The sequence below is a fragment of the Megalobrama amblycephala genome, linkage group LG13 (assembly GCF_018812025.1).
Source record: "Megalobrama amblycephala isolate DHTTF-2021 linkage group LG13, ASM1881202v1, whole genome shotgun sequence".
NCBI classification, from domain to species: domain Eukaryota; kingdom Metazoa; phylum Chordata; class Actinopteri; order Cypriniformes; family Xenocyprididae; genus Megalobrama; species Megalobrama amblycephala.
In genome coordinates, this window is record NC_063056.1 from 28,858,668 (window position 1) to 28,930,756 (window position 72,089).

Sequence of the window (72,089 nt, forward strand, 5' to 3'; positions counted from 1 at the left end):
TGTCTGGATGTTTTGGTAAAAGCAACATATGTCGTCCGACTTTCGCTTTTTAGCCATTATACCTACGACAATACGACAAAAAACACACTTTTAAAGGAACTGGTGTAATTCTGCTGCCCCTTCGTATCCAAATTATTGTTGCGTCTTGCAGTACGTAAGTGGATTTGTGCAGCTCAGCGCGCGCACGGACAGAAGGTAAGAAAAACAATTAAAGTCATGTTGACTCTAACCATTGTTTTCGCTGACCGAGAGGGAGGAGAGATCTCTCTAAAACGCTGTCCATCCTCTCTGAATGTGATTTTGTCATGTGTCTAAGAACAGGACACTGAAATGGGTGTCATTTGCATTATTTTCATATTTTAAATACACTTGCATGCATGCATAGGCAAGAAAAGAAATATAAAGAGAGGTTGTGTCTCAAAACCTAGCAAGCCCCCTACTTAGACAGCTTTGAAAATGCTGTCCAGATTGACAGATTTTCAGACACTCAAAATGTTCAAGGTACTTCCATTTTGCGGCAATTTATTTTAGTAAAGTGATTAGGTTATCCTAGAGACTGCCGCCGTCTGTCTCAATCTATTAGCTCTGAATAATTTACGTCCTTAATTTGTGAATGAAATGATGTTCCTATGTAATCAGAGCACGAAGACGTGTCAGGCAATATGCTGATTAGCGTGCATGAACTCACTGCATTTGTAAAGATGAGATGAGCTAGTCTTTATATGTTGCAACATATAGGGAGACATATTTCTTCTTATTATCAACAGGTACGACCCTTTTGAAAACAGAGAATAGTTTAAGGGCAAATGCAAAGTATTAATGCAAATAGGCTAGAAAATCATGCCAGCTTGAAGGGCATCCTATGGCTATTTAAAACAATTAATTTATGTTAAACTACTTATTTAACCTTTTTAATTCAGTTTCATGAAGTGCAAAAAACAGTTTTTTTTAGTTAACAATTAAAAGGCAAGGGACATACATTAATTTATTGCTATTTTCTAATGTAATAGTACTGTAATTGCACCATATATTTATTTTTTCCTGAAATACTTCTTTTATTTTCAGTTTTACAGTTTTTACTTTTTATTAAAAAACATATGTAGGCTAACAGATATCAACATTTACCTCAAGGTGAGTGAAATTCTCACTATGCTGCCATACTTTTAGATAAATATAGTGAGTAGTTACAGGCCCCCCCCCCCCTTTTTTTTTATTTATTTATTTATTTATTTTTTTTAGAAATTGGACCCATTGCCCCATGTGTCCCCCAGAATAAGAAAAAGAAACATTAATGTTAAGTATAAAACAAGTACTTGACAGAATACATCCCTGACTCTAATAGGTCTACAATAAGCGTACCTTTAAAGTGACATACAGTTAAAGCTCCATAATGAGTAATATTTCACTCCTTATTGGGTTCCTTCCAAAAAAAGATTCCACTATTGTACTTCAAAACGTTCCCGTCTCTTTTATCTGAAGGTGCCCCCCATGGCTTCGTCTTGATCAATTAAACTGCTGAAAGGCCCTTTCCCTCAGCCTTTTCAGCACAGCGCTTTAGAGAAATATAAAGTTATCAGTCGTCCTAAGCGATATGAGGGGAAAAAATAAGTAGTTTGTCTATAAAAATGTGGAGGTGCTTTATCAGAGTCCCTGTAGGCCTCGGGGCCCTTGTGCTGGATGTTTGCTCTGTGGAATGGATCATCTGTATGGCAGACCCCTGGCCCCCTCCTTCCCCACTTCCTCAGGCCGAGCAGCTTAGTGTGAATACGTCCTGGCTTTACCAAAAGATTGACTGTGCGATTTTGAGGAGCAAAGAAAGTCCATCCATATTGAAGTGCATGAGAACAGAAATACTAGTACAGTACAGTATTTTGGATGTGCTCTTTCAAATCATGGTTGTTGTCAACCAGACCATTTGAGTATTCCAAAATCAATCCATAGATGAATCTTATTAATGTCTTTGTTATAATGTTAGACAGGAAAACAGTAGAGCTAAATATTCCTCTAACTTCATTTTAAATGTTCAGTCTGTGCTTCCTGAACTCTGTGCAAAGAATATAGTCGAGCCCTGCAGATGGCGAGTGAAGGTAAAGTTAGATAAATGCATCGTTTGCATGCCAAGAGCAACTAGCGTTAGCACTGTGTCTTATTGCTGAAGACATTTGCATCGAAACCTGTAGATAGAGTGTGTAGGAAGAGATAGTGTGGGTGGTTGTTATTCGTTTCTGTCAGAGAACAGTGACCTAAGGTGATGGACTTCAGGATTTTTCTGCTGTGGCGGACAGGTAATGTTTGTATGAAAGATACTTAACATATCTTAGCAGGGAAAACTTTCAGATCAGTTTGTGAAGCGGAATTAATTTGTAAAATGTGCAGTCAGTGTAACAGTATAATTTTTGTATATTTTGGATATAGTCAATATTACATGTGTAGTGGCCAAACCCTGTATTTTTTTGTATTTTATTTTATTTAAAAGTCAGTACATTGAAATTGCGCTGTTTGATATGTTTTCCTTTCAAAGCAGTGAAATTAAACATTATTTGCATTTATTTAACATTGTTTTATGTTAGAAATTAAAAAAGAAAGTGTACACTGAACTTGAATTGTTTTTTGGTATTGTATTTAATTAATGTCATTCTGGAACATCACAAAATATAAATAAATATGGTTTTTTTTTTGTTGTTTTTTTTGTTTTTTAGGTAAACAGACAGATTTTAAAATTATAAAAAAGTAATTAAACCTTCCTTATTCTGAAAGTAAATTTAAAGCCTGTCCTTAATTAGTTAGATTATTATTAAATAGCAATTTAAATATTTGTTAATGCTGTGATTTACTTTCTCAGTATTTAATTACTGTTATCATTTTTAATAATATTGCTACAAGTATTTGTTTATTACTGCCAACACACCATCATCCCTACCATTTGCATTCATATCTGCATGTTACTAGCAAATATCTCTCTTTCCTCTCTTTATTTTGCTAAAACATCCTCTTTTAATTCAGAATGTTACTCTTGCTCCTTTGTTCCTCTGTTTATTATACTGGGCTTTACATGAAATATGCATGAAACACAAATGGACTCTCCAGTTCGTAAGCATTTTCATAAGTGAATGCCCAGTGCAGATATTCATGTAGACAGACAAACTCTCACTTTTCAAACCATGGTTCTGGTTTTGTTGCCTGTTAACTCAAGAGTGTTTCAAGAGCAGAGTATTGAAACCTGTAGACTAAAACAATTCAGACACTGAATTGGGTCGCTTTGTATTATATCGCTTGTCTGTTAAACCTGTTTGATTGCTGTTTTTTTCCCCCTCGAAATGTGGTGTCCTGAACGTGTTTATTTGATGCAATTTTGTTACGGGCCCATCTTTTCCCATTTCATTTCTTAACTTTTAATGTATTTCCTTTTTTGAAGACACTATACCTTACAAACTGAGGACACCTTATATAATAACAATTAAATCAGTCTTTTATTATTTATTATTTTAATCAATACTTTTTTGTATCGTTGTTTATTTTATTATATGAATGGTTGTCTGTTAATTAATTCCCTACAAGCTTAAAAAAGTCTTTAATGAAGATTTTAGAAATATTGAGAAAACTAATGGGAAATATACTTCAACCTATAGGCCAAAACATGAATGCTCATGGTTCCTATCATATTGCTTGTCAGTTTTCCAGTTAGATTTTTGTTCTCTATTCAGAAATTGTGAGACGGTCCACAGTTTGAGAAACCCTGGTGTAAAATTGTAGGTATTTGAATTCTTTCATGATGCCCGTCTAGTTGGCCCACATTAGTGACAAATGTATTTTCCAACCTGTTAAAATGTCATATTAAGACTGAGCTTAAGCAGGATATATTCTTGAAATAATACGACTCAATTTCAACGGGGCAGCTAGTAGGACTGTACTTTTTGTTCAGACCCAGCGGTGATACCCCCCTTCAACCAATCAATGCATTTCAACCAGTCATCAGTCCTTTTGAACTGCTGAAAGGCTTCAGTAAATGTATGTATTTAAGAAAGAGTACAAGCAGCTCTTAATTGATACCATTGTGTATAGCAGGGCATGGATTGGAGAGGCCTGCTGTGCTGTTGTGGCTGCCCACACACTGCTGCAGTGGCGCGGTTTGGCCGCCGGAGGGCAGCGCGGGACCGAAACCAAGTGCCAGAGGAGGGAAGGAAAGGCGGTCGCGAGATCGCTGGCCGTGCAACACGGACTACAGTTCATCTCACGGGTCAGCGCATATTTTAAACAGCCTTTATTACCCTAACCCAGACCCCCGTTTCCCCCCTCCCGTTTCTAAATCCGTTTACTGAGGGTCTTTTATAAGCAGAAATGTGAAAAGTGCTGACTGCTATTCCCATTTTGAGGATATCTGACTTCATCAAATTACAGTTGGGTTTTTGAATATTTCATATTTGATCAAAAGCCCTTTACAAGAGGCACACACACACGGGCCCACATGGGGCACGATCAATTTTTAAAACTCCAATCATTATGCACACATTGACCCACAATGCCCACTTTAATTCAGCTATTTATTAAGAAACCTTTGCACCTTTTTCACTTGTATTATTTCAAAGGGCTTTAATTAAAACCTTGGTATATAGTGTGTAGCATTAGCCTATTGTGCTATAAGTTTGGGGCTTGCGTGTAAACCGATTCATGGGCTCGTGTTGCTATCGAACTGCACAACGCTGCCATTCCCCTTTTAACCCCCCATCTAAAACACTTTAAAATGGCCAGCCTAGAACGATGGCCAATATTGGCCTTGGCTGTACCTTGAATAATGAATAATTCATCTGTTTGACCTTTAGCTGAAGTTTATTGGAGGGTGAAGGCGTCCTGCTGGCCTGCCTGCTGCCTGGCTCAGCTTGAGCTCTGTTTCCCCTCTCAGTCATGTCCCCTTCGATATCCTCGCCTTTTCTCGCTGTCGCCAAATGAGGTGCGAGGACACAAGATGTCTTGACCATCAAAGTTCCTCGGCGTGTCTCGGTCTTATGTTTTGACTTGTTTTGAAGGTCAGGTTTGTTACGTCCACCTATATTAAACGTAACCTCTGAACCACCGTAGAGCTCGCTTGGTATCGTGGTATCTTCCACCTCCTGTACGTCTCAAACATATTGTATGTAAACGTAAATCCAGTGTGCAGAATGACAGTGAGTGATTGCTCTGAATTGGTTGTGCGTTTGTAGAACTACATTCATTTTCAATTAATCCTCTGTACCAGCGCCCCATCAGTCCCTTGAGCTCTTTCGCAAAGAAATGGCTGACTGGACTGTTTCACCTGTCGCCTTAGGCTGGTGCTAAATGTCATTGACATTAAATTTCCTTTGTTGAGTTTGATTTAATTGTGTCACTGGTGATTTTTGTCCTCAACTGGCCAAATATGTCAAGTTCTGCTCGTTCCATTTCCCTTAGCTTATGTTCTCAAATGGTTTATGTCTGCTCATCCTGTTTTGAAATATTAACATGTCCTTCACGGCTAAGACTGTGGGATTGAGTGGTTATCAAATGGATTCGTTCGAAATCTCTATATATTGATACTTTGTTTGAAAACATTTGCATCTGAAAGGTTTTATCCCTCAAGCATCCCCAAGGACACCATTAAGGATAATTTGTTTGCTTTTTCTTTATTATCCAGTCCAGAAATACCCATCCATGTATTCAAATAAAGAAAAAAGAAGTTAGAGTTAAAGGTAGACTTTAAGATGTAGAAGACTTTGAGTTTGAATAGGTTGAAAAAGTTGCAACAGTTCTCTGGAATACCCATTCATTTTCTCAGTAGGGGAATTTATCTTTAACCATATAAACCTTAAAAAACAAACTTACTCTGAGCTACAAGGTTGTTAATTAATGGAATATGATATCAGCCCACATTAACTTATTTTTAAAATCATGTTTAACAGTCTTATTTTCTCCACCAATTATAGAATCCTGACAAGCAAATTGTCATATATATGCATATCTTAAATCCACATCTAAAAATCAATAGTTTTATATTCTTTCATCATTTTTAATTTGACTTTGTCATTCGCAGTGCATCAGGGGACTGTAGTTGTTTCCTTCATTGAAGCTGTTAACTATGTAAGTTTGCACCCTCTAGCAGTTTAAAAACAAAACTACATACATTTTGCAGAAGAACATTGTTTTGGTTGTGCTTTGGCTCTGTGTGATTTGGTCAACCTACTGCTCATTAAAATCATTTTGGATGTATATCAGATACAATATATGACAAATTTTCTAGAGGAAAAAAAATCTCTCAACTAATGCTGTAAACTACACATGGGAGTCAGTTGGTACTACATTACTATAATATTGAAGGTTAAAATGTAACTCATTTATATACAAACACTTAAATTACACTCAATGATGTTTTTTTATTTAATAAATAAAGTTATATTTCTACTCCAATTCATTTTTTTTTTTTTTTTGAAATATAAACATTTAAATTGTGGCTGTCATGATTTATTCAAATGCATTACATATTAAAGAACATTAAAAATTATAATGAATATGTAACGGTGCATATATTTATCAGAACACTCCTCTCTAGAGTTCATTTTTCTAGCTGACTAATGATTTTATGGTCTCGGAATATGGTTTTTCTGAGGTAACGTTGGTTGCGGTTGAAACACTAATTGAGCTATTACATGAGACATGATATGGATTTCAGTAAGTTGTACTGTATCTTTTAACATACCTTTAGATGTTTATTCTTGTTTATTTCACGCTGTAACTGGTGTTAAAGCGGGGGAGAGGATGTTCACATGCGCTCCTTGTTGCCGCTTCTCTTTAACTGAAGCGCTACAGCGATCTGTCACGCCACATTAAACAGAGCCATTAAACAGCGTATTTATTTTTTGAATTTCATAATAAGATGGATGTGATTTGAAATCTGAGACTTTGCTTCATATAAAAAGTAACAAAGCACAAAGATTATTGTGATTTATTGGATGGGAGGCGCACTACATGTTCTGTTCATTTATCAACTGAAAACAGGATAGACTAATCGATTCTAGGGATTTAAGAATCGATATTGGTTCGTAAAAATAAGAATCGATTAAAATCGAGAAATCGATATTTTTTTTACCCAGCCCTACTTTACAATGTACTCTGTTAGAGAGCTACATATGGCAATTTATCTGTTCAATACCTTACTCGCCTGTCAAGTGATAAAAATGGCATTTCTGCGTCGCTTTTACAACATTTCCAATCCCTCAGTTCTCGCCATATCCGAAAAGCCAAGCCAATGTTGATTTTCGTTTTACTACAAGCTCTGTCGCATTCTCTTTTTGCAGCATACTCTGCTCTGTTCGGTGTTTGTTTAAAACGAGTGATTCCCCAGAGGTTCGAGATTTATTGTGCTCAATGTCAATCTTTCTCGCTCATTGTGACAACTAACCTATGCCATTCCCACAGCATAAATGCATCAAAGTAGCCGGAGCAACTTTTCTCTATTTACAGATATGACGAGACATGCATGTACACAATTTCCCATGAAAACCATCCCACTGGGTCTAAAATATAATCACTAGACTTACCATAGTGAATTAATGATGCATTGACTCATTATTTAAAAGTTACATAGTGTAACTTTGTGTTTTTGTCAAATTTTCAAATACTTTTTTGCCTCAAATTAAAGTTTGTAATGTTGTGATTCACCTCATAGCAGGTTAGTTTGGTTCATGGCTTATAACTCTTTAACAAAGACTTTTAAAAAATCCCTATGGGAAAAATACTTCCAGAATCAAGGCTGCTGAAAAAAAAAGTGGGCTGTCAGATGCGGTCACAGTACCTGTATGCAACAAAGTTATCGATTTCGATGACTTCAGAGGACTTAAGTATTAATATTACACATTTTTTTTTGCAGTGATGCTGGTTGACTGATTGTTTTGTACATTGTAGTAGACTTTTTTTATCAGAAGCTTGAAGATAGGCCTAATATGGGTAATATCATAAAATACTTAAACTTAAATTTTGCATGTCTACTTATTTATTTGTATATTTGATGAGTAGCTGTGTAAAAAGTGGGATAGATTTAGAGTCAGCCTTAGAGTCTTACTTGAGATCCATGTAAAAAGAAAAAATTGCAGCTTTCTTTGACATATGCTGCATTACATATGCCATGAATATCTTCTCACATTCATATGGGATTGACCAGCTGTGCCACAGGAAGAAAGATCATTTCTTGTCGTAATAGAGGGATTTTGCAGAAAGCGTCCATAGCATATATAGGCTGTACCGCCTTAAAGCTGCCACCCCTCTGTGAAGCAAATCTTCACCCATCTTGCTAACATCCTCTCCCCATGTAGTCGACCAAAGCACTTTGCACTTAACGTCTGCCTCACACCTTTCAACGACGTCATGTGCATTTGAAGGTCATTACAATATGTTTGTGTTCTCAGTTATGGGCTGAAGCTTCTGTCATAGTGTGCCTGCTTTTATTTTATGTGATTTATTATGTTCTCTGTGACATTATGTCACCATTTCCAGCCTCTTCAGTCCCATCATAAAAGGTCACTGATGAATCTCTTCGTCTGCAAGGGCGATATTAAAATCTCAGAACGTAACCGCTTACACGCTGGCAGGCTAAATGAAAACCCCACTGAAACCTGCTGACGCAAAGCTTAAATAAACAGGTGTAGACAGAGGAGAGTTTGTTTATATGAAGTTTTTCTATGTAGTCTGAGACTTGTATCGTACTGTAATGCAATCTGTGTGTAGTTGTTGGTGCGTGTTATGAGTCGGTAATCGTCCTACAGTGTGGTAATGAGTGTCCAGGCACATGTCAGGAAGTGTTCCAGAGGTTGTTTGTGCATTGTTGGGTTGAAATGGGATCTGTGTGTTGTGTGAGAATTGTGGGCATGAGCACGCAGATGCACGTCAGACAGATAATGGTGGCTATTATGGGTTTGAGGTTTCATTTGAAGTGCCAGGAAAATATCTGACACCTTTGCAGCGCAGACGTACACATGCTCGCTTGTGCACACTGCGACCTCTGGTGAACGTGAGAGCCAGTGGTTATTGAGACCTCTGCACGTGCTCCAATTCATTAGACGCAAACCCCCACAATGGGCTAGTAAAGTGCTATGAGAGGTTAGTGTTTGTGTTATTTATTTAGTGTGCATCTTTGCAATTGTTTTTGAGTGAAAATAGTGAAAAGTCCACTTACAATGGAAGGCTGCGAGGCAAGGCATTGCAGCGGAATAAGTGTATTTTTATCCCCATTGTGAAAGTATACCACGAGACTTAAATATTATACATGTTAACACAAAACTAGTGTGAAAGAATCACTTACCCACCTTGCCTCTGTTTACTATTTAAATGGGAAAACAGAAAATCACACTTAGAGTATGTTATTACATAATAAAAGTTACTAAAACTGAAAAACTCTACTAGGACAAAAGTCCCACCACTAAAAGAATGATATAGACAGCTTTACAGCTCAAACAAAACATTTTGTACAGATGAATTTGTTAAATTTCTTTAACAAAATTATGAGCTTCACATTGTCCTTGCCCCATAGACTTCCATAATAAGTGCATCACTACAAATGTGATTTGCATGTTTTTACAAGTGGAAATTATTATCTGTGGTAATCAACAGCATGTCAGAGATGCTGTTTATTAAACTTTATTGAAAGCGAAACATTACTTTTAAGAGGCAAAATGTTTTATCTTATTTCATTTTGATAAAGGACAGTTTGTTTTAAGAAAAAGGATAAAGAATGAATGACAGCAAGCAAATGAATGGTATTTTCTCTAAGTTTATTTTGAAACTGATAAACCTGTCTTTTGAGTATAGAGAGGGCTGAAAGTGTGTGTGTGTGTGTTCCTGGTAAACCCTTCAAAGATGACAATATCTGAAATCCTTGTCCTTGGGGATATTTTTGGACCAAAAATGGAAAATGGCTTATAAACCACACTAAGTGATGTGTTTTGAAAATGTAAAAATAAAGTTTTCTGTGATGGGCAGGGTTAAGGGATAGAATATACGGGTTGTACAGTATAAAAATCACAATGTCTATGGAATGTCCTCATAAAACATGAAATCCCAACATGTGTGTGTTTGTGGTGTTTACACTGTGGGATAGAGGTCTTTCCTTTGGTGAAGGGTCTGACTGAAATCCTGTCACACCTCTGATATGTAACCATGTTTCCGGATTAGCATATCATTAGCTTATCATTACCATGGCATTTCCTCAGCACAGTTTTGGTTAGTGTGTATGGACAAGGTATCACCCAATCAAGAGGTTCACCTCTCCACACACCTGTCTTTTACATGTCTTTGATCCTGAAAAAATCCATGATATCAGTATTGTTTTTGTTTTTAGGCTTTTAGCCAAGTTACTGCTGTTGAATCTAAAAGATGACAAATTAAGTTCTTAGAGGATATTTTTTATTATTATAAATATAAATAAATAATTATAATATATATCACCTGATATTAGATATTTCACTGATTCATTGATATTTAATTTATATTATTAGATATTTAATTAAGGTTCACATTTAGATTATGTTTGCTGTAATCTAACATGCTTAAAGGGTTAGTTCACCCAAAAATTAAAATTCTGTCATTAATTACTCACCCTCATGTCGTTCCAAAAGCGTAAGACTTTCGTTCATCTTCGGAACACAAATGAAGATCTTTTTGATAAAATCTAAGACATTTCTGTCGCTCCATAGACAGCTACGCAACTGCCACTTTGACGCTTCAAAAAGATCATAAAGAGATCGTAAAACTAATCCATATGAATAGAGCGGTTTCGTTCAAATTTTCTAAAGAGACTGATCACTTTATATGATGAACAGATTGAATTTAGGCTTTTATTCACATATAAACATTCATCAACTCACACATCAGTTGTGGTAGACAGAAGCTCAAGCATGTTCACTTGACGTCCGAGAACCAATGAGGTTCATTCTCATGTGTTACTCAGCACATTTGAGCTTCCATAAGAGGTTTGTTTTCACGCGTCAAGCAGATTCGGCTGAGCTTCTGTTTATGTTCGCTGATCAATGATCTTCATTTGTGTCCCGAAGATGAATCGAAGTCTTACGGGTTTGGAACGAAATGATTTTGAGCAAAGTCCCTTTAAGACAAGTCATTTCACTCGGCGGCCATCTTTGAAACGCCTCTCGGGCATCCTGGGCATCATGCAATCTCTTTGAATGGGGAAACATCAAATTCTCCAAAACTGTTCGCCAACCTTACGATTAAATTTCATATTTGAAATCACCAATGAAATCTAACAACAACCAGCTCATAAATTTAGTTTCTAAACGCTCGAATCATGACAAAAAAAAATGTATTTTTCAGGCTGGATCAAGCTAATGCGCATGCGCAGACCTAAATGCGCGTCTCTTCGGAGGCGCGCGTCTGACTGTTTCTATAGAAACCGGTGATTCTAACGGCCGCTGAAGTGACGCGATGACTTTACCAGTCGGCGATTGGCTCTTATTTAGAAGGCGGGACTTATTCCGCCATATTGCGCGTTACACTTTCTCCCATTCAAAACAATACGAGTGACACGTCTTGTGTTATTCTATAGTCTTTGTTTTGAGTAATGACAGAATTTTCATTTTTTTTGAGTGAACTAACCCTTTAAAGTTATTTAAACACTAAAAACACTAACAATTATTATTATTAATAATAATAAATTAATAATGCTAAATATAATCTTTAGCAAATCTGTAAATTTTCCATGCTGTACAATATATATTTTGCAATACCTGAGTTCACTTGTAGCATTTGAAACAATTGATTTTTAATGTATTTAATATATCTGCCATTACTGCTTATATTACAATTGGCTTATCTGTATCGTACAGGACTGGGATAGTAATGTATTGCTGCATCCATATTCACACATACATCGACGTTTACAAATTTTTGTTCAATTAAAAGTTCTCCTAAATCATAAACCCCACCTGCTTCCATCTGACTTTTATTTGTTTATTTATCTTATTTTATTAAATTTACTTGTGAAGGAACTGATTTTGTGTGGTTTTGCCAGACTGTGACATTTTTTTTGTTTATATATAGTCTGACAAAACCACTCTCTCTCTCTATATTGTTTTTTTTAAAGAGGGCTTGTCAAACAGACAACTTTGTTTCTTGGAAATTCATCGATACAGGGACGAGAACTGCACTTGTTAAACCATTACACAGGATCTTTAATGACAGCCCCCTTCTTAGGATTTTTGTTTGTGAATAAAAAAAAAAGAATTAAAAGAACATCAGTGCTGGCATGAAAGCACAATTACGTCCACCGCCTCTACCATGTGCTGTTTGTGTGAGTGTAATTTGCGTCCTCTGTGTTTTCGTAGTTTATAGAGATAGTTTTTCAGTCTGTGGTTGAGATATGATCTGCCAATCTGTGTTTCGATTCTCACATCTGTTTTGGCTATTTCCATTCTCCAGCTTCCCCATTTATCTTGGATACGCCTGTCCTTTTTATCTGATATTAAGTGTTAATGTGCATTTGAAACTTTTCCCCTCTTTATTTATTTTTTATTTTTTTCCCCAGGAACATTTCAATCAGTTCTGTCCAACGTATGAACGTCCCACTGTCAGCCTTTTTAGATTCACATAATATCCCATCAAATGCAGGGCAAATGTTGTGAATGCTCTGGTGGATGTCAGGCGCTGTAAGTATACAGTACATTTGGAGTGAAAGATTGGGAGTGTGTGCGTATATGTGTGTGTAATCATGTGGACACACGGCAATGCTCTAATGGTAGTGAGGGAGCTTGTGTTCTATTACAGAGAGCTGTGTGATAGATACGGCTGTGCCATTTACTGTGCAGTGGAGATGGAGACAGGTTTAGGCCAGGGCAGAATGGAGGGAGGGAACGCCATTACACACACACACACACACACACACACACACACACACTGTGGTGTTTAGCCTCTCTCTCTTTAGCTCTGTCTGTTGTTTTCTGTATTTCCATTTTTTTTTTTATTTCTCCCCTCGATGTACTTGCTGTTTCTTCCCGTCGCGTTCTTCCAGAGAAGGATTGAGGTGAAAAAGTGCTGAGGGCAACGCTCCGACTGAGGCTACGGAGAGACAGAAACATGTCTACATCTCTGTAGGCAGGAGAGATAGAGATAGATTTATAGACAGAGAGAATGAAAGAATGTGTGAGTGAATGAGCGAGCAAGAGAGAGAGAGGAAAGGGAGAGAGCTGATGCTGTATGCTCTCTGCAGGGTGAGATGATGTATGACTGGAAAGGCCACATGTTGGCCGTGTGATGGATTAAAGCACTTTGTAGGAAAATTACCGAGAGCGCCTCGCCACCCCCAAGTCCTGTCTTTAATAAAACTCTACACACACGTACACACACACATACACATACATACATATATGCAGAATGAAAGAAAGTGTGTAGTCCAGATAAACACATCTGGACTCAGGTAATGCATGTTAATCTACATAAATTTACAGTCTTTTGTTCAGCATTTAATTCAATACACCTGAGCACCAGAAGAAAAGACCTTGAATAATATAGTAGTGGTGGAAAAAATAGGCTGGTTTATAAAGATTTAAAGATTTATAAAGATTTGAGAATATAATATGTGGTTAAAGTCTACTTGAAATAGCACCCGCAACTCATTTGACTTCTGTATTGTGGTGTATTTATGAGTTAAACAGGATGCTCAATGAAAAAAAAGTTAGGATGGGACTCGATTTTAACTATCAGGAATTTATTGGATATTGAAAAGTGGGTGTTTTTTATTCCAGAATGGAACCAGACCTAAATGTGAATTTGCAGTCGATTGTGGAGGAGGCATCCCAACCTATCCTACAGGTAATGCTTATTTTTAAATGAAATCTATTGTTATTTGCTATTATTGTCATAACCATTATTATAGTAATATTAAAGGGTTAATTTACCCAAAAATGAAATTTCTGTCATTAAGTACTCACCCTCATGTCATTCCACATCTGTAAGACCTTTGTTCATCTCCGGAACACAAATTTAGATATTTTTGATGAAATCTGGGAGGTTTTTTCCCCCCATAGAAAGCAATGTAATTACCACATTCAAGGTCCATAAAAGTAGTAAAGACATCATTAAAATAGTCAACATTACTACAGTGGTTCAACCTTAATGTTATTAAATGATGAGAATACTTTTTGTGCACAAAAACAAAACAAAAATAACGACTTTATTCAACAATTTCTTCTCTCCCCTGTCAGTCTCCTATGCTGTTTACGTTGCTGTGGTTTGATTCGAATTGTTGGACCAAAATAACAAAGTTATGTCTTTTTTGGTCTCACACAAAGCAAGCATATGGATGACTCACGTCCTCTCACCTCCGTGGATGAAAAAGAAAATCGTACAGGTTGGAAGTAAAGGTATAAAATGGAAGTAAATTAATCAGATTAACCAGTAAAACATTAACCAGTAGCCTGCATGGCCTATGTGAAATAAAAAAATAGTTTTGATAAATCATGCACAATAAGACATGGCTCAATAGTAAATGGGATCAGTTTTGATTTCATGTTTACTATGGTTTGTGATGATGTTGTGGAAGTTGTTGGCTGATACGAAGGCTCCATGTGGTGGGTAGGAATTTAATTGGTCAGGGTTAGAGCCCTATAGCAAAGTTCTCATTTCAGTTCACCTCCTGCTAAAGAATCATATGAATATTCAATGAAAGATTGAGACGAGACAAACAGCAACAGAGAGACAGAGGTTGAGGCAGGAGGCAAAGACCAAAAGGGCTTCATCGTTAGGCTTCCCTTTTGCCCTCAACAGAGCTGTACATCAGGCTAACAATTCATCATCATCATCATCCCTCACTAACCACCACAAAAACATTAGGGCTCTCAATTAGGTTGTATACATTTACACCATTTTTTAAATAAACACCCTGATGCCTAATTTATATAATGGAATCAAACCATTGTGATAACAAGTAGTATTTTTTTATAATTTTAAAATGTTCCTTGAGGTTCACTTATAATGTTAAAGTTTTTTGCAACCCCCCGCAATTTTTTTTGCAAACTCTCCTTTACACTGTGCCTCGTTTACAAAACAACCTGCAGTCAAATGCTCCGAACAAACATACAATCCTTCGACACGATTCAGGACACCATTAAAAATAAACCATCCACTTGTTCCTGAAGCTGGGATCTTTCTGAGTTCTTTAAGGCTCCGGTATACTTCAAACAAACTTCTTTTTCGTTCTTCGTTTAGGGGTAAAACGAAGTTCGAAATGTGTGACCAGCGATATACTGTAAACGAACATCTGACGCCGCCCACACTGCTAAGAATGGCGTTTAGATGAATGTGTAATAAAATAAAATAAACACAACAAAAATGAGAAAACGGTAAGCATTTATTATAGAAAGCATAAGAAAAGCGTCTGATCATAACGGCATGGGTATGTTAGCACGAGCTCTGCAAATTAGCACTCGTCACGTCTTCATATAGCACTTTATTCAATAGATTGCTTAAAATCAAGCAGCTTTACAGTATCAAACATGAAAAACAGTGTTAGTGCTTCATTTTTTTTTTACAAGCACAACTTCATTTTGTACTATAAAGCGGCTATCCAGTGTGTTCATGTTCATGTTCTCATCCTCTACAGATCAAATGAGTCAGAGACGCGGTCCACGTGAATGAAGGCGGAGCCTTCCCTAAACTTTTTTATCCCTAAACTTAGTAGCAAAAGTGTTTTGCAGTACAATATAGTACACTGTACACTGTATCAAGCAATTAATTTTTTGGCGCAAGTACAAATATTTAATAAAAAGACAATATTGGGCAGTTTCCTGGACAAGGTTTAAATTAAGACAGGAGTAGGCCTAGTAGGAATAGTTAATCATGGCTTAAAAAATGGCTTTCTGAAACACAAGGGCCATTCATGCCAAAAGAATCAAATGAATCCAATTGTCCGAACAAACAGATTCACTAAAATGACTCAGTTCGGTTGTAAAATAATGAAATATGCTACTGGAAATTTAGTTAAGTTGTTAGCATTACTACTTTGAGTTAGTTACTGCATCTGATACTCTGCAACCTTTTTCGCTAACCTCATGTTTTTCTTCTAATCTTTATCACACAGACATCCTTTTCATATTTCAAACAAAAACAGCTTTATCTCCACCAGATTGTAGGTTCGCAGCACCTCAGCAGCAGCAGGAGTGGCATTAGTACTGCTTGTGTGTGAATGTTTACAGGACGTGTGTGTATTTGTTACTGTGTGCACTGGAGTCCACGGAGCAGCCCCGTCGTACAGGCCGTGGCATCGCCGTTTGTGTCTGTACGTCCCCGAGGGGACATGTGTTCCACATAGTTTATGATTATGGTTTCTGTGGGGGAACAAGATGCGGTGAACTAACATGTGAGTTATACACCAACAGCCACGCTCACAAAAACACAAGAGGTAGGGACCGCACCACAGAGCTCTGCCTCTCCCCTTAGCGAGGTCTGATGTCTTTGTTTATTTTGTTGTTTTTTTTCTCGCACATTCCTTCCCTCCTGTCATCTTTTAGATCTGACAGCGGGAGCAGCTCCTGGCAGCAGCTTGATAGACATGTCAGGAGTGTAAAATACCTGTGTGGTATGAAGCGCTCGCACACACATGCCGAGTTCAGCTGTGCCGGGTTAGAATTATTCATCACAACCCGATCCCTGTTGGTCTGTGAACCGCAGGATAGCTGAAGCATTAACGCTGCCTGACTTCCTTTATATAGTATTCAATTAGCAGGCGGCATTTCAGGATGCTGTATTTAAGACCAATTATTGACTTAAGTGTAGTAACAAAATAGCATTTTTGGGTAGAATTTATAGCGTTGTTTGTGAGCCAGATATTGATTTATTTTTCCAATGGCCTTTTCTTCGTGTTCAGACTGTGTTTTCCTAGAACTTTAGGAAGCAGAAGAGCAGTTCATCTGAGTAATGGATTCAGTTTTTTGTGCAATTCAATTTCTGAGAGTTTGTTCATTCTGCAGAGATACATACTGAAACCAGGTAGTATTTATGGACTTTTTGCCTTTGTCCAACTCAGAAAAGTCAAGAGAGATAGATCAGACTTTACCTGCATTTTTATTTTATTTTAGCTTGAAATGGCACATTTATAAACTTATTAAAATATTTTCTCTGTGGGGTACTTTACTGCTCTAACAAAAAATACTATGCTCCTTGGACAGTACCATGGTCATTTTTGACATGTACTATACCATGGTAATACCATGGTATTTTTTGAGGTTCGTTGGAGTCCCATGTTGATAGCATTGATTATAAATATGGTAATCATTCAGTAGCATGTATTACTGTTATCAATTGTACCAAATTACCACCACTTTGTTTTTTTGTAAGGGTGTTTGCATGGTTTTTGTGAGATGGAGAGAGTGTGGTATGATTTGCAACTTTTTGTACACTCCAGGCATTTATTTTATTTTATTTTATTTTATTTTATTTTATTTTATTTTATTTTATTTTATTTTATTTTATTTTATTTTATTTTATTTTATTTTATTTTATTTTATTTTATTTTATTTTATTTTATTTTATTTTATTTTATTTTATTTTATTTTATTTTATTTTATTTTATTTTATTTTATTTTATTTTATTTTATTTTATTTTATTTTATTTTATTTTATTTTATTTTATTTTATTTTATTTTATTGAAAAGGCAATTTAATTACTGCCATTGCAACAGTAACTCTGTGCTAGTGATGCGGACCTGATTCACTATTGGACACAACTAACATCACGGTGCATCATCTCAAAGTTCACTTCGTCCAAATTTCATAATCCATATACTCCAACATTTGATTTATTGCTAGAGATGGTTGCTAGACCATATGAATATAATTTCCATGGCTACAATAACAACTAACGAAACACTCCTGTAATTAATGTTGTGGGTGCGTTTGCATTGTGTTACACTGATACGCCCATTTACGAGGACGTTCAAGCTGAAATATGATTATCACATTAAACCCAGATATGATTAGTGTGTGTGTTGTGCAGGAGCTGATGGAGATGATCAGTGTTTTGATGGGAGTCTGAGGGGCTGATCCTGACCGAGATTCAGAGACTGAAGGCGTGTGTAATTGATAGTGACAGTCCTCTCCTACATTTAATTGCTGACCATGAATCAGATTACTTCCTCAAACTGCTTTCATTAGCGCTGAGAGATCTGTGGCAACACAGCTCGCACTGGCTTCATATTGGCCTGTGGTGGATGTCTATATGTGGGTGCTTGTGATTCTCAAATGTTGATAGATGTCTTGTTTGATTTGTGACAAAAATGATTATTTTTGGTATTGTAAAGCTAAAAAAAAAAAAAAAAAAAGCTTTTAACATGTTTGCTATTCCTAACACTAGATCTCTTGAAGTGGCAGTTTCAGTTGATTTAAAGCAAAATTGACCTTTTTTACTTTCTTAATGCATCTTTCTAATGCACCAAGCCCCCATTTCATTTCATATTATGACTTTTCTGTACAATCAAAATTTTCTTTTTACTTTACAGAAATATATAATAGGCATATACGTCCGCCCAAATGTAAGAGATATCATTGGCCAATATATGAAATGTTAATGAGGGCTGGAAATGTATCTTTTTTGATGAAGTATAGTTATAGGTATTAATGCTTTCTCTTTGAGGTACTTTACTACACTACCAAAACAGTACAAAGCTTTTTGAACAGTCTTGTAAAGTAGTCTTTTTTCTTTATATACTCTTATGATATCTTTTTTTTCTGTTTATTGGAGTATCATGCATTAAATATGAATATGGTAAGCTTGGCATGGCATGGCTTGGCTTGTTTTACTTTTGGTTTGCTTTTCCACTGCAGTTTAGTACCGCTTCAAAGTATGTGGGATTATAGACTGATATAGTTGAGCCGCCTTTACTGCCGTGGATCCGCTCCTCGGCTACTAATGAGCCTGCACCTCATCTACTGACCACGATACAGTAATTTTTTTTTTCAAGTTGCGTGCGACGGTCGTTTAAAGGAAATAATTTTTAAAGGTGCCCTAGAACTTTTTTTTAAAAGATGTAATATAAGTCTAAGGTGTCCCCTGAATGTGTCTGTGAAGTTTCAGCTCAAAATACCCCATAGATTTTTTTTTATTCATTTTTTTAACTGCCTATTTTGGGGCATAATTAGAAATGAGCCGATTCAGGGTGTGTGGCCCTTTAAATCCCGTGCTCCACGCCCCAAGAGCTCGCGCTTGCCTTAAACAACATAAAAAAAAGTTCGATCAGCTAATATAACCCTCAAAATGGATCTTTACAAAGTGTTTGTCATGCAGCATGTCTAATCGTGTAAGTACAGTGTTTATTTTGATGTTTACATTTGATTCTGAATGAGTTTGAGGCTGTGCTCCGTGGCTAATGGCTAATGCTACACTGTTGGAGAGATTTATAAAGAATGAAGTTGTGTTTATGAATTATACAGACTGCAAGTGTTTAAAAATGAAAATAGTGACGGCTCTTGTCTCCGTGAATACAGTAAGAAACGATGGTAACTTTAACCACATTTAACAGTACATTAGCAACATGCTAACGAAACATTTAGGAAGACAATTTACAAATATCACTAAAAATATCATGTTATCATGAATCATGTCAGTTATTATTGCTTCATCTGCCATTTTTTGCTATTGTCCTTGCTTGCTTACCTAGTCTGTTGATTCATCATTCATTGTGTGCCTATGCATATATGTTCTCTTAAAACAATAAAAATGCAGTTTTCTAGATTAAGGAATCGGCACAGTTTACCCCGACACATCTTACCCCACTCCTACTGTAGTCCTCAGTATACTTTAGTCTATTTTAGTCAGTCATCTCTTCTGTGAGACAGCCTACTGTTACAGCCATTTTTGTGAGGTATACTGTCATCTCTGGGAGATACTTTTACAGTCATTTTGGAGGTACTTTAGTCAGTCATCTCTGGGAAATACTGGAGTCAGTCACGCTGAAATAGTATAATATACTCTGAGGATGACAGGCGTGTCATTGAAGATGACATTTGAGCAAAAACACTTTGAAAGGAAGCCTGTGCTATTAGAATGACTCTCACAGTGGGGTTTATCAGCCGTCTTTGCTGCCAAATGAAAGTGTGTTTCTGTTTGCTGCGAGTTTGTTCACAATTACATACCAACAATGTAAAATAAAGCATGTACGATGATTTTTCAGCCAGACAGCGGGAGTTAAATGGCATTAGTACAGGTTGAATGGAGACAGCCTTGGTTCGGTCCACTAGTGTTAGCATTGCGGCCACATGTAACCAGACTCGGACCCCGTACACAGCATGGGGGAATGTGGTAGAGTTCTCCCTGCCGCTATCCATCAGCGCAGGTCTCGGCTAGCCCGAGCTCGGCTCCCACTGAGCGTAATGGGGTGTAGGAGAGCCCAGGGAGCAGTGTGCGCTGCGCTAGGCTCGGCCCTGGCAGCATTATAAACTTACTGTGTGATTATTGTCAGAGCGGGACTCTACCGCCTGGGGGTCCGCTGTGATGGGTAGTGTGTCAGGGAGGAGAGCGAGAGAGAGAACGCAAACTGAAGGAGAGAGAGGAAGCAAGGGGGAGGGGGAAGATAGATGGTGTGGTAGACAAAGGGAGCTGGAGGAGAGAAATACGATGGAAGAAAAAGGATAGAGAGGGACAAGCAATGGAGAATCAGTTAGAAAGCAACTCTATGGTGAGGGAAAGAAAGAGAGAGAGAGAGGACGGAAATTAGAGAAAATTGTTAAGAGCCTGACTGTGCCAAGATTGTTTTTCCCTTGTTTTTTTTGTTTTTTTTGCCGCCTCTAAACGCCGGAGATGTGGCCTGTCTCTGGCGAGGAGAGGGAACTCAATTTGGGACAATTTACTCTGCAGTCTTCTCGCTGATATACCTTCGGGACAGAGAATAGGGAGCGAATGAAACTGAAGGAAGATAAAATCAGCGAGACACTGACACACACACAAACACACACTCTCGTACCGCACACACGTGGATTTCACTTAGTTAGCTTGAACTCTCCCAGTTGGTCGATATGATTTGGTCTCTATGGCAATGAAAATGAAAAACCTTTGAAAGGGTCAAAGGAAAGCCACTGGATTTGATTTAGCTCCACCTTGAAGATTGATGTGGCTAGACAGGGTGTGTGTGGATGCGTGAGTGTGTCTGCTGTGGATATTTTGCGCCCTGTGTTTGCATGGCACTACCTTTACGCTTCCATTTAACCTTTAACCCCACATTTAATCATACAGGACTGACAAAAATGACCAGCCAAGTGTTGGGGAAGCTACTTGTAATGACACAAGTTACTAAGAAAGTTTATGTTTTACTACCAGATTATATGTAATATCTAATTAATTTAACTTGCATCGCAAAGTTTTTCTCAACATCTGGCAATTTTGGGCCACAAGTTCCTGAACATGAGAACTGAAAACTGGGACATTTTTTTGCACTTACATTCCTGTATAGGCTCTAAAGTAGCCAAGATCGCAAGGGTGGGAGTGTCGACCTTATTTTTCAACGTGGAAGTAAGCTGTTTTCTGTGAATGTGCAAGACTTCTGATTCGTTAGCCGTTATAGGGAAATAATGACAAGAATAACAATTTCTGGCTTCACATATGCTATCAGAAATTTTCTGCTTCCCACTTATGATGTCGTGATTACGAGCTTGTCGCATTCAAGTGCTTTGTTGTTGGAAAGGAAAGGAATCATGGAGGAAAGGAAAGGAATCATGAAGGACACCGGGTTTATTCTTTTCAATTTAGTTGGGAAATCTTACTAAAGCCAAAATGATATTTAGCATCCCATTCACAGCGCAATCTAGACTGTCAGTTTGCTGACGATTTTGGACGTTGCATCAAATACAGGTTATTTTTACTGTTTATAAAACATACAATATGCTTCAAATGGTTATTCGTATATATAAAAATGCACTGTTAATGACAATAGAAGGCAATGTAGCTGTTGTGTAAAACACTAAAAGCAAAAGTGCAGTAAACTGTAAAAATGTTTGCACTACAAACCAGTGTGTTTATAATTGAGGCAATACATTAAAATAATATGGTAATAAATACCAGTTTGCAGTATCATGCAGCATAACAAGCTGTTTTGTACTGCTAAAAATAACTGGAAGTAGATGACACCGGAAGCCAGACCCATTACATTTACAAATGGCCGCTCTTATGTGAAAAATAAGGTGGATTAGGAAAGGCCTTGGGACTCCATTAGGTGAATATTTTTTTAATCGATTCTTTTATGAGCCGTCCGAACATGATGATTCACTTGAATAAATTTAATCTGTTCATCTTTAAAGGCATATGCATACAGATTCACTTTAAAAACATTTTGTCTCAGTACTTTACTCAGAAAGAGTTCTCCAGCACTTCGATTGTTGTTCTGTTAACATGGACTAGACACACGTCTTTGACTGTTGCACCGCTTTTTCAGCTCCTGATACCATGTCGCACCACAGTCCGCCAGAGTAAGGTTCAAAACAGTAGATACTTTTCACTGTCTGAAAGGATCTTATCAACTGCCACGGTACTGAAAAATGTAGTACAGTTAGTACCATAACTAGTGGGTTTAAAGTTTAAAGGAATATATGGATAGTATTTATTTTTTAAAGTGAAATACTGTAAGTATGAAAATGTTTTGTATTTTTTTTTAATTTCAATTCGATTATAACTGCATATGCTCTACAGTATGTCTCACCAGACTGACTGGAGATACGTGTCAGCGGTGAGAGCAGCCCATCTCTGAACTAGCAGTAATAGGTGAGATTGTGCCTCAAAATGTCTCAAAATTTGTACAGAACAACAGAAGCCTTCTTAACATTTCAGTTATCTGCTATTTTAGATTCCACAGCGTCTTTAACATACAATAGAAAAATGTAACAATTATTATATAATAAAAAGCAATATATGTAAATAAATGTAGAAACCATTTGAATGTACATTTACCAACATTATTAAATTGTATAATGCTGTCATTTAGTTTGTATATAGACATAAATTTATCTGTCTCTCTTACCTGCCTGTCTGTCCCTCTAGTTCTGCATGTAGAACATGGTGCTAACAACAATAATGTTAAAGTTTTGATTCCCAGGGAATGCACATGCTGATAAAATGTATAGCTTGAATCTTGCAAATGCATAAATGTAAAATGTTATATCTATCATAAAGTTATTATGAAGCGTTAACAAATATTTTTGTTTTTGGCTTTTAAATGCATACAAAAATGTTACCAAAATATATATATACAGTGATCAGCGTAAATGAGTACACCCCCTTTGAAAAGTAACATTTTAAACAATATCGAACACAAAAACAATTTCCAAAATGTTGACAAGACTAAGTTTTATATAACATCTTTTTAACTTATAACATGAAAGTAAGGTTAATAATATAACTTAGAGAACAAAAGTTCCAGTTATACTCAAATTAGGGTGATGCAAAAATGAGTACACCCCACTGAAAGTCTCTGCAGTAAAGCTAAATTTTAGACTACAAATGTCTAATTTAACAAGAATTCAACCACAGGTGAGTCTAATTATTTATTACACAGGTTTCAGCAGACAGTTGACTAAAAAAGGGTGTTAAAACTCCTTCCCATTTCATGCTGTCAGCAATGGCACCACATGGAAGAGAAATGTCACAAGACCTGAGAAAGAAAATAATTTCTTTACGCCGGAAAGGTGAAGGCTACAAGAAGATCAGCAAAGCTTTACTTATCAGTCAGAATACTGTAGCAAAAGTGGTATAAAAATGTAAAAAAGATGGAGGTCCAGGTCATCCACGGATGTTAACACCTCGACAGGAGCGTCTTCTGGTGAGAAGGGTTGAAGAAAATCGGCATGCAAGTTCACTGCAGTTATCTAAAGAAGTAGAAAGCAAAACTGGGGTGACTATTTCCCTTGACACAATACGGCATACACTGCAGAGGAATGGTATGCATGGGTGCTGTCCATGAAAGAAGCCTCTCCTAAAGCCCAGGCACAAAAAAGCCCACCTAGAGTTTGCCAGGGCCCATGCTGACAAAGATGAAGACTACTGGGACTCTATACTCTGGAGTGATGAGACCAAGATAAATGATTTTGGAACTGATGGCTTCAAAACTGTATGGTGTCGCAAAGGTGAGGAATATAAAGAAAAATGCATGGTGCCTACAGTGAAACATGGTGGTGGCAGTGTCCTTATGTGGGGCTGCATGAGTGCTGCTGGTGTCGGGGAGCTGCATTTCATTGATGGCATCATGAATTCACAGATGTACTGCTCTATACTGAAAGAGAAGATGCTACCATTACTCTGTACCCTTGGTCGTCGTGTCGTGCACTTTTCCAACATGACAATAATCCTAAACACACATCTAAGGCCACTGTTGGATTTCTGAAGAAGAACAGGGTGAAAGTGATTCATTGGCTCCTGATCTGAACCCAATCGAACACCTATGGGGAATTCTGAAGAGACAAGTTGAGCATCGCTCTCCATCCAGCATCCAGTCTCTAAAAGGGGTCATTCTTGAAGAATAGAAAAAGATAGATGTTGCAAAATGTCGCCAGCTTGTTCATTCCATGCCTAGAAGACTTGGTGCTGTCATTAAAAATCATGGAGGCCATACAAAGTACTAGATGTAGTAGTTTTTGTTGTGGGATGTAATCATTTTTGCATCACCCTAATTTGAGTAAAACTGAAAAATGTGTAATCTAAGTTATATTATTAACCTTACTTTCATGTTATAAGTTAAACGGATGTTATATAAAACTTAGTCTTGTCATTGAGATATTGTTTAAAATGTTCCTTTTCAAAGGGGGTGTACTCATTTATGCTGAGCACTGATATATATATATGTATATATATATATATATATATATATATATATATATATATATATATATATATATATATATACACACAGTCAAACCAAAAATTAAATATTTTTACTAGTGGGTGCAGGACACTATAGTTAATTTATGTAAGTGAGGATAGCAAAATAAAGTAAACTGTGACATATTATACCCAATAATTCTTCATACAGTGGAGTAAATCTGATAAAAATGTGGAACCAAAAATTAATCAGACACTTTGACCTGACCATGTTTTGCTTAAGTGTTATCTGACATAATTAAGATTATTTTTTTCTGACACGGTTTAACTCTTGAGATCTTGTCATATTTTATTACCATTTCTTTTAAACTGAATAAACTGAAATAATGAATGAAATTTCAAGGTGTCTGAATAATTATATATATATATATACATATAAGGGCACTGAATATTTTAGCAATGGATGTGCTTGAAAGTTGGACAGTGCGCTCTTTATGCCCGGAGGCTGCTTTAGTATGCAGAGCAGGCTCAATTGATGAGCTATCTCACAACGCCCAGCTACCTCAGACTGCTGACATAGCGCTTCCTCTTTCCCAGCTCTCTCCTTCTCTGGGTGTCTCTCCTGAGCATAGAGATCTGCCTCTTCTCGTCTATAGCGTGCATGAGAGGAGGAGAATGAACAAGTGTGTTTGATCTGGAGAAGGAGAGAGAGGTCAGTATCATAGAAAATGGTATCTGCATGATTTCTAAGAAAAATATGTAGAGATAACCTACAGTACTTGTGTTTATACATTGGTCCAAAAGTCTTTATTTTTTAATAATTTTTATTTAAATTTATATATATATATATATATATATATATATATATATATATATATATATATATATATATATATATATAAACATTTATTTTAAATATAATAAGTTTAAATTAAGTTTCTATGTTATTAATCAAATTTGAGACATGGATCATGTTAACATAGTACAGATCAGGCCAGATACTCTTCCTTACACTAAAGCACAAGCTTCTTTTTGGATTATTGAGAACTTGATTTTCAGGTTTTACACAAACTCGTGGAGTTCATGCAGCTTGGGTGATTCTGTGATTATAGCAAAAATTGGACATACCAAATACCATAATCAGAAAAATAAAAATCTGAAATGAACTTTTCACTCAAAATGTTTAGCTGTTAATTTCATTTTTTCATTAAATAAAAAAAAAAAAAAGCCAAATAGAAGCATTTTCACTAACAGTCTTAGACGTTTGAGCCCCAGTGTGTGCCTGTCAATGTCAGATTAAAATACATAAACAATAAAGAGGGATTATTTTTTCCTAGGGACAGCTGTGCTTGGTTATTTATGAAGGGAGGGTAAAACACAAATTAAAAGGTAGAAACAAAAAGCACACAAATGGTTGAATGATTTGGAATGCTCCAATAAATCAAATCTTGACACATCGAAACAACTTTACACAGAGGTGTGATTTTTAATTTTACGTGGCATGTTTATGCAAATTAGTTTTTTTTTTGTTTTTTTGTAGGGATTCTCATCCAGACCAATGCTGAGCTGACAGGAAGAGAGGAAGCACAGACTGACATGTGTTTAGTGTGTGTGACGATTCTCCCTTCATCCTGTGTGTGTGCGCGTCTGTGTGTGTGTTTGCATGCACACGTGCACACTCTGTGGCACTGAGCCCCCCCTACCCAACCCGCTGCACTGGGAAGTGTTTCCAAGGAAACTGTCACCCATGGCGAGGTCCAGTGAGGGTGAACTGCCTCTTGCATGCATACCTAAATTCAGACCCCTAAAACCTACAACACGCCACCCCAGAGCGACAAACCCACTGAGTCAAAAATCACCCTGAATTAATTGCACTCCGTGTTAACCATTTTATTGCACTGATGTGTTTTTATTCATGTCTTTGAAGTGCAAACTCTAAAAGTCAAACTCAATAGTCTGTATTTTTTATTTTATTGTGCTTTATGTAATGGTTTTTATACTGTACAAACACACATCACACACACACGTTGTTTGAACACTGTTATTGTGCTTTTTCATTCTTGTAAAAATACATTCATTAATATTGTTAAATTATTAATAATAACCTGTGTGTGTGTTTATTAAAGATATAAAAATAACTCGCATTCTAGTATAAATGGCCTACTTTTTATGATTTAACCAGTTCTCTATGGCTAAAAGCAAGTCTTGTTTCACTCAGGAATATTTCACATAGTCCCACTTTATATTAGGTGTCTTTAACTATGTACTTGCATTTAAATTAATCATTTGATACAATGTAATTATGTCAAATGTTTTTACATTTGTAATTTCATATGTAATTATTTTCTGTAATTACATATATAGTTACACTGTTGACCCTTTCCTTACACCTTACACCTGCCCATACCACCAAACCTTATCCTTATCCCACCTCAACAGCATCACAAGTGTTTTGCAAAACAACATGACCACAATAAGTACTTAAGTACATTGTACTTATTTTTTTATATGCAAGTACATACTAGTTAAGGACACCTAATATAAAGTGTTATCTTTCACATTATGGAAGTAAAATGAGTTGTGAAAGCAACTCATATAGCCACAGCAACCCTATAGCTACAGAGTTCTTGATAAGAAGTGTTCCCCCCCTAAATGTAGTGCTGCAAATACCCATTTAAGAGTCTTTATTTTCAAGATTGTTAGTTGGAAGTGCTGAATTTATGACTTTGTGACTAACTTATACTTTGCTGTTTACTGGAGATCTCATTGAAACCCTGCAGCTGTGATCCTAATACTGAGGAGAGATCCCTCTGTTGAGAGAATGGGTTTGTTTGTATATAGAATTCATTTAATTGTGTTTTTGTATACAGTTAGTCAATATTGTAATAGGGTTAGGGAGCACTTTTTCTTGGCTGTCGCTGTGTAGGGGGCAAACACAATTAGTCTGTTACTGGCTAGTAGCCAAAGCCCTCACTGTGAGAGCTAGACTTCCTCTGAATATTTCTCTGCAGGTGATGGTGGCCAGTTTACAATGCATATTAGCCTATAGGAATATTGGCGTACAGTAATGGCTACTGTTTTGTTTTTTGTTTTTTATAATGCAAAACCGTATACAGCATGCAACAATGCTGTTGTTACATGACCTCATTATTTTGCATGTTTAATTCAGTTTGGTGTCATAAATGCTGTATTTTGCAACCAATTTGAAACCAAGTGTCTAAAAGATAAGTTCAAAAGAAGTTCATGTAGCTTCCAGACAGTTTATTCGTTACATTGGAATTCGGAAGGTTAAGTCGAGGGTATTGCATTGTGGGATACAGTATTCCACGCAATGTTTTTGCTGCAGATTTTGGCAAATGTACTAGGTCATCCGGTTCTCCTGTCAGATTATTTTGGAAACTATTTTGAGAGGTTTTAAGAATCAAAGGTCATTTTTAAATACCAGTGTGCACATTATAATATATATAAAATAATTTCCACAGGACATATGGCAGGTTGCCGTGTATCTTTTCAGACGGAAGGTCTGCTAATGAGCTGTCGATATCAGAGACCTCGCTGTCATACACTTGTAGCTATTCGAAGAGACTAACGACGCCTCCACATTGAAGTGTTAGAGTTTTGCTTGTTGAGCTTCGCAACCACATTAGTAGTGAGCTTGGCTGTGGCTGAGCTATTATACACGAGGAGCTCTCGCATATGTTTTGATACGGCTTTGAACCCACCTCTATGTGTCGGTGTAAACAGCCATTATCAGAAAAAGCGTGTGAGGAAAAGGAGCGATACTGTGTGGGAATGCTGTCGGTCAGGTGTAGGCACGCAGCCATGTTGAGTTGACCTGTGGTGGCCTCCCCCGAGCTCTCTCCCAATCAACCACAGTGCTAATTACAGCAGTAATTATGTAATTACCATGCCTCTGAAACACATCCAACACAAGCTGAGAAAAGTCAAAGGTAACATGGAGATATGGCCAGAAAAACGCACACTCATTCGAACACAGAAGCAGTTCTTCTACTGAAACTGTCTTTTTTGCATTTCTATTATATAATTTCTTACTTTCCTTTTAAGGCAAGACAGACTAGAACATATAATGCCCACATTAGAACCAACACGTCACATTCAACACAGTATCAACGGAATCAATGCAATCAACATCTCAGACATAAAAGTTTTTCTAAAAACAGTTGAAATAGAGTTTGTTAGTTTTTTCTTTTTATATCCTCCAGACTGTGACGTGGTGGAGGATGCAGCGGGTCTTCTCTTCATGGTACTTCTTTTACCTGCATCACACCCCCTGCAGGCACAACGAAACCACTTCATGACCTTTTGCTTACAAACACAGAGTCGGACCCCCCACCAGCCCGACGTAGATATGGCTGAACTCTAGAGTAGGGCACACCAACGAACACAGACAACTAACTCTACTTTTGGAAACTGATAAAGCTATTTATGTACTTATTTGGGATTTTTATTTATATATTTATTTTTTCATAAATACATTTTTAAAAAGTTTTTTTAGGGATGTAAATCAATAAATATTGTAATAAATATTTAAAAAGTAAATAGTGTAATCACTATGCTAACATTATGCTGATTAATCTATTAAACTGTGTATTATGGAGTCAGCGGGGAACCTTGAATTCAAGCTAAAATAAATGGGAACTTGGGAGTGGGTCAGTTCTTTAATATGGTACGTTTAAGTCATGTCGGAAAGATGGTATTTATGAGTTGAACGCACATGAACCATCACAATGTCCTAATACGAGTGGGAAACTCTGAATTTTCTTTAAGACCCAATCTTTACGAGTTGGGGGCATGTCAGTGAGAAACATGGCGGAATACCACAATACTTAGGTATTTAGCAGGGACATTGTCTTTTCTATTTACAATGAAGTAAGTTAATTGCCTGCACAAAATATGATAGCATTATAATATAACAATATAATATGTAACAATAAAATGTACAGTGGCTTCATAAATGAATTGAAAACATAAAAAAGCAAAACATGCACATCCTTTGTTCTTCATTTTCTATAAGTAGAGTTTAAAAACCTTGCTGTATTTTTGAGTAGTTAATTAAGAGAAGGTATGCGTCATCTACTCAAATGAAAGTGACTTGAACGTGACCCATTTAGTGGGGTCCTGGGCCATGCTCCCTCATGAGATTTATTTGTTTATTTATTTAGCAAAATGGTCTTTTGTTGCATCATCCACACATAACTGCAATAAATTAATAGCCAAGTTAACAATTACTTGTTTACATAGGATATGATGTATTTTATTTTAAACACCTAAAAACTTTTGACAGTTGACAGAATTGTCTAAATCTAAGTACCTTGGTAGGTCAAACTAAATTTACTTAAAATTTTGTTATATGGAAAAGGTTAATGTCCTGTCATCTCTTGGAATATTTGAAAGCCAGGTTTTTCCTAATATAAAATATGTCCCTGCTGTGGGAGATAGACATGCATCGCTTCAGTACGTTGTACTGTTATTTAATGTTTTTTTTTTTTTTTTAATTGTTCTGCTGACGAAACACTGCAAAACAGTCTTTTTAAGAAGTAGACTCCAGACAACGTGAGCTGTGGAAAAGTAGCCTATAAGTGGTCTAGGAGCTTTATACAGCTTTTTACAGTGGATGCCATTGAAAACACAGTAAGGCTATCCCCCACAGCCTCGCTTTCATACCTGTCATGGATCTGCTCTGAATAATGTCTTGAATATAGTCCAGTCACGTCACCATACTAGCATCAACGATTTCTCCTGACGAGTAAAGTCGTTATCGTCCTTGTTGTGAATGGCCCAAAGGCTTTCAATGAAACTTGGTTGCCAATACAGTAGAAAGGCAATTTTATTATTATTATTATTTTGAAATCAGTGTTACCTGACAAAAGAAAACTGAGAGAAAAAAAAGGCTTTTGTCTCTTCCCTTTTGCCAAATACCACCAATCTGCTATGGATAAGCATACCAGAGTCAAATACTGCCATTCTTTAGTAGGAGATACTTCGTCACAAACTTTTAGTCATAATGGTGTCGACTTCTATTGTTCCCTAGTGTAAGAACTTAAAGAGTAAACGTTTAGCGGGAGTGAATTACTTTCGGTTTCCAGTGAAGGATACAGCATGCATGTTGTACGCAGTTGCTAGAGGCTGCAAAGATTCATTAATATGGAGAGAAACATTTCAAACTGGATGACCACAAACACAGTGGCTGTGTCTGAAATCACCACCTATACCCTCATTCCACTATTAGGCCTATAGTTCACTTGAGGTAATGAATGAAAACGAGTGAGAGAATTCGGACACTATAAGTGTTCCGAAAGGGTTGCAGCTTTGCATAGTTTGTGCTTGCTGTTTAACAATTATTTGATACTTGGCAAACTGGCAGCTCCAGTTGTAAGATGAAAAGATTTATCTTGAACTCTGTCATGGAAACTATGTATAAACTTTAATTAAACAATGTAAAAATCAATTAAAAATTAATTTACATACCAATAGCCACAATGGAACAGCGGTTTGGAGAATGGACGTATGATTCAGCTGCGCGCGCCATCTTCTGGTCAGACGCGGGAATTAATTCGGCGCGCGACTGCGTCTGAAAACCTAGGTAACGTTAGCTGTCTTGTTGCTTCGCTGTCATATAGACCTTATTTACCAGAGAAACAAGCGCGCCGCCATGTTTATAAAATTGTCTTTGAACTTTCGTTTTGCGGTAGCTCAGTACATTTCTATGGCATCGCTGTCAAAGAGTAATTAGTTGGTTAAGTGAATTTACTTATTGTAGAGTTAATGAAAGTTATCATGAGCATTGTTATGTTTAAAGCAGATGTCTTAACAAATGTCAGTAGGTCGGGAAGATTTTAAAACGAGCAGTTCATTCATAAATGTAATATCGCTGTGGAAATACAAACCGGAAGTCAAAAGACAACGAGCGCAACGCTGAAAAGGGGCGGGGCTAACTTACATAAGGTCTATAAGAGAATGACTTGTACGGCAGCGTTTGTGCATGAAAGTACCTCACGAAATTGGTTTCGGACAGACTTCTGAGGCAGCGTAACAGTTTAATTATCTACAGCAATATAGCGCGAGCTTTGGTGAGAATTAAACAAATATTTAATTATTACAGCAGTAATATTTATATTTATAATTTATACACAAACTGAGCAGCAAACGCAACTTTCGGACGCCATCTTTATTTTTCTAGCTCAACTGTCACAGAATGGAAAGCACAGGATTGTGGGAAAACTGAAACAAACTGCCATTTTGTCAGTGCCGCCCTTCTTTTACTGTCTATGGTGCCGCCCAACCGCCCCGAAGCAAAATGCTGTAGTGTAACGTTACAGGTAAGAAAGCTGTTGCCACAGTGTTCCATTTTTACCATAATGCTGTTTTAAGAGTAGACAAACGATACAATTTTTAGTGATAAACCTACCCTTACAATAACGGTTTTGTTGATAACCCTCTGTCGAACCGACTGTGCGTGGGTGGGTGTACAAAAATGCGGAAATAAGTTTTCACGAAAGCCCTGGATCTGTCAAAAGACTATTGCGTACAAATAAACGCGAATTTCTCGGTCCAGCTAATACAGAGAACGAGCAAACATTGATTATTTACATACTACCGACACTGTAACAATAGAAATCGGGTTGGAAATAGACGAAGTTACATTTTTAGTGTGGTTTGGTGATGTACGTTACCTCTAGAGTTGCATAATGAAAACAAAAAACAAAACATGTTTTACTTTTATATTATAGGCTACCTTGTTCTTAAATTGCTGTGAATGTAATAGGCTGTTCTTAATTACGGCAACAATTCTTAGTTTTGCGTTCGTGTTTTAATTTTTTTAAATCGCATTTTAAATCGACAGCCCTGCTTATTTTTCATTGAAGTATATGATTGACCAAAATGACAATGTTGTCCGTCTAATTCTCCTTTTTCCTTCTGTATCATTTATGACATTTTCAGTTGTTTTTATTTTTATGTCATTCTTTTTCCTATTCTTTTTTCTTTCTTTTTTTTTTTTTTTTTTTTTTTTAAAGATCCCAGGCACATCCGCAATCCCGAGGCCCTATAAGGAGCTTTCACGCTTTTTGGTTTGCTTTAGATGTTTAATACCCCTCTCTTTTGTGTCAGGGAGCTGGAGAGGCGTTAAGAGGCGCTGATAAACCCACTTAGATCCCTTCCTGGCCCGTCACCCCGGCCTGCCAGGATGCTTTAGCGGGGAGCTGATCTGTGACGGCCTGCCACTCAAACTGAGCACTTCTGAAAGCTAGCACAATAGAGCGAGCACCGCAACACAGAGCGCAGGGAACCGACGAGGAGAAGGAGGGTGCGAGAGAGGGCACGTTGGATCCCCTCTCTATTTCATCCTTTCTTTTTTTCTCTTTTTTTCTCCCTCATTCATTCTACTCTACACTTAGGGGGCGAGAGTACCTTCGACCTTTGCTTCTCTCTCCTTGTGTTCCTCACTTTCGCTGCCCTCTGACCCTCTTGTCCTTCCTTTCCTCCTTTCAATCTCCCTCTCTTTCTCCCTCACTGTCTCTCTCTCTCTCTTTGGCGAGTGACAGTGGGCCAGTGAGGAGTGGGGACAGAAAGGGTGATATGGATCAACGGTCTGTCCAGATGAAGGGACGCACGCTGCTCGGAAGATAATGGGGAGAAAGAGAGAGAGTGAGTAAAAGGAGAGTGACAGGCACAGGGAGATTGACAGGGATGGCTGTGGTGCGGTTGCTGTGATCCCAGGGGGCTGTTGGGGGTAGCGGAGCCCGAAATGTCAGCGGTGATATCTGCTTCTCTCGCGGTGTCTGCCTGAGTCCTATCACAGCACTGCAGCTGGCTGTCCTCGCCCTCTCTCTCGCTCTGTGTCTCTCTCTTTCTGGCCGTCTCACTCTGTCTCACTGCTTTACCATTGCCACATTTTCTCTTTCTTTCTCTCTCTTCGTTTCTCTGTGTATATCCAGCTGTGCCCTACATCTTTCAGTCACCTTTCTCTCCATCTAAGAGCACACCTGTACACTGCCTGTCAAAAGTTTGGAATTTTGTAATGTTTTCGAAAGAGGTCTCTAATGCTTATTAAGGATACACTTATTTAATTAAAAATACAGTAAAAAACAGTAATATTGGTTTACTGCCATTACTCTAGTCTTCAGTGTCTCTGAATGATTCTTCAGAATTTTATATATATATATACATACATATTAAAATGTAATTTATTCCTGTGACGGCAAAGCTGAATTTTCAGCAACCATTATTCCAGTCTTCAGTGTCACATGATCCTTCAGAAATCATTCTAATATATGCTGATTTGGTGCTCAGTTAATATCAATTATTATTGGTAGTAAATTATTAATAATGGTTCTATTATCAGTGTTTGTTTGCTGCTTAATATTTTTTGTGGAAACTGTGATACATTTTTTTAAAATTCTTTGATGAATAGAAAAAGAACAATTCAAAAGAACAGCAATTATTTTTACATAGAAATCTTTTGTAACATTATAAATGTCTTTACTGTCTTTTTTGATCAATTTAATGTGTCCTTACTGAATAAAAGTATTAATTTAAGAAGAAATGTTTCTTGAGCACCAAATCAGCATATTAGAAAGATTTCTTAAGGATCATGTGACACTAAAGACTGGAGTAATGATGCTGAAAATTCAGCTTTGCCGTCACAGGAATAAATTACATTTTAAAATATAATAAAAAATATTTCACAATATTACATTTTCACTATATTTTTTGAAAGTTTTACTGTATTTTCAAATAAATGCTGCCTTGGTGAGCATAAGAGACTTCTTTAAACAACATTTAAAAAAATCTTAATTATTCCAATCATTTGACCAGTGTATGTGTAATATATAGGGTTAGGGTTATATATATTTGGTAATAAATGAATCATTATTGCATTGGCCTTTACTGTTACTGTCAAGTCTACATGTTAAAGGAACCATATTTGACATGCAGCATGGCATTCATGCAACTGACATGATTCAAGTTATATTTTCTGTACTTTTTTTTGCCTGGTGCTGATAGTATAAATGCCCACAACAATTATGACTACATGTAAATGTGAGTGCTGTACAGAATGCAGTTGGAAGCATTTTAAACCTTGTTTACACCTAGTATTATCATTGGTCTCTGATGGTCTGATCACATGGTCATTTGAGACACATTATGTTTACACCTGGTAATAACATGTGTCTCAAATGCGTCTCCTGTGACCACATGTGATTGAGGGGTCGAGTGGAGGGCCCTTGATTTCATGTCTTCCTAACTTACTGCATCAGTGTATCACTACGTGTTGATAAAGCACAGAAAATAAAACCTCAGCAAAAAAAAAAAAAAAAAACACTTTAGGTATCCATGTCACAAGATGCTTTTATTCATAGTGAATTATCTATAACTGCATGCTGAAGATATTCTGTGCAGTCTGTATTAGGGAAGCATGTTGTATTAGGGAAGCATATTGGCACCGGAAACACTTCATTTCCACTTTGCAACTACATGTCAACTACCAGTCATTAGAGTACTACTAGTCTGTCTGCTTAATATCTGCTAACACATTATTTTGATGGTCCTCCAACAGACATTCTACTCTCTAGGCTATAAGTACCTTTTCAAGTACATGTCAACTTATTCTACTAACCCCAACTCTAACCTAACAGTCTACTAATACTCTAACGCGAGTTAGTTGACATGTAGTTGCAAGGTTACATAGAATGTCTAAAGTGGAATATCGAAATAATATGTAACCTTGTATGTCGTTTCATCCTTCTGTTATGCATGAGCTTTTCTACATCTTCCAAATCCAATTTTTTATGTTCATGTAACTGGCAAACTTTAAGACCCTTGTTTTAGTGCAGATAAGCAGACAGTCCGTTTACACTACAAATGTGATGTGGTCTCAAATGTAGCTTGAGTGACTGGATCATAAAATGTTTTGGGCCGTGTTTTTTATTTTGTGCGGTCCACTTCAGATTGGATCAAGATGTTTACACATTCTGTCATTATTTTCTCAACCCCATGTCATTCCAAACCTGTCTGACTTTCTTTATTCTGTGTAACACAAAAGAAGTTACAATTTTGGTTACCATTGACTTCCACTGTATGTTTCTCAGAGTATCTTCTTATGTGTTCCACAGAAGAAAGAAAGCTATGGTTTGTAATAAAATGAGAATTGAAGGTAGCTATTGACTTTCATAGTATTTTTTTTTTTTCCCTACTATGGAAGTCAATGGCTACCGTCAACTGCTTGATTACCAGCATTCTTTAAAATAGAATAAATCTTCTTTTGGGGGTGAGTGAATGATGACAAAATTTTCATTTTTGTGTGAACCATCCCTTTAAATAATGACAGAATTTTCATTTTTTAATGATTTATCACCTTCAGATAATCACTGTTGCACCTGTGGCAAAGCAGTTAGGACATGGTTTGACACATTGAGCTGTGTTGCTCGTTTGAGGAATGTGAGTTGAGTCCTGTTAATATTAAGGTCTGTCAAAAAAGGCTGAAAAAATCATTTGGGACATCGCAAATTTGGCCGAGGCTCCTAACGGCTCAACGCCCCTAACAACAAACTGCAGAACCTTCATTTGTCTCATCTGGTTTCCACCCACTCCAGACACACGCTGCTTTTATTCCCATCTGTAAATGTGTGTCTTAACCTCTCATGCATGACCGTGTGTGTGTGTGTGTGTGTGTGTGTGTGTGTGTGTGTGTGTGACTGTCTGTCACCTCTTAATGATGTATGCCTGGCCAGTGGAGAGGTCACTGTCATAGACGGGATGGTCAATTGCCCTTGTTCCGCGAGCAGCGTGGTGAACGCTCTCCCTGTAGACTCTGCCATTAAACAGCACTGCAGCCCAGCCCAGACAGAGACGTATTAGCTCTCTATCATTCTTATTGATCACTGGAAGGCACGAGCTTCTGTCTAATCAAATGCCCATTAGTCTGTGTGTGTGCGTGCAGTGCTGCTTTTTGTAGCCAGACAGACAGTGAGATCATGCTATTCTCACTGTGTGTGTATGTGTGTGCGTGTATGTTTGTGGCATAGAGAGAAAGGGTGTATTTGCTCATCGAAGGAGCTCTAATTTAGCTTAAGCAACACTGACACAGTCGCCGTTCCTGAGTCCTGGCAGTACAGTGCTGTCTTCCTAATTCTATTTTGCTTTCTGAAGAGGATCTTTTTAACTGTGGGATGTTTTTGGATGTGGATGGAATTGAGTGAATGCTGTCCCGTCCTTTGCCGTTTGGCCTGAATTGTGTTTATTGCTGGAATTCTGCTAATGGGTTGCTGTGGGAACTTAGCCAAATGTCCACAGTGCTGCAAGCATCATGTACCAAACCAATGGCTCTTCACATGAATTATCATGTCCTACTTAAAAAAAATAAACAAGCTTTTGGGCCTTTTGGGAGCCTTTCACTCGTATAAGTTCAAACCCAAGAGTTGTTGAGCACTCTAGTATTCTGGTGCTTTTGTTTTAAATGCACAATCTGGAACTATGTGTACGTTACATCAGCCAGCACAACAAAACACTTGACATAATCTGCTGCGTAGAAGCTATTATTACTGTCATTTCTAATTAAAAAGTGAACTATAGTATATCTCTGCCAGTTACAGACAATGAACACTCGCACACACATACTGAAGCGCAAAGCAGTTTTTAATGTGCGAGTTTTAGCTTTGTTCCAAACCCTAGTGAGTTGCTTTGCTGTCTGCTGCCTATATAGACAACTGCCTACTAAGTCAGCATGCTAACTGAAATGGAACCTCATAAATGACTGTTTTCAAATGTTACGGGCAGCAACTTAAGTGAACAATTGATTTTAATAGTAGTACATTAGCATGTTTCTAAGCTTATGTTGTAAAATAGTACATAGCACACACGTATTGGATAAAATAATACATTTAAAATTAAAATGTATTATTTTTTGGAAAATACTTTTTGGTATTGAAATGTGCATTATGGAATTGCCTTCTCCATGAAGGATACATGGCAGGTGCAGACACATTTATCATTGTTCAGCAATATTTTACCAAGACTTTTCTATAGGAATCTACGTGATCAGGAATTTCAAGGTCAGAAGATTTTGCATCGGTTTCAAGTTGGTCATGTTAATTCATTGCATTGGCCAACAGAAAACTGCTTAATTCGAAAGTGACTTCTTTGTGAGCTGTCCTTTATGCATTGTTACACTACTGACAATTGACAACTGACCTTTTTTGCTTGTGAAATTTTGCACCTTTAGAATTTGGCCAAATCGTGGTATAGTTGGATCCGAAAGTCTGACACCACTAGTGAAAATGCTTCAGTTGTGAATATATTTATTTATTATATATTTTAATATATTTATTACATCATCAGCATAACAATTTGAGTGAAAAGTTTGAGTGAAGTCAAACTTGAGTGAAGTTTGAATGTCTTAGTTGCTGTCTAGGTAGGCAGCTTACTAAGGTTTGGAACAGTTTATGTCTCTCTCATAACCCCCCCCCCCCCCCCCCCCCTTTCACTTGCACACTCTCTTGCTCCTTCGGCTGATGTTAATTGAGTCTAATTGAAAAGAAAACAAAAGAGGGAGGCTTTTGTAGTCAGGCTCTTTGATTGGGTTGTAGTGTAGAGCTTGTGTCAGCTGGAGAGGAAGGGAAAACAAACGAGTTGTGGCCTGGTCATCAACGGGGTCATTAAACCCACCTTCACCTACTCGGGGTACTTAACATATCAAAGCTCAGAGCTGCCCTCAATCACCGTGTATTTGTGTATTTATGTGTGTAGGATGTTTATTTGGTGGATGCTTGCTTATTCTGATCAGAAATCGTAGGTGTAGAATATCTTAAATTACTGTAAGTGTGCTGGTTTGTTTGCCATTAATGTTCTTAAAGGTATAGTCCACCCAAAACTGAAAATTCGGTCATCATTTACTCACCCTGTTCCAAACCTGTATGAATTTCTTTCTTCTGGTTAACACAAAAAAAGATATTTTGAAGAATATGGCTAACCAAACAGTTGATGGGCACCACTGATTTCCATAGTATGGAATAAAAATACTATGGAAGTCAATGGGGTCCATCAACTGTCTGGTTTCTGGTTTGAAACAATGAATAAAGAGTAAAGTAAAATTATTTACCCTTTAAGAGTAAATTATGCAGATTTTGGGCAGCTTTTCCTATTTATTTTTTTTTTTAAAACAAAACAAGTAAACATTTTAAACTTTTTTTTTTGTTAAAATGTATTTTATTGACATTTTTTTTATTTTTATTAATTCATAAAAATGTATGTTTTTATTATTAAAATCTATTTATTTGTTGTTGTTTTTTTTTTCGAATGAAAATATGAATCCAGTCACATTTATCAATTTTTAAGTGTAATTTAAGTGTCCACACATCTCAAAGTGCAGAACGTAAAGGCTGATCTTTGATTAAGTTGTACTGACTAGTATTTATGTCTGTAGGATGAAAACCGAATACAAATTTGGTCATTTTATTTTGTGACACTCGAATTCTAAAAAGTATGTGCATTTTAAGTGTGTTTAGAAGGCAGACCTAGGTATTACCGAGACATGAAACACACATTCGTGGGGATGCACACAGGTGTGTTACTAACACTGCAGGGCAAAAAGAATCTCTACAAGATATCATCATGATATCAACTGGAATTGTATTTATTTTTTGTTTTGCCTATTATCTGTGCATATATGAGCTCTTACTGACAGACAGTCACCAGGCTGTTATACTGAGACCAGGCTGTTTGTGTGTATTTTTTGCAATATTTTGGAGAGAATTTTAATAACATTAAGGTGTGGGTAAAGGTATAAGCACCTTGGAGAGAATGTGTTTGTTTATTTCTGAAGTGTGTGCGTGTGTGTTTTTGTCTTCGCTGTTTTTCAGGAGGGTATGATTACTCACGTAGCTCTGCGGCGAGCTTCCATTCTCTGTGCAGACAAGAACGTGCCTGTATCACCCCGCCGGTGCCTCGCTTTCACTCTGCCGTTGCCAGCGTGGCTCTGCGTGAGAGACAGAGGGAGAAAGACAGAGTGACGTGGAGAGAAAAAAAAGATGGAGAAACAGTAAAAGAGGTGAGGGAGGATGCGAATCTCTTGATGAGGCGATACCTTGTCCGTACAGACCAACGCAAACTATGCTGAGGTAATGGTATGGTAATGATATGCTAATGATATGCTAATCCAGCAGCAGTATTCTATATCAGCGGTGTGAGAGGATTTCAGTGAGGCCCTTCACCAGTGGGTGGAAAGGAAAGACCTCCTGATCTCACTGTACACACATACACACGTACACATTCACCAAATGGATGCACTCACGCACTCGTTTTTCCAATTGTAGACAGTTTGGTGAGCCTAGGCAGAAAAAGAAAGAGTTGTGGAAAAGCTGAATAACCAGCTACACTTTGTATCTATGTTATTCCCACTCACTATAGCCACAAACAGAAAATTACAGATTGTTTCACTACTCCAGCCATTCAGCATTCACACACACTGCACAAGTTGACAGATTAAGCATTGTGATGATGGGGCAGCTGTGAGAAGGAGGATGATGAACTGATTTAGGCCTGTCTGTTTTTATCTATTGCATTATTAGTTGTGCACTCTCTCAGGTGGCTTCAGCCTGCATCTCTTCACAAGTTATAATGCTCTTCGACTCATTACCACAGCCAAATGAAGAGTGTTCATGTGACATTGCGGAAAATTCAGCTTTGACATCCCAGGAATAATTACATTTTAAAATATATTAAAATACACTTCATTTGTTTTTTGTTTTGTTTTTAAATTGTAAGAAATATTTCACAACATTACTGTTTTCACTGTATTTTTTGATCAAATATATGCAGCCTTGGTGAGAATAAGAGACTTCTTTAACAAACATTAAAAAAAAAATCTTACTGATATATTTTGGATAAAATCTAGTTTCAGTCTATCCAGTGAATTAGGAGTCATTCACACAGAGTGTGTTCTTGCACTTAGCATGTGCTGATACTGTAGATGTTGTAACCCCATTTGGACACAAAAACCTTATTTTATCCATTGATGGCCATTCAAAAGTAGCTGTACATTGTCTTTAAATAATTGTATTTTCAAACAACATACTGTATATATAATTAATATTTCATTATACTATATTAGGATGGTTGCTAGTAAAAGGTTTGGGACTGTTTGATTTCTTGTGGTGCCATCAGCCATTCAACATTGTCATGATGTTATTTCAATACAGATGATTGATTGGCTCAAACACTTTTGCTGTCCTATGAGCGATGATGACAGATTTTATTAACTTTATCTGCATAGCCTGAATCTGCATGGCACTAAAGTTAATCAGAGGGTCTTTTCTAGGCCTCTGTAGTGAGCTTGAATCATAGCATCGAGCTCAGCTGTATTGTAAGGGCTGGAATGTGTGAGCACAGCCTGATCGCATTCTGTGTGTGTGATAAAAAGAAAACCATTCCATCACTGAAAGCTGATGTTCTACAGAAATGCGTGATTGACAGGTCCCTCTCACATGCACATAACTTAGTACACACACACACAAATTCCTATTCGGCACAGTGGGAGCTTTCCTCCTGGAAGTGAATGGACCAGCTTTGTAATTGTCAGTTGGGGTTTAGCTCACGTGTTTGTGATGGTGTCAATTGTTTGAAATGGCTTAAACAGCTTGTAAGTGTTTTAGATATTATTTTGTGTATTAATTAATAATGTTATAATTATTAAAATATATTTAAAAATACAGTAATGAAAACAATAATAATACATGTTTAATTTATTATTAATAATACAATAATAATAATAATAATTAATTTTTACTTAATTAAATAATTGTTTAATTTATAATAAATATTATTAGGATTAAATTCAACATGTATTTTTTATTATTATATTGTAATATAAATATATATATAAAAATTATTATTAAAATATAATAATGAAAGCAATACTAATAATTATTGAATTTAATAATAATAGTAATGATTATTATTATTATTTAGGTTAATTTCTTCCCAAATCTATATACACTTTAGCACATTTGATATTTCTTTATTTATTTGTTTGCCTTGAAGCAGCAACCGCGTCTTAACCAACTGGGTGAGTTTGGGGTGGAATCACCTTTTAGTCCGAACAGTAGTAGATGGAGAAGTGTTTGAGAAACGTGTTTGAAAATGTTTGTGATCCTGTTTAGTTTTGCTACTTGCTAGTGGTACAGAAACTACCCAATGCCGCGTTATACTTCCTGTATACTCCCATTTGTTGTTGTACTGCTCATTTTGCGCACCAGCACACTACTTGGTGTGATTTTCAGTTTCATTAGATTTTGCATGTTCGTGTATTTGTATACCTTGTGAAGTATGCTTGTGCATTGCAGAGGTGGGGGGCACTCACTGCTCCTGCCTCCCCCAGCATGAGCCCCCTCAGTGGGTGGGTGAGGCTGTGGATTCCCCCGGGTCAGTCCCGCCGCTGGACGCTGGATCCATTCATCTGCCAGAGATCTTTTCTTCTCCACTACAAAGCAGCACTGCTCCCCTGACAGCAGCTCCCCTGCTGTGCCGTATTTATCTATTGTGTTTAGTTAGACTCATCTGTGCTCTCTCTCCCTCTCTCTTTCTCTCTTTCTCATTCTCTCTCTTTCCTTCCACTTCATCTGATCAACAACAGCGCACAAAAACAAAAATAAATCTCCAAACACTCGTGTTAAATATCAGATTGGCTGGGTGCATATTGAAGGCTGGCATTTCAAGCGAGGTCCCTTTTGTCCCTCTGTGTTGTGCAGCTATTGTATTAGTTCAGAGAGTAGGTGCGGACTAATGTGTCTCTCTCTCTCTCGCTTTCTCTCTCTGTCTTTCTCTGCGTGAGGTTTATTTTGGAGCCGTGTTCAGGAGTGAAGACAGACAGCCCCCCCTTCTTGTCGAGCTCTTAAGTGCACTGTTTATTAGTGCTGCTGTATTGGCGAATAATAACCCACATACAGAGTTTGTACATTTCTGCTCTGGATGTTACAATATTGTGTTACGACATTACTAATTGCATTACATCACTATTTATGAAAAGTAATGTTACTTTTACTCACCTTTGGCTGACTGAGATTCGCTCTCCTTCCAAGTAAAAAGCACTGTGATTGGCTTAGAGGCATTTTTTCCATTAGAAATGCTGTTTTTTTCCCCCCTTTGGACAAGTGTTTATCCTATAGACATTGTTTGCATGCAGTGATATATGGGCTATAGTAATTGTGCACAGCGGTTGTCTTGACAACGGAAAAGTTTATTAGCTTCAGGACAGAGAAAATCCAACACCCAAATTCTGTTAATTTATCTGACACATATAGCAAAGCATACAAGTTTATTTGTATTTAAAAGTAGTTTTTAAAACATTTGTCATGACTGTATCACTGATATGTATGACACATTCACATTGCGCACCTTAAATATACAGTATATTATTAGTATAATAAATTACATTTATAAAATAAAAATATTTAAAGTTATTTATTTAAAAATAATTAATATTATTATTATAACATTATTATCTAATGCTCATTACTTTTTAACACGGTTACCATAAACTCTTTTGGCTAAAACTAAACAACGCCCTCTCTCATTATTCTATATCCTCCAGGTTCCTGTAGTTTCTCTCAATTTGTGAATCATTGAATAAAGGGATTATAATCAGGAAGCAGTGAAGTTTAAAGTTTGTTTGGCATGTGTGTTCTGTGACAGAAACTCTTAGTGTGAAAGATGTTGTGTGAAAAAATGTGAAAAATAAAGTGTTTTAAAAGATACCTGCATTCATGTGAAGAAATGAGATAGATATGGAAAATCATATAAAATGTTTGTGAAAATGAGTAAAGGTGCTTCAGGAATGTTTTGTGTCATACATACATAAATAATGAATGAGTCATTTTTTTATTTAAATCAGAATTGTCAAAATGCAAAGATATTAAGAATTGTAACATTTTTTCAGCCTTATATATTCACCGGACATGAAACTGTACTGTGCATATTCAATTTCAGGTACCGTGTAAATGCTTTAAAATATTTTTTTTAAATTGTATAATACATTTACAAAAATTCCAAAAAGTTACTTTCATGATCTCTCTCTCTCTCTCTCTCTCACTCTCACTCTCACACACACACATACAGTTGTACACAAAGTAACATTTATATATATAAAGTAACATTTTAAACAATATTTCAATGAACACAAAAACAATTTCCAAAATGTTCACAAGACTAAGTTTTATATATCTGTTTAACTTATAACATCAAAGTAAGGTTAATAATATAACTTAGAGAACAAAATTTTCAGTTTTACTCAAATTAGGGTGATGCAAAAATGAGTACACCCCACTGAAAGTCTCTGCAGCAAAGCTAAATTTTAGGCTACAAATGTCTAATTTAACAAGAATTCAACCACAGGTGAGTCTAATTATTCATTACACAGATGTCCAGCAGACAGTTGACTATAAAAGGGTGTTAAAACCCCTTTCCATTTCATGCTGTCAGCAATGGCACCACATGGAAGAGAAATGTCACAAGACCTGAGAAAGAAAAAATTTCTTTACGCCGGAAAGGTGAAGGCTACAAGAAAATCAGCAAAGCTTTACTTATCAGTCAGAATACTGTAGCAAAAGTGGTACAAAAATTTAAAAAAGATGGAAATGCAACCATCTCACAGAGACGTCCAGGTCATCCATGGAAGTTAACAGCTCGACAGGACCGTCTTCTGGTGAGAAGGGTTGAAGAAAATCGGCATGCAAGTTCACTGCAGTTATCTAAAGAAGTAGAAAGCCAAACTGGGGTGACTATTTCCCGTGACACAATACGGCATAAACTGCAGAGGAATGGCATGCATGGGTGCCGTCCACGAAAGAAGCCTTTCCTTAAGCCCTGCCACAAAAAAGCCCACCTAGAGTTTGCCAGGGCCCATGCTGACAAAGATGAAGACTACTGGGACTCTATACTCTGGAGTGATGAGACCAAGATAAATGTTTTTGGAACTGATGGCTTTAAAACTGTATGGCGTTGCAAAGGTGAGGAATACAAAGAAAAATGCATGGTGCCTACAGTGAAACATGGTGGTGGCAGTGTCCTTATGTGGGGCTGCATGAGTGCTGCTGGTGTCGGGGAGCTGCATTTCATTGATGGCATCATGAATTCACAGATGTACTGCTCTATACTGAAAGAGAAGATGCTACCATCACTCTGTGCCCTTGGTCGTTGTTCACTTTTCCAACATGACAATGATCCTAAACACACATCTAAGGCCACTGTTGGATTTCTGAAGAAGAACAGGGTGAAAGTGATTCATTGGCTCCTGATCTGAACCCAATCGAACACCTATGGGGAATTCTGAAGTTGAGCATCGCTCTCCATCCAGCATCCAGTCTCTAAAAGAGGTCATTCTTGAAGAATGGAAAAAGATAGATGTTGCAAAATGTCGCCAGCTTGTTCATTCCATGCCTAGAAGACTTGGTGCTGTCATTAAAAATCATGGAGGCCATACAAAGTACTAGATGTAGTAGTTTTTGTTGTGGGGTGTACTCATTTTTGCATCACCCTAATTTGAGTAAAACTGAAAAATGTGTAATCTAAGTTATATTATTAACCTTACTTTCATGTTATAAGTTAAACAGATGTTATATTAAACTTAGGATAGGACAATATTTGGCTGAGATACAACTATTTGAAAATCTGGAATCTGAGGATATTTGAGGGTGCAAAAAAATCAAAATATTGAGAAAATCGCCTTTAAAGTTGTACAAATGAAGTCCTTAGCAATGCATATCCACTCACAAAAACAAATTGTTGATATATTTACGGTTGGAAATTTACAAAATATCTTCATGGAACATGATATTTTCTTAATATCCTAATGATTTTTGGCATTAAAAAAATGGATAATTTTGACCCATATATGTGTATGAATGTATGTGTGTGTGTGTGTGTGTGTGTATATATATATATATATATATATATATATACAGGTGCTGGTCATATAATTAGAATATCGTGAAAAAGTTCATTTTTTTATTGTAAATTATTTTTAAAAATGAAACTTTCATATATTCTAGATTCCCTACATATAAAGTAAAACATTTCAAAAGTTTTTTTTTATTTTTTTTTATTTTGATGATTAGAGCGTACAGCTCATGAAAGTCCAAAATCCAGTATCTCAAAATATTAGAATATTTCCTAAGATCAATAAAAAAATGGATTTTCAAAACAGAAAAGTTCAAGTTCTTTAAAGTATGTTCATTTGTACACTCAATACTTGGTCGGCAGCACATATTGCAGCAAATGACTTGCTCCTAGCACAAATTACAGCATCAGTGATGTGTGGCATGGAAGTGATCAGCCTGTGGCACTACTGAGGCACTATTGAGCCTTCAGATCATCTGTATATTGTTGGATCGACTGTTTCTCATCTTTCTCTTGAAAATATCCCATAGATTCAGGAGTCAGGCATGTTGGCTGGCCAATAAAACACAGTAATATCATGGTCAGCAAACCACTTGGAAGTGGTTTCTGCACTGTGGGCAGGTGCTAAAGTCCTGCTGGAAAAGGAAATCAGCATCTCCATAAAGCTTGTCAGCAGATGGAAGCATAAAGTGCTCCAAAATCTCCTGGAAGATGGCTGCATTGACTTTGCACTTGATAAAACACAATGGACCAACACCAGCAGATGTCACGGCCCCCCAAATCATTACTGACTTCAGAAACTTCCCACTAGACTTCAAGCACCTTGGATTCTGTGCCTCTCCAGTCTTCCTTCAGACTCTGGGACCATGATTTCAACATGAAATGCAAAATTTACTTTTATCTGAAAAGAGGACTTTCGACCACTGTTCACTGTCCAGTTCTTTTTCTCCTTAGCCCAGGTAAGATGCTTTTGACGTTGTTTCTGTTTCAGAAGTGGCTTGGTAGTCCTTTTCCTGAAGATGTCTGAGTGTGGTGACTCTTGATGCGCTGACTCCAGCTTCATTTGACTCATTGTGAAGCTCTCCCAAGTGTTTGAATCGGCTTTGCTTGACAGTATTCTCAAGCTTGTGGTCATCCCTGTTGCTTGTGTACCTTTGCCTACCCAATTTCTTCCTTCTAGTCAACTTTGCATTTAATATGCTTTGATACATCACTCTGTAAACAGCCACCCCATTCAGTAATGACCTTCTGTGACTTACTCTCTTTGTGGAGGGTGTCAATGATTGTCTCCTGGACCATTGCCAAGTCAGCAGTCTTCCCCATTAGTGTGGTTTCAAAGAACAAGAGATACCTGGAATTTATACTGTAGGGATGGTTATTTAATGAAACTCAAATGTAAATATTCTAATATTTTGAGATACTGGATTTTGGACTTTCATTAGCTGTACACTCTAATTAACAAAAAAAAAAAAAACTTTTGAAATGTTTTACTTTACATGTAGGGAATCTAGTATAAATGAAAGTTTCATTTTTTTAAAATAATTTACAATAAAAAAATTAACTTTTTCACGATATTCTAATTATATGACCAGCACCTGTGTGTATGTATGTATGTATGTATATATATATATATATATATATATATATATATATATATATATATATATATATTCTAAGCTAAACCATTTGTATCTCTGGTCTGATTTGTTCATGTCAGATTGTGATTTAAAGGTGAATTTTTTGTAATTTCCGTGACATTAACAGCCAACCTTCAAATGGTTTACTTAATTTTCTCTGCACACCAAAGCTATTTTAGTCTCATTTGGCCCTCTTCACGTGTTAATTTTGGACCCTGAGTAACCTCCACTGCCTCAATTACAGTTCAAAGATGCATAAATCCAGCTAAAGGCAATATTATACACTGGATTAAAGAATGTTTGATAGTGAGATTGTTCTGAACTCTCAGCTCTGCTCATACAAAATCTCCACTCTTCATTTTCTGAGATTTGTCCTGCTATAAACTGCTCAGAGACCACTTGAATTACTTTAGATATGTGCGGAACAGCTTGTTTGGTCCATTGCACCTCAGAGAATTAGGCATTCACACACATCAATCTTGTATTGTTACTTTTAAGTTAAAAAAGGAGGTTTTCTTGAAGAATTTTGGAAAGGGAAAATTAAATAATTATATAAATGGATAGTTTGAAGAATCAAAAGAGCTAAAAATATAAGAACAAGTGTTTTCTTCCTACATCTCTCTCTCTCTCTCTCTCTCTCTCTCTCTCTCTCTCTCTCTCTCTCTGTGTCTCTGCTTGAGTGAAGGTACATTTCAGTCAGCCTGATCTCCTCTCACTCACAGTACAATGAGAGCTGTGCCCATAATGGCTGCTGGAATATCAAGCTACGGGGGGAAATGAGAAAGCAGCATCTTATGGGCTCATTCATCAAGAACTAATTGAGGCCTGGGTACTCTCAAGTGCTGATAAAAATGGAGGAGTATGTGTGTGTGTGTGTGTGTGTGTGTGTGTTTGCTTTTGTGTTTTCAGCTGGAATGCGAGCGTGCGCGAGTGTGCACATTGCCAGTGAAGAGCAGAGGAATTCTGCTCCACAAGAGATGTTTTCCTGGTGGAAGTGACTGCGTGTGTGGCGGAGTAGTATGCGGGCAGAGGACCAATGAGGTTGTGGGGGGATGGGGGGTGCGTCCGTAGCTCTGCATACTAAACGGGTCGGGGGCTACGGAGGGAGTGAGGGGAGGGTGGGGGGTAGCATTAGACCTGCTTCACTGGACCTCTCATCTGGGGCTGGAGCTATTGTGCTATACTCCACCTCGTTGTATTGATTCCACCAGGCGGGAATTCTGCGCCTCTCTCTTTTTCTCTGTCTTCCCTCCCTGTTCCCTCCTTTTACACTATCATTTGCTCTCTGCCACCTTTTCCTTTTTCCCTTCCTCTTTCTATTTACCTGTTTCACTCTCTTTCTGCACCACTCGGCCCGTTTTTTTTTCCTCCTCCAGGGCCGTTTGACAGCAAGTCTTTGGAGCCTGAAGGATCATGTACACACACATCACCTTTAGCCACCTTTCAGTCGATGCTTATTGATTTTGATATCACAATGAAATATATTATTTTCTCTGCGCTGGCACTCTCAATCCTTTTCTTCCTCCATCCCTCTCTTTTCAGTCTAATGTAATCAAGAACTGTTCCACGTTCCTCCAACTCAATCAAATTTACCTGCCTCAAGATTATGTGCGTTTGTATGTACGTGTGAATCAAGGCGACGCATCAGGTGCAGGTGTGTGTGCATGTGCTAATGTGTAAAAAAAATTATTTTTGGGATTTTAACAGAAAAAGTATTCTAAAAATGCTACCATTAAAACATGTTAATTGGTTAACTGCCACCATATACAGTTTAAATCATGATCTTTGGAAGTGTGAATGGTGAAAATATAATATAATATAATATTTTTGATTTTTAATGGAAAAAAATATTTTTGATTTTTTTAAATTATAATTTTTTTTAGTTTATAATGTGACCTTATCTATCTATCTATCTATCTATCTATCTATCTATCTATCTATCTATCTATCTATCTATCTATCTATCTATCTATCTATCTATCTATCTATCTATCTATCTATCTATCTATCTATCTATCTATCTATCTAATCATAACTGATATTAGTATGTACATCATGGTTTTATATGCACATGGCTGTACACTCTTTTTTGTATCTCAAGTGTATGTGCTAATATGTATCTGTGCAGAGTGAGAACATTTGTGATGCTTGTGGGTCTGTACAGAAGGTGTGTCTGCATGCAGATGTTTTTCTGTAGGTGTGTGTGTCTGCTTGTATGTGAAGTGGTTGTTTGTGTGCATACAGCTTCAGTTTTTCCATCACTAGGTCTTTTATGTCTTGAATTTGATATTGATCTGATTTGATATGTTGTCAATACAATATTGACTTCAAGTCCTTTTCTTATTGGAAGAGGTGAATGTATTCATACATATGAATAAGCTTGTAATTTAATAAGCTTTTGGCAATTGTGTCATTTCAAGTAAAAAATGAAAAGGCAAAGCTAAACAATCCTTACTTTAATAACTAGTGACGCTCATTACTGTTGCAATTGTGTATTGTTACACATCATAATTTTATGCACAAGGGATAGATTAATGAACAGATTAATCAGCTAATGGTTAGAGAGAGAGTGAGGCATTTTAGTTTCACAATGTCTGTGTGGTAGATCACACACACACACACACACCAGTGGTGTGTAGTGGACGTTTAAAATGGATTTAGCTTTTTAGCTAAAACTCATGATCCGTCTGATGATGATTACACAGTTTTAAGATGTATGTAACACCATTTACCTTTTAACAATTGACCAGTATAATATTTTATGCATTTATGCTTATGTTAATATTCTATTTATTAAAAACAAGTCAAGTAATAACATTATTACAGCAATAAGCATTTTTCATGCAGTTTTTATTTTATTTATTTTTATGAATTTGTTTTACCATTACCACTAAGTATTGCCTTGCTCAGTTTTTATGTGACCAGTTTTAGAGTTGTGTAATCTGTAATCATTCTGTTAATTTCCAGTAGGACCCATTCAGGACGATTTGTGGATGGTTGCATACACAACTCATTGATAGTCGCTTGGAGGCCTCCTGTCAAGTGACAAGTGACTTTTTGCCTGTACAGTGAGCTTAAGGTAAGCTGCCTCACTCTGAAACTTTACCCACTGATGTCGCTACATTTTTTAAAATATATATATATAAAGGGCAAAAAAAACACAGAAACCTTGCATCACAAAAGTGTATTGTGATTGTCAAAACATTTGGTAACTAAACAGAATTTCATTAAAGGTGCCCTAGATTGTTTTTTTACAAGATGTAATATAAGTCCTAGGTGTCCCCTGAATGTGTCTGTGAAGTTTCAACTCAAAATACCCCATAGATTTTTTTTAATTAATTTTTTTAACTGCCTATTTTGGGGCATCATTAACTATGCACTGATTTTTTTCAGCACGGCCCCTTTAAGAGATGCGTTCCCTCTGCCCCCACGAGCTCTCGACTATAATACATTGCATTTACAAAGTTCACACAGCTAATATAACCCTCAAATGGATCTTTACATGATGTTCGTCATGCATGCTGTATGCATGCTTCTAATTATGTGAGTAAAGTATTTATTTAGATGGTTATGTTTGATTCTGTTTGAGTTTGAGGCTATGCTCTGTGGCTAAAGCTAACATTGGAGAGATTTATAAAGAATGAAGTTGTGTTTATGCATTATACAGACTGCAAGTGTTTAAAAAATGAAAATAGCAACGACTCTCGTCTCCGTGAATACAGTAAGAAACAATGGTAACTTTAACCACATTTAACAGTATATTAGCAACATGCTAATGAAACATTTAGAAAGACAATTTACAAATATCACTAAAAATATCATGATATCATGGATCATGTCAGTTATTATTGCTCCATCTGCCATTTTTCGCTGTTGTTCTTGCTTGCTTACCTTGTCTGTGCACAGATCCAGCCGTTAATACTACCTTTCCTTGTCTAATGCGTCGAATGGGCTGGCATTATGCAAATATTGGGGTCATACATATTAATGATTCCCGACTGTTACGTAACAGTCGGTGTTATGTTGAGATCCGAGTGTTTTCCGGAAGTCTTTTAAACAAATGAAATTTACATAAGAAGGAGGAAACGATGGGGTTTGAAACTCAATGTATGTCTTTTCCATGTACTGAACTCTTGTTATTCAACTATGCCGACGTAAATTCAAATTCTGATTCTATGGCACCTTTAAGTCTAGTGACAATAACTGGTAGCCTATACTGTTTTTATTAGTGACACAAATTTCAAGATTTCAATTCATAAGCCCTGTCAGCTGGTATTATTATTAAAGGTTAATATTAACAACTCAAATTAATAATAGTTATGCACAAATACTACATTTCACAATGCTGCCTAAACATCTTCGGTGATCATCGTGTAAGTGGGGGTCAGCAGCTTATATACAGTAACTTTGCATGGCGTGATATTTACTAGGGCAGCGTGAGAGCAGAACCTGTGTTTTACGCCAAATGCATGAGATTTGGCAATATAATTAATATATAATATAATATAATATAATAGTATATTATTACTATTATTATTATTATTCTATTTTTTTTTTTTTTGTAAAGGGGGAAAATGGAGTCTGTTCTCCTTTTCCCCTCAGAGAGAACACCCCTGACACACACGCATACTTGTATTGATTTGCCAACCTGCTGTCACTGCGTGTCTGTACCGTACATCTCTTAGCTACAAATCATGATTCAGAACAGGATCGGTACACACAAAGGCACCCAGCACAGAGACTCAGTGGTGTCAGTGGGAGGTGTGTCGTCTTAAGCTAACCTCCGCCCTTCAGGATATGACACTGGAAGACAAAGTGGGATTATCTTTTCTTTCAGATCGTCTGTTGCAAAGCCCGAACAAAATAGAAGCTAAAGACAAATGGTTTAATCAGAACAGACAGTCCAATGTTACATACACATTTCAATTTTATATTCATTTGTACTTTGGATGTAATACTGACACATGTAACTAAATGGGACAGTAGATGTAATGACAGGGATGTAAAAAATCAGATAAGCAGCATGTCATAGTTTATTTGATAGAATTTCCCGATGTATTGATTTCATGATTTTGCTACATTTGTAACTGTTCAGTCATATGATTAAGAATTGATTAATTATATTATTATATAATATATTATATAATATATTATTACTGTTTGTTGCTATGAAATTGCTGAGGTGTTCTGAGAGGATGTAGCTAGTTTTTTTGGGGGGTGGAAGGGAGCTCAAATGTTTTAAATGAATAAATACTTTTATTTAGCAATGTCACTGCCACCAAATTAGCATATTTGAATGATTTCTGAAGGATCATGTGACACTGAAGACTGGAGTAATGATGCTGAAAATTCAGCTTTGCCATCACAGGAATAAATTACATTGTAAAATATAGTAAAATAGGATTTGGTTGTGTTAAATTGTAATAATATATCCACAATATTACTGTATTTACGATATTTCTGATAAAAAAAAATAAAGTCTGGGTGAGTATAAGGGACACTGAAAATCATTACAAAATATTTTACCACACAAAAACATTTGAAAAGTATAAGTATTTATAAATCTATAAGTTTATTTCTCTTAAAAATAAAATTTAGTGAGAATGATGTGCCAATGTGGTTAGAAAAATAATCTTATTTCAGTATTTTCAAGGGACAAAATTCCTCATTTTTTGCATTTCAAGTAAATTTGTCTTATTTAGGATGGTAGATATTTTTACTGGAAAACAAGACAAAAATACTAATTATGATAATAAACAATTAGAGCCTCTGGACTACATCACTGAAGTGTGATTGTGTATGTTCACATACGCTTTCATAGCTCATTGGCTGTGTTGTGTTTTGGTCGAAATGACACTCGCTGGCCACGTAAAAATTCTTGTGATGGGGGTGAGCATCGGAGTCAGCATTTTTTCCCCCCTCTGTTCTTTCCTCCTTCTTCCCCCCCGCTGTTTAATCCATCCAGCTGCTGTCACGGCAGGGGAGCAGCCAATCTATCACGCCATCGAGACACATTCTTCTCACCTGCTCTGCGCCGGCACCGTGCCGTACCGGCCCTTTAATGAACAGCCAACATGATCCCGGCTGACAAGCAGGAAATGGATGCAATAAAGATTGTTTCTGCATGCTCTTTGCATTCCTGATAAATCACCTTACTGTTCGACAGACACCAGCCAACGCTGCACACAAATCTGATTTCACGCAGAGAGAGACACTGAAGGAAGGGGCATCGGGCCAGGAGAGGTCAGTTCAATTTAAATGCAGGCTGCCTCGGACACGGAGCCTATGCGACCGGTGATTGCATGTGAGTGTGTGTGTGGTGGGAAGCCCTGTGTGATGGACCCGTGACATACCTCGCACCTCACATCATTTCTTTGGCCGCAGCGGGCAGCTGCACACGCACACCTGCAGCTTCCAGTCCAGCCGAGGGGTTTATTCAGTCAAGCAGACCTGCTCTGCCCACCAGAACGCTTTACTCTCTGCAGCTCTGCGGATGATACAGTCACACGCCGGCCCTGCAACCTTGGACACTGCACTGTAATGAAAGATGAAAGCAGACGAGGGGCACATAGGGCGGAGAGAAGAACAGGGAGGGGGTGTGAGGTGTGGGGATGGAGTGAGAGATGAGGAAGAGATGCAGATCTCTGGGCGGGTAATTTATGATCTAATCTTATGCAGCCCGTGCCTGCTGTAAGTCACACTAGGGAGAGAGAGAGAGAGAGAGAGAGAAGTGGTGTCTAAAGAAGTAAGGTTGTAGAGTCTCTGAATCTTGAAACTGAAAGGTTTAAATGGATAGTGGAGCCTAAGAATGAGTCACTCTTTTAAATGTAGCAAATAAAGCCGTTTAGTTTAGGTGATAAACTAATTGGAGTGTATTTTTAGTTCCTAACTTGCTTTTCTTATAGTGACCCTATTTTCTTCCTTAATGCATGTTCTGTGTATCAAAATGTAGCTGCTACAGTGTAACTTGCTTCGCCTTGAAATGACTTTACTTTTCAGCTGACATCATCAAGCCCTCTCATTTTTTGACTACTCCCCTTCGACCACAGTTGATTTATACAGTAGAAACTTTTCAAGATCCAGTCACTTTCTTAATAGATTTTTGAAGTTGGATTTGAATGATCTTTTTTCGAATATACTTTTTTCACTCACTAAAATGGGTTTTGAAAAAAAAAAATCTATATCTATATACATCTATGACGTGATTATGTGAAACTTCAACATTCGTGAATGATTTGTGAACGATTCAGATATTATAAAGAAAATGGTCTTTGTAATCGTTCTCTTAATTTCATTTTATAATCATTTTAAAGAAAATCATATTTTATTAAAACAATTTGATATATTTTTAAACTTCTCGCATTTCATAAAAAATTATCAAAATTATTTTTATCTTCCTTCAAACATTAATATTTTTTTAAATAAAAAAAAGTTTTTTGTTTTTGTTTTTTTCCAAAATTGCCTTCGTAATCTTCCCTCAATTTCTTTTGTAACTTAAAGGGTTAGTTCACCCAAAAATAATACTCATCCTCATATCGTCCCAAATCTTTGGAACACAAATTAAGATATTTTGATGAAATCCGAGGGTATCTGATCCACACATAGGCAGCAATGTCATTGGAATGTTTGATGTCCAGAAAGATATTAAAGACATCGTTAAAATAGTCCATGTGACTACAGTGACGAGAATACTTTTTGTGTGCAAAAACGAAACAAAAATAACAACTTTACTCAACTATTTCCTCTCTACCCTGTCAGTCTTATACGCAGTTGACCCAGTGCAGAGCGTCCATGTTTACGTCCGAATGCCGACTCAGTATTGGCCAGCTGCTGTGTCAGGATCACACACATACATCATGGTGCTCACATGTACAGCTTTGGCCGGCATTATGAAGAATAAAAAATACTGAGCTGGCATTCAGACGTAAACACTGAAGCTCTGCACTGGGTTAACTGCGTTGAAGACTGACAGGGTAGAGAGTCACATGGACTATTTTAACAATGTCTTTAATACCTTTCTGGATGTCAAAAGGTGCAATGACGTTGCTGCCTATGTGTAGATCAGATACCCTCAGATTTCATCAAAAGTATCTTAATTTGTGTTTCCCGAAGATGAACAAAGGTCTTGCAGTTTTGGGACGACATGATGGAGAGTACATAATGACAGAAATTTCATTTTTGGGTGAACTAACCCTTTAAAAATACATATATATATATTTTACATTTTTTGTAATCTTCCAACATTTTATCATTATATGTAAATCATTTTTTTCCCCAAAAATGTTATAATAAAAATTATTAAAAATTCAAACTTATTTTTCGTACTCTTCACTCAGTGCCATTAATTTTTTTAAATCATTTTAAAAAAAAAAGTTTTTGTAATCTTCCATTAAAATTTCATAATTAAAAAAAAAAAAAAATCTGTCATACAGAGAGACACTTATTCATGATCCAATCAATTCCCAGTATATAAAATCAGGGTTTGCCTGATTTTATATGCTGAAGATCCTGTCAGGAATACATCACATTAGGGAAGTTCAGTAACATGGCTTGTGACCGCTGTTTCATCTTGACGAAAGGGTTAAAGAACCGCCTTCGGAGGACTGCATTTTTCAGATTTTTTTGTCACCTCAGTGCCACAGTACGCCTCCATCTCCACTGTTTACATAGCGCACCAAATGTATTTTTCTTTATGATTGTTTATCATATGGAGAAAGGAAAAAGAGACACAGTGTTCTTTGTCTTCCTCAGAGTGCTGTTCTCCTGAGGAGCATTCAAGGAAATTGATATTGGCAGCACTGCAGTGTGTGTAACGGCGGCCATATCGACTGTGTGAGTGTGTGTCAGCGACTGGCAAGGTGGCGTGGGAGTCATTGCCACACTCTAGGGGCCTGAAGCTCATTTAAATGCATCCCGACACTACGACACCCCCTTTCACTGCTCACACACGCACACACAGTACTCCCTCTACCTGTTTGGGCTGCCATCATTTGCATGAAATAAGATGGAAATGGAGCCCTTATTTATTTCAGCAGAAATGAACTGTATTATTAAGGGCACCATTGTGCAAAGCACCGGCCGCTATGATAATACATTACCCTGGCTATTTCTGGAGCGCTCCAGTCACACATACTGGCTAATTTACTCCATTCTCTACTCATACCGCTACTTTGAGGGGCCGCCACTTGGGTGGATTCATTGGAGTGTGTATATGTGTGTGTGTATATGGGTGGTTGTAGTGTTGAGACAATTCTTGCTTGTGTGTGTGGGCAGCGCCGGCATGTATGAGTGTGTGAATTATGCATTTCTGCTTATGTTTGAACTGAAATCATCTCTAATTCAGTGACATCACCCTTCTTATCAGCCAATAGGCTCTTTCTTTTCACCTCTGTGGCCTGTGAACAGGAAGAGCACACACTCACCATTTCCTGTTCCTCCTTCTCCTCATTAATGATGACTGTTCTCTCCACTGGAAGAATGGTTTCAATAGTACATTGGCTGAATCCTGAACTCTTGGTGGATGTTTCTCTACCCATGATCAGATCTAGAACTGGCTTCTGTTTCTTTTACCTCTGGTGTGTAGGTATGCAGTCCATCACTAGATATGTTTCCATGCAAGTTGTGAATTTAATTCATGTGAAAAATCTAAATATCGCAAAAACATTTTATGAATAAAGAAGCTTTTTAATCCAATGCCACTGCCAGGTAAATTGACATATAATTGAAAAAGAAGTTGTAGTTGAAGTTGTAGAAGGGGAAGCCACTGTGGCTTTTTTATGAAATGTACAGTAATAAATCATTTTTGATTTAAAGAGTTTTGACAAATTTAATTTTTCCTACTGATTGGCAAATGAAAGTGTTACTTTTTATGAGTGTCATGCTATCATCTTATCTTTTTTTTTTTTTTCAAATGTTGCATAACCTCCAATTGCAAGATAAAACCACTGCTTTAATGAAAAAGTAGCAAACGTTTTGGTCACATATGAACTTTCTCAATGCCATCTTAATATAAGGATGATGTATACTATTTATAATTATCAATAATGGTTTGAATTAAGATATATTGATGTACACAAATTTTGAACTGTGTATATTTGTTTGTATAGATTCATATTTATTGGTTAAGACACATATAAATCTTGTGACAAAGCCTGTTGGTGAATCTTGTCAAGTGGTTTCAGTATCTTTTTCCCCCTTTAACACAATTTTTTCAGCTTTTCTATTTGTTTATTTTGGGAATTTTCTATTGATTTTTTTGTTTTGTTTAATATCTATCATCATTGAATCTTTATTGGATTATGCAGTGAGCTGTTTCATGTATTTTGTATGTTGTTCAAATATGTTGTCTTGATTGTTAGTATTCCCTAGTTTGATTGGCTGTGTGATCCATGTAATCATGTGACTCCTTATATTAAAGGATTAGTTCACTTTCAAATGAAAATTAGCCCAAGCTTTACTCACCCTCAAGCTACCCTAGGTGTATATGACTTTCTTCTTTCTGATGAACATAATTGGAGAAATATTAATAAATATCCTGACGCATCCGAGCTTTATAACGGCAGTGAACAGGATCAACGAGTATGAGATGCATCCATCCACATTCATCCATCATGAACGTACTCCACACGGCTCTGGGGGGTTAACGATGGCCTTCTGAAGCGAAGCGATGCGTTTGTGTAAAAAAATATCCATAGTTAAACAAGTTATGAAGTAAAATATCTAGCTTCCGCCAGACTGCGTTCCTTATTCAACGTACAAAGAAAAGGTAAAACTCTTGCAGTTCACAAAGCTTACGCTACGTCCTACGCCTTCCCTATTCAACTTACGGAAAAACGCGACGCCAGTTTACACTTTCTACGTAACATGAATATGGAAGGTGGTCTAGCGGAAGCTAGATATTTTACTTCATAACTTGTTTAAATATGGATATTTTTTTACACAAATGCTTCCTTCGGAAGGCCTTTATTAACACCCCGGAGCCGTGTGGAGTACACGTTTATGAAGGATGGAAGCACTTTCTTCCGCTCATACTCATTGGTCCCGTTCACTGCCATTATAAAGCTTGGATACGTCAGGATATTTATTAATATTTTTCCGATTATGTTCATCAGAAAGAAGAAAGTCATATACACCTTGGATGGCTTGAGGGTGAGTAAAGCTTGGGCTAATTTTCATTTGAACGTGAACTAATCCTTTAAGATGGCTCCTGCACTGAGCATTGTTAGGCACTGAGTAAGGTCACATGACTGAAACTTTCACAAATTTTTCATTAAAGCAGTGGTTTAATCTTGCAATTGGTGGTTCCCCTTTATTGTTTTTTAACAATTCTTTTTTTGTTCTTTTTAAGTGTTTTTAGGTTTATGCACCTCATTTGGACAATTTTTAAGGCACAGTGAGTGAGCTTAGCATAAAAATACATGGATGGAAATCCAGCCTTTGTTTTTGTTTAGAGCAGGGGTTGTGTTCCATGTGACACCAGGGGCAACCGTTGGGATGCAAGCTATAAAAGCGAGAGACAGCGATTAATATTAACTGCATTTATTTAGTTGTTTATTTTAGAAATGTTGATTTCCCTCATATCTACACAGTAATGAACAAGAAAAATACAAAATGGCACCTCATGTCAAAAAGGTTGCTGACTCCTGATTTAAATAAGTAAATAAATAAAAAAGATTGAGCAGAGGGGAAAAAAATACTCAATGTAGATGTGAATGCTTTGTCAACACATTGAAAGTGTGTGGTCTGATATTCGTACTTATAGGGGTATTTCACATTAAGTATAAATTCTGTCATCATTTACTCTTCCTGAATTTCTTGAAACCTTTGCAAACCTGTATGACTTTCTTTCTTCTAGGGAAGTACAGAGAGAAAAAAATATTTTTTGTTTGTTTGTTTTTTGTTTTGTTCTGCAGAAGAAAGAAAGCCACATGGGTTTGGAACAATGAGGGTGAGTAAATGATGACAGAACTATTGTGCTTTAAAATCCTGTTACTATTAAGGTAATGAATATCGGTTCTCAAGGAGGTGATATAATTACCTATGAAACCACATTTGTTAATATTCAGGTAGCTAGTTATAAACATGCTGACAGTTTAACTAGATTCTTTAAACTGTTGCTTCGCCATATCTATAGTTGACCTGAAAGAGAAAACCATAGAAGAATGGCTGTCGCGTTGAGAAATGTGATGCATACTTGGTTGCGTTCTAAAAATTTCACATACCCGCTCCATAGGCACACGCACATGTGCGCACACACTGATTTGTTTCTGTTCATTCCTTTAAAGCCTTTCTAATGGAGTTTATTAGCATCTGAACAACATTTTAGAGCATATGAAATCTGTCCTTTTTGAAGGGTGGCACTTTTCAATCTGGATCTGGAAAAATAGTCTTATTAGGGGCCTATTAAGCTGAGAACTCACATACACATTCACAAAGAGTTTTATAAACATTACTTGGTATTTTCCAAGTGAAATATAAGACATCTGTGATGTCACTAATCTTTGGCTGACAGAAGCAGCATCAACTTTTAAAGACATAATCTGCTCTTAGACGGCTATTGCATTTTCTCATTTGATGTTCTTATTTGGTAGACTTTTTTCTCCCCTCTGTGTATCACATTTGTGGACATGAGTGTGCGTAAATGTATATGTTAGTGTGCGTAAGTGTGTGTGTGTGTGTGTGTGTTTGCATTCAACTTTTGCTGTGTGTTTAGGAAAAGAAAAAAATCTTTGCTCATGAACACACTTACACTGTATTGATATTTCTGTGGCTTTTTCAACCTCTCTGTAAAATTCAGCCAATATCAAGTTATTACCATTGATCAGAGGCAATGGCAGATCTCACTGTGAAGACCATTGGATTAGATGACACACAGCTAAGCACACGCTTTCAAAGGGAATATCTGGCTCGTAATTACTGTAATAGCCTAAAGCCCATACTAATGTACTGAGGATTTTAATTGTGGGTGGACTGTTTACATGTAGTACTTATTGTTGTAAAAGAGTGCTTTGCCAGTGCTTCCTTTTGTATTTCATGCAATAATTACTAATTTACTAGTTTGTAATTTTGATGATGCTGCTTAGGCTACCTTCCGACTGTCAATCCGATTGAAATCCATTCATATTTAGCAAGTGTGAACGGCACAAAAATCACATGAAATGCGATTTTTCAAATCTGTGTTGAGCTACATTCATATGTGGTTTGAAATCCTATTCAGATCGCATTTCTGAAAATCCGTTTCAGTCTGACTGCGCTGATCAGATATCGCGTGGTTTATGAGACTTTCTTGTGCCACGTAAAATGTAAACGTCACACATTTTTATAGAAAACATGCTGAAATTCGCTTCAAAAACATAAATGTGTTCTGAACAAAAAGTGCCAGACAAGCATAAAATGACAATATAACTGAGAAATGTTTTGAGACTGGTGGAAACGACAGCACGGAATAAAGCCACGCAAACAAGCCTCCTGTTTCTACCACAGGCTGCACAATGTCATGTTGTAAATAAGATGACATTTGTATTGCAAAAACCTCTATGTTACGGTTGTTGTTTTTGTTGTTGTTTTTGGCATATACCTACCAATGGAAAGTCATTGCCATAGAAACCAATGCAGAAATTCTGGAAAACGAAAGAGCGATACACAATGTGAACAATCACTAGTTTTAGTTCAGGTTCCAGTCAGATAGACAAATAATTGAATTTGGTCTGATAGTGTGAATGTAGCCTTACTACAGGGACAATCTGGAGCAACTTGAGGTTACGTGCGTTGCTCAAGGGTGATACTGTGATATTCATGGATCAAATCCATAGTGGGGTTTGAATTCACAGTCTGTTGATAACTTCTAGATCTTATCCACTAAGCCACACAACCCAAATAGATACAATATATATAAAAAATTAGGCCTATTGAAGTTAACACATGGAATTAATTGTATGTTTAACAGAACATTATTTAATTTATTATTATTATTATTACTATTATTATTATTATTATTGTAATGTCACTGAACCTCCCACAAATGAAACATTTATGTTATTTACTATGATAATGATGCATTCCAGGCAACCCGTAACCCGTGTTTTTCCAACCTTCTACCCGTGAAAGTGCACTGGAATGGCAGTCAATCCCGTGACTTCCCACCCGTGAACTTGTACTAGATCGATGTACTCCCAGTTCTGCGCTCTGACGTCACATAGCCCGCGAAACAACAATGGCAGCCCCTACGGATGCGGTGTTTATGCAAGTGGTACATTGCGAGAAATAGACTTTAGGAGAATATAACGTTGCAATCAAATTAATAATAATATCATAATGATAAATAGTACACACACGATTATGTATTACAATGTTATGTGTCTAAGCCCCGTACGGTCCGCCATGCTGGTTTGTTTACATCTACTGTAGCTACCACAATTCCTTGCGCTCAGGCAGTTTGGCATGACTTGCCTGGAACGCTACAAAGTCGTGAGTCGTGGTTTGAAGTCATGAATTACGGGCTCAAAAACCTGCCTGGAACGCAGCATAAGTCCACAAAATTATGACAGATTTGCATTTAGTGTATTTAAAATTAGTTTGAATTCTGATTGTTCTGATTTTTTTTAAAGTGCTTTAACAAGTTAACAATTTAAAATATATATTATGATTAATTACTTATTCCATATTTTACTGTACATTTCTTATAAATAAATAATATGTGTGTGTATATATGTAAACTGAATGTCAAATTGGTTTCTTGGTTGCATTGGTTGCTTATTTGTAGTAATAATGTACAAAATTATTATTCGAAATTAAAAAAAATCCAATAATAATATTAAGATGATTATTATTTTGCCTCAATAACTATGATTACCAAAAATATTGTGTTTTTTATCTTATTGAAATTAGTTAAGCTTTAAGCATTTTGAGGTGACATAAATGTATTCATAATATAATATAATAGAATAGATTATGATAATTTCTGTCAAATTACCTGTGTGTGTGTGTGTGTGTGTATATATATATATATATATATATATATATATATATATATATATATATATATATATATATATATATATATATAGTTGTGCTCAAAATTATTCATACCCTTTGTAAATATGACCAAAAAAGGCTGTGAAAATAAATCTGCATTGTTAATCCTTTTGATCTTTTATTTAAAAAATTTACAAAAATCAAACCATTCATTGGTGAATAAGAATTTTAAATGGGGGGAAAATCTCATTATGAAATAAATGTTTTTCATTTTGTACTTAGGGACCCATTTTTGTGTTGATTTTGATGTTTGTTTTGGATCATTGTCCTGATAGAAGATCCAACCATGGCACATTATAAGAGTTCTAGCAGAGGCTGTTAGGTTTTGATTTTTTATCTTTTGCTGTTTGACAGAATCCATGATGCCATGTATCTGAACAAAATGTCCTGGATCTCCGACAGAAAAATAGGCCCACAACATTAAAGATCCAGCAGTATATTTCATTGTACACATGGGGTACTTTTTATCCCTGTGTGCACCAAACCAATCTTGAGTGTTTGCTGCCAAAAAGTTCTTTTTTTTTTTTCATCTGACCATAGAACCCATCCTGTTTGAAGTTCCAGTAGTGTCAGTTACTTTTTAAACATTCTATGGTCAGATGAAACAACAAAAAAATGAGCATTTTAGCAGCAAACACTCAAGATTGGTATAGGAATAAAAAGTACCCCATGTCTACAATGAAATATACTGCTGGATCTTTAATGTTGTGAGCCTATTTTTCTGCTGGAGGTCCTGAACATATTGTTCAGATACATGGTATCATGGATTCTATCAAATACTAACAGATAAAAAAATAAAAACCTGACCGCTTCTGCTAGAAATCCTATAATGGGCCAAGGTTGGATCTTCCATCAGGACAATGATCCAAAACAAACATCAAAACCAACACAAAAATGTGTCACTGAGCATAAAATGAAGCTTCTGCCATGACCATCTCAGTCCCCTGACCTGAACCCTAAAGAAAATGAGTGAAGTGAACTGAAGAGAAGAAGCACCAACATGGAGCTGAATCATTTTGGATCAACCCACGCATCACTGATATATATATATATATATATATATATATATATATATATATATATATATATATATATATGAATATAACAATTAATTATTCCATCTCTAATATAGATAAACATAATATGTTTGTACATGTATATCTGTACATATCAAATTAATGCATACTACTCAGAGGCATTCATTTGATAACTGTTTGGTCATGTTTATTAATAATGCCATAAGTAAAGTGCTTATATCAGTGTGCATGCATAGGTGTTGCTTTATACGTGGGCGTAGTGATGGATCGTGTCAGCTCTGTGTTTACCTAGTTGGTGATTTGGATGTGCTCGTGGCAGAGGCGTGGAGCAGGCCAGGATGGATGAGGTTGCCATGGTTGAGTGAGTACACATGGTCCTCATGCACTCCATCATGGCCCTAGCTGCAGCTCATCGCCCCCCAGAGGCCGACACTTGTGCTGCTAATGCGTTTCTTAATTACACAAACTTAGGAAATTGCCATTACAGCACAATACTGTCACTTAGCGGGTTGGAGTATTCATGTTCACTTAGTTTGCAGTTAAAGCATTCTCAAGAAATTAATAATTGTGACTTTAATTGTGAGTAATTGTGAAAGTGTGATTGTACTGATTGACATTAATAGGTGAAAAGTTCAAGAAAACAACGCAAAGATATAATGTTCGAACAGGCTGTGCTCTATAATATGGACTGTTCATTGGTGTCAGTTTTAGCAGCGGCCTTGCTCTCGGTCATGTGAGTGTGTTTCTATCAGTGCACAATGTGTTATAAAAAGAGCTTGAGAGAGATTTGGTGTGTGTGTGGTTTGTGTATGTGTGTGGCGGTAAGGGACAGGAGGGGCAGAGCAGAAATCAAATCACTTAATTGCTGCATTTTTCATCTCCATCTTTTGTTTTATGGCAGAGCGGGGCTCTAGAGTAGCCACATGTGATTCATGGTTGTCAGGCAAGCAGCGAGCAGCGCCATCCCTCACCAGGCAGCGCCGGCCCTGCACCACACCAGCGCTATTACCCAGATGAATATGACTGCTCTGCTTCATACTCCCCAAAGCCCACACACCCAAAGAGCTAATGCTAACGCTGAGCACAGCTACTGGGACAACAAACTGTGTGTGACAGAGGAATGAAAAGAAAGACAGAGAGAAATAAAAAAGTGGGGATGACAGAAAGACTAATTAAGACATTTCATGATGAAATCTCCTGCGTGTACAAATAGGATAATTAATTTTTAGGTTATAAAACAGATAGTTCTGGTCCTTGGTGTGATGCTAATTGGTCAGCAGTCTGTGATGCGGAACACCTGCTAGCTAGCCAAGGCTTCATGTATCGTTTCTTTTTGAGGTTTTGTTACACGTGACCTGGGTTCAAATCCTGACCTAATAAGTAGTTTTTCTAGCAAACAAAGTGAAATTGCAGCCAGTAATCAGTTTTGGTATTAGTTGGTATTATAATTTTAATTTTATGTAGACAAACTTGTATAGAATTTTAATATCGGCCATTTATTTATTTATTAAGTCCATAATATAACAGTGCATTCATATGACTGACAATATTTAGGTATGTGAATGTGTGATTTCTGCCACAAACTTTTTTCTTAATAATTTTTAAATAGAATTTTATTAAATTTTAAAAACATTTGCATATCTAGCAGTGCATATCTGCACTCCATATTTGCTCAATGTTTTAAAACAAATTAATGTATTTAAAGGTGTGGTTGATTATGATTTCTCTTTTTAAACTTTAGTGTGTAATGTTGCTGTTAGAGCATAAACAACATCTGCAAAGTTAGTTCAAAGCGAGATATTTTCTTTTAAAGAATTCTCTGTTTAAACGGCTGGTAGGGACTTCAACGAGCTTCTTTCCGGGTTGGTGACATCACTAACCCTAAAATTTACATAAACCCTGCCCCCAAGAACACACAACAAAGGGCTGAGGCCATGTTATTGCAATACAGTACGTAACACAAATGCAATGTCATAAAAGCAAGATGACAACATGACAAGTAACCGTAATTAAACTAATAACCGTAATAACCGTGATAACCGTAATTAAACTAAACTATACTATTTCTATCGTCATACAGCATATATTCTCTGGCTCTGTAGGCATTTTACAACAGTTCCCACGTGAGTGATTTATAGATTATCATAACAGAATATGCTAATTAATGACTTTAAGATAGTTAACTCCACATCAGCTACATAAATTCATCAACTGTCCATTCAGAAACGTCCTGTTGCATTCTACAAGTTTTCACTTCTTCTTGAGTCTCCATTATTGTCTGACACCAGTTTGAACATAAAAGGCTGAACAGTTTCTGACATTTTCAGTGAGTTTGCCTGAGGTAAGGTTAATCAGAGGTGCTAATAGGAGCTCCTGAAACTCCACCCTCTTCTTGTGAGCAGCAGCTCATTTGCATTTAAAGGGACACACACAAAAACTGAGTGTTTTTGTTCACCCTCAAAAAGTGACCAATTTAACACGCTATAAAAATTATCTGTTGGGTATTTTGAGCTAAAACTTCATATACACACTCTGGGGACATTATTTAAAGAGACTTATTTTACATCTTGTAAAAGTGGCATTATATGACCCCTTTAATATTTTTATTACGAATTATACCTGCAAACTAGTCACAGAGCTCACATGAACTGATCACCTCTTCCGATTTACAGCACAAAATAAACATGAATGAACATCAGAAGGTATGTTGAAAGATACAGTACAACAGAAATCCATATCACATGTAATCACTCAGTCAGTGTTTCAACCGTGGAAAGACATCAGTAGAACCACTTGTAAACAATGTCATTTAATGTCACATTTATCTCAGAAAAGCCATTCTATGTCCAAAAACCTCCATAGTCAGATAGAAAAACTAACTTAGAGAGGAGCATTTGACTAAATATTTGCACTATATTGCATATTCATTGTATTTTTACTTAACCTGTTCTTCACTATCTGTAAATGCATCCATTTTATGACAGCAATCATTTAAAGGTACAATATGTCATAATTTTGTCCGCTAGAGGTCGCTAGAAGCCTATTAAAAACAAAGGCGTAGCTTGATGACGCCAAGTTTTAGAGCGAAATCTTGGGACATGTGGTCTCCATCTCAACGGACGGTGCAAAAGAATAGGGATTGGAGTCGGGAAGAAATCATGTTCATGGATGCGATTCTTAACGTTACTGTAGTATGAAACAGAGCAGGACCGAGTGTTGTGGGAGCTGAGCGAGGCCGCTGGAGTGATTGCGCAACACACGACTCACAAGCAGCAGAACTTTTATTATGACACAGTCGCTGGTGCTGGTGCCACTTCCGCTTTTCCGGTCATGAGTATGAGGTAACTTTTTTTACAGTCTTTGGCTGCGTTCCACTCCAGTTTTAGACACGCACTCGCGAACTTCCCTAAACACTTCCCCTCGGGGGAATCCCTGCCGCCATTTTGAAGTGCGTTCCACTTCGTGAAGTAGACGAGGGAAGTTTACATGGACAGACCCTCGCTCCCTCGATTTTAACCGAGGGAGCGAGTCTACTTCACATGTACACTTCAGGCAGCTCCATAACCCACAATGCAACACGATTATGACGTCACCGCATATCGCGTTTAATTTACCCTACCACAAACAATTCTATAATATATTAATTATTTTTTTTAACTTTTAAAACACACATATATACATATAGAATGCTGTATTAAACAAATTTGCAAGGGGAAAAAATAAATAATAAATCAGCTCCATCGCGGATTCCAAGTGATCAAGGGCTTAGGACGTTCCAGTTCAGCCCATAGAGTGCCCCAGGGATGACGCGTTTTTGTAGGCCAACCCGGAAGTTAGCGGCGCGCGGGTTCCCTCGACTGAAAGCCTATTCATTTTTCCCATAGACTTTTGGAAAATCGCAGAAAATAAGCTCTGTGTTTAACAAAGGGTTATGACACTTACAAGTTTTGTCTATCAAGATAATCTTTACAAGTTAACACAACATTTATAGATTTTGAAGCCTAAATAAAGTCATCAGATATAAAAGGCTAACAGTAGGCTATAAACGGACTACAGCACACCATGGTCGCGGATCAACGTCGTCACCACCAATCATGAGAAATGCTGTCCAAATGTCCCGTTTTTAATGATGACGTCTAAAGTCCCCGCCAAAGGAAGTAGTCCCTTTTAGCAATTTGTTAGCAACCGCCGATTTGAAGACGCAGTAAAAGTTTAAAAAATCACAAGTGGGTTATAACTGGTGTGTTTTATGTCATAGATCAAAACGTGAAAGTATTTAGAGGCTTTGTTTACCACAGACCTTATTTCAGGCGATTTAGCAAAAACCCATTCAAAAAACCCATAGACTTTATGGCGTTGGAACCGGAAGTCCTAAAATGCTAACTCGCTTCCGGGTTTTGCCTACAAAAACGCGTCATCCCTGGGGCACTCTATTGCAAAGGTTCCGCCAGAAGTGGGCACTCGTGCAACGTAAGCAATGACGTACATCCGAGTCAACGAGACCGAGGGAAGTTAGCGAGGGAAGGGCTTTTAAAAACCGAACTGGAACGCAGCCTATGTGTAACACAGCTCTGTTTATTATTGGATACATTTGAGTGTGTTGAAAATGTTATAACGTTACTCTGTGCGTTCACTCAGCGGCTGCTGTGAGACACTTGTTTGAGACACACTGCAGTAAGCTAGATCGATTATAGAATATCATATTAAATGCTGGATGGCTTGTGTTGATGAATGGCATGCAATTAATTTTATGATGGAGAAAATTCTGTATTACTGTTACTAAAAATAAAGCTGCATCTGATTATGCTATGTTAGCTATTTGACAAAATAGTGTTTTTCTCTGAGGCATGGTAAAGCATGGTACTCGAAAAAAATCATGAAATTTGATTTAAACAATAAGACTAAACGTGTTGAGCTATATAACAACAATTCGTTTTCTGTCTATAAATATATCAAAACAGATGTTCCCTTGTCTATTAAAACGTGTAATATATTAAAGCGTTTTTGTTGTTTCCATGGTTTCTACAAAATAAGACCGGAAACCGAGGGCAACGCGGGTATGACGCAATTGAGAAGCGACTCCTCACACGTCCTGCAGCCTTGGTTAAAATTGCAATTTTCTCACGATTTACAAATAGTTGGAAACATTTGGGATATTGCAAGTACTCAAGTGAACAAATTATATAACACTGGCCTAGTGGTTTTTGGATATTTTACTGCAAAAATATTACATATTGCACCTTTAAATGTTTATATAAAAAAAATAGAAACATAATTGTCATTAAAAATGTATTATAATGTTATTATAAAAGCTTTCTTATGTGTAATTTAAATGTAAGCAGCCTACAAATCAATTAATTTTAACCTTTAATATTATAATGATGTATAAGGGGTCCCTGTATAGTTTACAGCATTAGTTGAGAGAGATTTTTTTCTTTGAGGAAATTTGCCATGTACTGGACATGATAGTCCCCAAATTAATCAATATTGAATCAAATTTAATCAAATCTCAAGCTTGTGAATTGAAATTGAATCGAATTGTGAAATTTGTCAGTGCCCAGCCCTGGTGTCAATAAATGTTTTATTTTTGTGTTTCTGTAAGCTATGATATCTACTTTTTCCACGAGTTAACAGTCATGGTGTGGTCTGTTGCTGTGAGTCAGACTTCAGGTCAGGTAGAATCTGCTGTGAAGGTGCTTCTCCTGTTTAAATCAATAGACTTGTCTTTCTGAGCGGCGTCCTTTTTCTTCAACAAGCTCAACTCTTGCACACTGAGAGTGTGGAAGTGTGTGTGTGCCAGCTGTGAATGTGTACAGCAGGGAGTGCTGGTCAGTGCAGCAGCTTTCATCAGGCTAGAAAGAGAGGGAAGGGCTTTTGTCAGTGAGTTTGCCTCCCTTTTGGCTTTGTACACGCAGACATTTTAAGAGGGAGAAACCTCTGTGCTGGGTTCAGCTCCATTCTTTTCCCCCTCATTTGTTTGCAATAGAACTTCAAACAACATGACAGTTGTTTATTTGAAGCTGGTCGAAGGTTCTGGAGCTATTGTGGCGGAGGATGTTAGGGCAGTTCCATTCATCCCAATGGCAGTTGCTCGGTTGGCGCAAAACTGCCCAGAAGTACGTGATTTGAAATCTTTGCTCGGTTGGTTCTGCTGCCAGATCGTTTGAGCCAATCAGCTGAACCATAAATGCCATGTGACTAATGACTCTGGAATTTGATGTCAGTGCTGACTGGCTGATGGCAGCGCAAGTACGTGCACTGCTGAGCTGTGACTTCAAAGGCAGCAGACAGGGAGAAATATAAGTCCATTTCATACTTTAAACATTCCTCCAAAGAAATCATTACTCTCTCTCTCATTCCTTCTTTCAAAAATCTCATAGAAGGGTGAGGACATTGCTGTGTGTTTCTGTTTAATAAGGGGACTTGTGTTTAGACAGCCTGCATAAAAGGAAAAGGTGGCCATCTGAACACCTTTACCTCAAGACAGCGCTTGATTCAGTTTTCTGATTTTGTGACAATTATTGATGGGGAGTTACTAAATGTAGCTATAGTTCTAATTGAAGGTATAAGATTTTTATTAGCGTAACAGTAGCACAGCAAAAATAAAGTGTAAATATTACATTGAAAAATTAATCTTAAAAAATAAAAAATGTTGCATTGGCAACTACCTCAAATAAAATAGTTACTAAAATGAATAAAAGTAAGACTGAAAATTATATAATATGTGTATGTGTCTTTTTTTGCAAAGGTATACAAAATGTCATGGTAATTGGAGAAAAAAAAATCTTTGAAGTGCATAATCCAACAATAATATTAGTAATACGATCATTACATTGCCCCAATATTGCATATATTATCATATATAAAACTGTGAGTGTTTTGAGTTGGCATTAAGGTGTAACTTTATTTGTTTAAAAAAATATGTTTTATTTTATTTTGTTTATATTATATTATTTTACCACAGTAGTCATGGTAAATATCTCTAATTTATGTTTTTTAAAAATTCTTCTTTAAAATTTTTGGGACTATTTAATAGGATTTCAACTAGCAGAAGCATTTGGGAATCCAATAGGATTTTGTAACAGAGAACTCTGTTGAATTCAAATGGGTCGATTCACACCATGCTTTCCACTGGTTCACCACTGTGCAGCTGGTTCAGTCAGAAAGTTGTTTTGTCCCACTTTTGGACTATTTGCATTTTGGTGTTTCCCACATATAACAGAAAATGGCAGTTCTCCAGAAGAGAACAATTTTGCAACCACACTGGCATAACCTGCAAAAAAAATGTAGTTGGACTGAGAGAATTTCTGTGTCTAGAACCCTACTACTTCTTATTACCTGCTTGTAGTGTAGTGAACTGTTTTTTAAAGGGTAGCTTAACTTTTGTAAAACTGCTTTACATTATGAGTAGCTTAACAAGCTACAGTTTCAAAGTAGTTTCCCCAACACCAGTGACAGTGAAACAACAAAGGCACATGTAGCTGCCTCTTGGCATGCACATACTCATGCAGGATATCACATTTCCTGATGGAGAATCAACACACACACACACACACACACACACACACACACACACACACACACACACACACACACACACACACTTATTTTAGTGGAGTTTCTTCACAGGAGGTCTGTTTGGACACTCAATCCTTAAATATTCAAGGTCAAAAGGAGAGATAATTTGATGTTCATATCATGCTCTCTAGCTGCATACTCAGTGTTTGTTTGTTCTCCCTGATGCTCAACTCTCAATGTCATGGGTTTGTGTGTGTAAATAGTATTGTATTTTCAATGTGCCTTATCCAAAATGCCATGTGGTTAAGTGGCCTGCTCCTAGGAGTCCTTATTATCCAAGTAATTCATCACTCCTTACCACACACACACACACACAGCTGGGACCAAAACACCACTAATACGTTATTTACTCTACTCAACTGTCACAGTCCAAAAGGAAAGAGAAAGAGAGAGAAAATGAAGTCGGACCATCACAGGACTGAATGGAGAACTTAATCAGTAGACTTATGGAACTAAATCTGAGAGAGTTTATAATGAGCGGATGTACGGCGAGACTCACACTCATACTCTCAGTAATGATGAACATGTTGTCCATCTGAGACTTATCCATGCCCTCTTATCTTTCTCAAGCTGTCACACACACTCTGGACCATAAGACTTTACTCTCTATGCATTTTTTATACATACCATTATACACTACCATTCAAAAGTTTGGGTTGGTAAGATTTTTTTAATGTTTTTGAAAAAGCTCTCTTATGCACACCAAGGCTGCATTTTTTAAATAAAAAATATATAGTAAAGGCAGTATTGTGACATATTATTACAATTTAAATAAATGTTTTCTGTTTGAATATATTATAAATGTAATTTATTCCTGTGATGTAAAAGCTGATTTTTTTTTTTTTTTTTTTTTTGGAAATTGACATAAATTTTTTAGGGTTCTTTGATGAACAGAAAGTGTAAAATAACATTTATTTTAGTAGTAGACTTACTATGTAAGTCTTTACTGTCACTTTTGGTCAATTTAATGCGCCGTTGCTGAATAAAAGTATTCATTTGTTTAAAAAAAAATACTGACCTCAAACTTTTGAATGGTAGTGTATAATTCATCAAAATATCATCAGCATTCTAGGGTTATATGTAAGAATTATT

At 36.8% G+C, this 72,089-nt stretch overlaps 1 long non-coding RNA gene across 1 annotated transcript; it reads left to right on the forward strand.

Moving 5' to 3' along the window:
• Positions 1–4,071: 4,071 nt before the first annotated feature.
• Positions 4,072–27,199, forward strand: LOC125243518. The gene is made up of 5 exons (XR_007179055.1): positions 4,072–4,237; positions 13,755–13,821; positions 22,682–22,753; positions 25,400–25,514; positions 26,343–27,199. It is a non-coding gene; the product is annotated as an uncharacterized LOC125243518 (long non-coding RNA).
• Positions 27,200–72,089: the final 44,890 nt, after the last annotated feature.